General features: G+C 36.3%; 7 protein-coding genes across 16 annotated transcripts; 6 read left to right on the forward strand and 1 right to left on the reverse strand.

Moving 5' to 3' along the window:
* Window positions 1–219: 219 nt before the first annotated feature.
* LOC122289660 (P-loop guanosine triphosphatase YjiA-like) lies at window positions 220–5,012 on the forward strand. Of its 2 annotated transcripts, XM_043096847.1 has the most exons (10): window positions 221–597; window positions 967–1,032; window positions 1,818–1,998; window positions 2,279–2,475; window positions 2,619–2,669; window positions 2,977–3,068; window positions 3,329–3,393; window positions 3,699–3,790; window positions 4,022–4,126; window positions 4,256–5,012. In XM_043096847.1, the coding sequence occupies exons 1-10, from the start codon at window positions 310–312 to the stop codon at window positions 4,391–4,393; spliced, it is 1,275 nt and encodes a 424-aa protein (XP_042952781.1). In that variant the 5' UTR covers window positions 221–309; the 3' UTR covers window positions 4,394–5,012. The 2 variants fall into 2 exon arrangements, with proteins under 2 accessions (XP_042952782.1, XP_042952781.1); XM_043096848.1 differs by lacking the exon at window positions 967–1,032 and having other exon boundaries at window positions 220–597.
* A 619-nt stretch (window positions 5,013–5,631) lies between these two features.
* On the forward strand, window positions 5,632–8,824 carry LOC122289661 (myb family transcription factor PHL11). 2 transcript variants are annotated; one of them, XM_043096849.1, is made up of 6 exons: window positions 5,632–6,258; window positions 6,631–6,707; window positions 6,897–6,960; window positions 7,210–7,285; window positions 8,105–8,174; window positions 8,310–8,824. In XM_043096849.1, exons 1-6 carry the CDS (start codon window positions 6,111–6,113, stop codon window positions 8,703–8,705), a joined length of 831 nt encoding a protein of 276 aa, XP_042952783.1. In that variant the 5' UTR covers window positions 5,632–6,110; the 3' UTR covers window positions 8,706–8,824. The 2 variants fall into 2 exon arrangements, with proteins under 2 accessions (XP_042952783.1, XP_042952785.1); XM_043096851.1 differs by having other exon boundaries at window positions 5,632–6,255.
* A 5,112-nt stretch (window positions 8,825–13,936) lies between these two features.
* LOC122290381 (bifunctional pinoresinol-lariciresinol reductase-like) lies at window positions 13,937–16,656 on the forward strand. The gene is made up of 4 exons (XM_043098026.1): window positions 13,937–14,323; window positions 14,936–15,176; window positions 15,724–15,927; window positions 16,326–16,656. Exons 1-4 carry the CDS (start codon window positions 13,994–13,996, stop codon window positions 16,490–16,492), a joined length of 942 nt encoding a protein of 313 aa, XP_042953960.1. The 5' UTR covers window positions 13,937–13,993; the 3' UTR covers window positions 16,493–16,656.
* A 1,601-nt stretch (window positions 16,657–18,257) lies between these two features.
* Window positions 18,258–22,383, forward strand: LOC122290379 (protein LPA3). 7 transcript variants are annotated; one of them, XR_006236369.1, is made up of 11 exons: window positions 18,258–18,420; window positions 18,603–18,782; window positions 19,397–19,444; window positions 19,545–19,584; window positions 19,724–19,824; window positions 20,360–20,552; window positions 20,623–20,721; window positions 21,223–21,340; window positions 21,485–21,613; window positions 21,762–21,887; window positions 22,163–22,383. XR_006236369.1 is itself a non-coding variant. In XM_043098025.1 (10 exons), exons 1-9 carry the CDS (start codon window positions 18,352–18,354, stop codon window positions 21,603–21,605), a joined length of 969 nt encoding a protein of 322 aa, XP_042953959.1. In that variant the 5' UTR covers window positions 18,258–18,351; the 3' UTR covers window positions 21,606–21,613; window positions 22,163–22,383. The 7 variants fall into 7 exon arrangements, 3 of the variants coding, with proteins under 3 accessions (XP_042953959.1, XP_042953958.1, XP_042953957.1); XR_006236367.1 differs by having other exon boundaries at window positions 21,818–21,887; XR_006236370.1 differs by lacking the exon at window positions 22,163–22,383 and adding an exon at window positions 21,981–22,081.
* Window positions 22,384–23,811: 1,428 nt separating this feature from the next.
* LOC122288865 (UDP-glycosyltransferase 71E1-like) lies at window positions 23,812–25,624 on the forward strand. Its single transcript, XM_043095675.1, has one exon. It carries the CDS (start codon window positions 23,977–23,979, stop codon window positions 25,471–25,473), a length of 1,497 nt encoding a protein of 498 aa, XP_042951609.1. The 5' UTR covers window positions 23,812–23,976; the 3' UTR covers window positions 25,474–25,624.
* LOC122288864 (protein ENHANCED DISEASE RESISTANCE 2-like) lies at window positions 25,613–49,752 on the reverse strand. 2 transcript variants are annotated; one of them, XM_043095673.1, is made up of 22 exons: window positions 49,088–49,752; window positions 48,592–48,666; window positions 47,741–47,794; window positions 45,001–45,066; window positions 44,602–44,699; window positions 44,091–44,158; window positions 43,890–44,006; window positions 43,690–43,730; window positions 43,486–43,586; window positions 41,150–41,245; window positions 39,601–39,665; window positions 39,447–39,518; window positions 39,193–39,348; window positions 36,726–36,958; window positions 36,611–36,650; window positions 36,358–36,512; window positions 36,160–36,261; window positions 35,634–35,678; window positions 35,408–35,548; window positions 26,849–26,944; window positions 26,454–26,555; window positions 25,613–25,946 (listed from the first exon to the last, which is right to left on the reverse strand). In XM_043095673.1, the coding sequence occupies exons 1-22, from the start codon at window positions 49,226–49,228 to the stop codon at window positions 25,839–25,841; spliced, it is 2,172 nt and encodes a 723-aa protein (XP_042951607.1). In that variant the 5' UTR covers window positions 49,229–49,752; the 3' UTR covers window positions 25,613–25,838. The 2 variants fall into 2 exon arrangements, with proteins under 2 accessions (XP_042951607.1, XP_042951606.1); XM_043095672.1 differs by having other exon boundaries at window positions 44,602–44,705; window positions 49,088–49,749.
* A 6,345-nt stretch (window positions 49,753–56,097) lies between these two features.
* LOC122290453 (transmembrane protein 45B-like) lies at window positions 56,098–59,115 on the forward strand. The gene is made up of 2 exons (XM_043098177.1): window positions 56,098–56,856; window positions 58,283–59,115. The coding sequence occupies exons 1-2, from the start codon at window positions 56,510–56,512 to the stop codon at window positions 58,770–58,772; spliced, it is 837 nt and encodes a 278-aa protein (XP_042954111.1). The 5' UTR covers window positions 56,098–56,509; the 3' UTR covers window positions 58,773–59,115.
* The last annotated feature ends 3,487 nt before the right edge of the window (window positions 59,116–62,602 follow it).

Here is a 62,602-nt window from a genome sequence, read left to right on the forward strand (position 1 = left end):
TTTTGGACATAATTTTTTTTTTATCAATGTAAATTTATAAATTAGCGTGATTTGATTTAATATTTTAAATAATAAATTATTTTTATTAGAAGATTAGATTCAACTTAGTAGATAAAAAAGTTACCTGAATTTATGAGAGTATTTTGTGAAATTTGATGGGCTTGGCACTTCTCTTTAATTTGGGTCCTGTGCTACTGTATTGCAAGAGATAAGTGCGTCGTGGTATAAATATCCGGGGTTTTCAAAGTCTCTCTAGGGTTTTAGGATTCCCATTTTTCTACACTCTTGAACACCTTTTCCCCTCCGAAAATGGTCACCATGTTCTTAACTTCAAGAACATCGGCTAAAAACCTCTACCAACTACTACGACCCTGCTTCCACGATTCCCCGCCTGTTTCCCAATTCCTCAGAAACCTTCATCACTCGTTCGCTTCCCGGAAATTCAGTTCCCGTGGCTTCGACAACTCTCATCCCAGAAACTCTAGGGGCTTGGTCTCTGCCCCAAGCTACAATCTTGATGAGGTCGGTGCTTCTTCACTCACTCTCGATAACCGCGTTTCAGCCACCGTGCTCACCGGTTTTCTCGGTTCCGGAAAGGTTCGTTTTTTGTTGAACTTTTAGTCAGAAGGATGAACTCTAGCCTCTTGGTTTTTCATTTCCTATGTCAAGTTTGGCCGCGAGTTCGCTCTGGCCTTAATGTCTTGAAGATTGAATTTGAAAATTTTGTGTAAGCAATGGTCAATTAAGGTAATGACGAATCTTCTGTCTTTCCTGTAGCTCATTTACGCACAGTGGTAAGTTCAGTTCAATATATTTTCTCGGAATAAAATCTCAAAACAGTGAATTTGGAATAAAAAGTAGGGGTCTTTGATGGTAATATCTTTTCAACAAAAGAACTGCCGGTTATTTTTTTTTTCTTTTTCTGTTGTTGTATTTATTCAAATTGTGTGATGCCATACAATGCAGACAACTCTCCTGAATCATATTCTTACATCTCAGCATGGCAAGAGAATTGCTGTCATAGAGAATGAGGTACTGAAAGTTTTCTTCGCATTGTAATAATGAACTGCTGCTTTTTTATTTTTTTTATTTTTTAATCTTATTTTCAAGTTATAAAATACCCTTTGGCGAATCAAATTTCCTATTATTTCTGTTCATCTTTGTGAAGTGAGTATGCATTATTGCTTGTGGTAGCAATACCATTCTTTCTTTTGTAGATTTTTTTCCTTAAATCTAATAGTAATTTCAGGGAAACCAATTGTATAGTTCCTTTCTTTAGATTTGTCATATTGCTTAGTAAATTTTTTTGATTTCCAAAAAGGAAAAAGAAAAAGACTGCCTAGAATATGAGATGATTTGTCAATTCTTTTACTTAAAGTTGAATAAAGTAGAATAAAACTGTTTTCTGGATGTCTAGTTTAAATTTCAAATTATCAAACTCTTTTTATATGGATTATGGATGAATCAGTATGTTACCCATTATAAACAAGCTTTTCTCGGATCTTTTAGATTATTGGTTTTTGTTTGATTCAGAGTTGATAGGATGCTAAATCACCAAGCACGCATAGTTTCACACGGAAATAATACATATATGTGTTGCTTCTAGATGGCTAAAGTGCCTAATTCGTACAACACACGTATGCTTTGACTCTGGCGGTATTAAATTTTTTGTATTGTGTTATTGGTTTGGATATATTTTAGCATTTTTGCAGGCCTCTTTTGCTTTCTTTCAGCTCCTGCTAGGGGTGGAACAGTTTTTGGCATAGAGTGGGACGGTGGTTCTGTATTTATTAAATAATCTGATACTGTCAATGCAGTTTGGTGAAGTGGATATTGATGGATCATTGGTTGCTAGCCATTCCTCTGTGTCTGAAGACATTGTCATGGTTAATAATGGCTGCCTATGCTGCACTGTGCGGGGAGATCTTGTAAAAATGCTTTTAAAGTTGGCCAAGGAAAAACGAGACAAATTTGATCATATTGTTATAGAAACAACAGGTATAACATGTTAATACCTTTTTTGGTGCAAGATCTCAGTTCCTACCTGCACAAGGGAGGAAAAGGGGGGAGGAGGGGGGGGGGGGGTCGAGCTCTTTTTTGCTCTTTTTTAAGTTCTAGTAGAATTCAAAAATGATTTATAGGGATATGGATCTTGAATTATAAGTCTCAACCTTATTTGTCCAAATCATAAGGAAAACTGGAGAAGAACAAAAATAAAACTTATAACAGATAAGAAGAAGGAAGGGAAAACTTATCATTCGTGAAATCTTTTTTGCAGGCCTTGCGAAGCCAGCTCCTGTCATAGAAACGTTCTTTACTGATGAACTGGTTTCACGTTATGTGAAACTAGATGGAGTTGTTACTTTGGTTGATTCCAAGCATGCCATGCAACATCTGAATGAAGTCAAACCGAGATTTGTGGTGAATGAGGCAATAGAACAAGTCGCCTATGCAGATCGTATTATTTTGAACAAGGTGAATTTCAATCTATTACCTTGAAATGCTGCGGTTCTAATCTTTCTGTTAATCTCCATCTCATTGTGTTGTGCTACTTTAATATTCCAAATTCCTGGACAATCCTCATTATTTTTTAAAGTTTTTTATTTTGGTTTTGGCAGATCGATTTGGTCAGTGAGGCTGAGTTGCAGATATTGACTGCAAAAATCAAGGTATAGATACAGAAGAGAAGATGTATAGAGATGGCTGGGTGGATCTGGTATAGATTGATCCTTCCCCAACCTAGATCAAAATCTACATATGTAACTCAGTAGACCAAAATGTTTGTGTATGGAATTCCATAGTAAAACAAAATTTATGAAGCCTTTCAGAGTAATTTCATGCTCTTCACTTGATTGAAATTACCAGATTGGCATTATTTTTTCTCTAGTGACTTCATGTTTTATTGAATCTGTTTATATTTTTTACATTGTGTTATCATGGTCTAACAACTTTTGTATTTTGGTGCATTGTTATCAGCATATCAATGGGATTGCACCAATTAAGCTAGCTAAATTTGGATCCGTTGACATGGATTTTGTTTTGGGAGTTGGAGGTTATGATCTTGAAAGGTTATAATCTATAATCTGTTTCTGCCTGTAGTCAAATCTTGTATTTTATTTTATTTTTTATATTATTTGTTTTCTTTACTCCCCCGTCTCTCTCCCCCTTTCCTTGTGTGTGTGTGTACTTACTACTTAGCACTAGCAAAACTCTAATGCATATTAGTACTTCAAGTGGTATGATGGGAACTTTCTAATGTATGTTTGCATTTCAAGCTGCATGATAGAAACCTCTCTCTGTTGATATGTCAAAGGACCTGTTTTTGCAGAATTGAATCTGAAGTTCATGTGGATAGTTCCTGTTCTGCGATCCATCGACATGAAACTGGACATGGTAGTGCCCTCTATATTTCTTTCCCATATATATATAGATTTTGTCCCGTTTTCATTATCTTTTTCTGCCCTCCCTGTTCTTAATTTTTGAGTTGGTCATAGGTGATATAGTTTAAAGGAAAAGAGTTAAAGGCGTTGATAGTAAAATATTTGGAATTTGAATGACTGGATCTAATTTTATTTCTGCACCTCCCTGTATATCAAAATGAGGTGCAGATGACTTTTTTTTTTTGACATACGGACAACTCCTCCAAACTGTTTTCATTCGGTTTCTTTTGAATCTCATTTTGGTTGTGATTATTGCAGAACACCAGGAAGGACATCATCACAATCATACACATGATTCTGCTGTCTCTAGTGTCAGTATTGTTTATGAAGGAACTCTTGATCTTGATGAGGTACTTAACATTATCATTTTCTTGATCCAGTGGTTCTGTTTTTTTTTTTTTTGGCTATTTAGATTCTAGCTTGAGTTGTTCTCTAGCCTATTTTAGGTCCTGTTGGTAACCTTGGGTGGGCCCTTGAGAAACATTATCTAGGATAATAGAGATCTGGTTGGTCACTCCATGTCATAGGGCAGAATTGAGTAAGCTATTTGACCTGTATAACCATTGTTGTGGCTGTTCCAGGTTGATGATTGGCTCGAAAGGCTGATAGAAGAAAAAGGTGAGGACTTGTACAGAATGAAGGGTATCTTGTCTGTTAGTGGTTCTGATCACCGTTACGTTTTTCAGGTACTTCCATTACTCTTCTTACTGTTGTTTTCTTATGATGTGGATGTTACATCTGTGATATTGTTGATCATAGCTAGCTTATATTGCTATTTTCTAATTTTGTCCTGCCACGGTGCCATGACCTTTCAGGGGGTGCATTCTACGTTGGATGGCTGCCCAGGCAAAGCATGGGGACCGGACGAGAAGAGGATGAACAAACTGGTGTTCATAGGAAGAAACTTGGACGAAAATGCCCTAAGAAAAGGTTTCAAAGGTTGTCTAGCTTGAGCTTCTCAATACTACCTTTACTGGTATTGGGTGTTTTTAGGGATCATTCACCTCCTCCTTTTGTATCCCCGTGGATTGTATCAACAAATGTTTCTCTAGTCCAGAAAAGGAGGTATAAATAAGCATACCAACAAGTCAGACGCGCAAGCAGCATAATTTTGGTCTGTTTCACAACCCTAATTGTTGCAGTCTAAGTGAATGGGTGATGAATCATATGTGAGCTAATCTGGGCACTATGTAGAACTGGCCAATGATCGCTACACCAAGCAGCCGTGGTCTATCAATGAAAGGTCTCTTTCTCCTTGTTACATTCAAAATCCAAGTCTTTGTATCGGACCATTATTAACTGTGTTGAGCTTTATTCCCTACCTCTGTGGTTGTCTTTATGCTCCTTGTTGTGCTAATGGTGGGGGTTTCTCTTATTCCTATGTTTGTCAATGGAGCTCGGCACAGTCCAAAATGGGAAAGTCTTGAGCTGTCCAAAGTCCAGATGCATTGTAAGGTGGGACACAAAATGCAGATGAATTGCTGTAGATTACGCTTGCGAAAACAAAATAAAATTTGAAAGAAAAAGGGGACAGAACTTGTGCAGAAATTGGTTCAGATTCCCTTTCCGTCATTCTGTGTGCTTCCGTTGACATTATTACCATTTTTTTAATAACCTAAAAGATTTGTACAGAATGATACATTACTGTAATCCACAATCTAAACCAAAAGGATGCCCATAAACAATTAAAATTAAAAAAAAAAAAAAAATTAGAAGATAAGAGGAAGGAGGTGATGGAGGGTGACTCACAAACAGACGCGGACACCCCAACTTGACAGAGGCCCGAAGCGGGAATATTCTGCCGTCACCTCCAAAAAAGGCCGTCCCTTACGGAAATACCGAAACGTGTCCTCCTTTCGTGGACTAATGACCATTCCCACAACCCTCCCCACATGTGCCTTGACCTTTTGCCACGTGCCACGTCATCCTTCGAATATTTTTTTCTCCCTTGTTCCCCGGCGAATATTCCACGCTGGCATCCACGTGTCATCTCGACTTTTTCCATTTGTCCCAACTAGCATTAGTTCGATGCATGGTAGGAAAAAAAGAAGAGCATACGCATACAGTAATGGTTTCCACTATATTCAATGTATGATGCTGTCATGTCGCTTCAGATTCCTTTTCCGAGCTTTCCTCTACATGTTCATTCATTCATCCATTATTTGAAAAGGGGGGGGGGGGGGGGGGGGGGGGGGAACAAATCATTTCTGTCTATAATAATCAACACAAGTTGAAACAAAACAAAGCACTGCTTTTTTGCTTCTTACACACAGCATTTTGTGGAATCTGATTTTCCCACTTCTCTGCCTTTTATCCCATTCTATATTTACACAAACAAAACTGTGTTATGATGATCTCCATCTCTTGTTACTACCAATATGCTTGATTTCCTTTGAAATATCAGATTATATTGTCGCTTTCAACAATATTAATAGATTAATACATGATCTTTACTGATCTCGCTCGGTGTGCACACACCTCTTTCATCTTTACGCTCTTCTTTTTTGGTTTCTTCTTCGTTAAAGTCAATGGGGCCTATCTGAGTGGATAAACGGGAAAGAAAAAGCTGGAATTCGAATTTGCTTTCCCAGTAAAGGAATTGGGTTGATATAGTTATCGGTTGTGATTGGTTAGCGGGTACTGCTGCTGCTGGGGGTGGTGCAGGCGGCGATGGAGAGGAATTACGGAGGTGGAAGCGGCAGATATCCGTATGAGGATGGGGTGGTGATGACGAGAGACCCGAAGCCGAGGCTAAGGTGGACGGCTGCTCTGCACGACCGCTTTGTCGATGCTGTCACTAAACTTGGTGGCCCCGATAGTATGTTTTCTTCCTAAAACTATACTCTACCCTTTTTGTTGCTTTTATTTTCCCAAGTTTTATTTTTTCATTTAAATGTTTTATTTTTAGTTTCTTGAGGCCATAATTGCTCAATGATTCAATTCCCGTACATCGTCCATTTCCTCCTCCTATCCATCAAAAACTCGTAGCATTTTTAAAGACAACACTTGACGTGTCTTTCATTTTATTGATCCGAACTATGTAAAAGAACGAACTTTGCATTGGCTGTCTCAAATCTTCTGGTGCATCCATTACAAATTCACAGCCGTACCACTTCGATGTAAATTAACCAAACCTTTCCACTTTCTCTTGCGAAGTTAAGGCTGAGATTTCCCCCCTCTTCTTTTTCAGAAGCAACTCCGAAGTCTGTGCTGAGGTTGATGGGCATGAAGGGCTTGACACTATACCATCTGAAGAGTCATTTACAGGTAGCTACGAATACCTCTCCTCTCTCCTTGTTTCCACTAAATCCTATATGGGACCGCCCTTTTGCAGAATGTAAGAGGGAGTATCAAGTTCTGGGTTTAAATCTTTTAGTTGATTCTCTAGATCTCATCTACGACATTTTTGGTCTTATTGGACATGAATGTAACCCTATGAAGATAATCTATATGCAGAAATACAGACTTGGACAGCAGTCGCTGAGACAAAATACTACAGAACAAGCCAAAGAGAGCAGTGGTGAGTCCATTCAAAATATGATGTTTAAGAAAATCACAAGTACCAGTACTCCGATCCTAGGATGAATTAAAATTGAGGACTTGTCCATAGGCAATCAGCTTAATTTCTGCCAATAATCTTTTCTGCACAGAACCTTTCTTAAGTAAACTGGTTTGTGCTTTGCATTTTATTTTATTTTATTTGTTTGTTTCTTTTTCATTTTAGCTCCAAAATTCTCCATCCTAATTCAGTTTCCTTTCTGAATTTTAGGGAGCACCTATGTACATTTCAGTAATCACTCCTTGGGGACTAGTACCAATTCTTCAAGAAGTGATAATGAACAAGGGTATGCCACATATCATTAATCTCACATCTATCGGTTTTGTACCATTGTCAGAAATGGTAATTGAAGTTTTAAGTAATTAGGTGTCTGGTTTCTGTACTTTTAATCCAAAATTACATTTTGTATCCATAAACTATTATCACTTTCTCAATTTGCACCATAAATTCTCAAAACTGGCAATTTGTACACTATACCCCTGAATTTTGATAATTTGCATCATTGGTGAAGATCTGACCGTTAGATTATTCCATATGTCCAATTTTTCATCCATCTTTATGCTTAGATCTTAATTGGTGCGCTAACTACCAAGGATGTAAATTACGAGTTTTGATAGTATAGGGTGAAAATTGAAAACATATGGTAACACATGGGTGCCAAATGTGTTTTTCCCTTTCAATCAGTGCTTGACTTACTTAGACACCGGTTGCTAGATCTGTATCGCTAAAACTAGCTAATTTGGCTAGTCTGTAGCCAAAAAACTAAAGAAAGAAAACTTCACACATTGGACTTGCCAAAATAGAGTTGCTATTAAATGATTCAACATGTTGATCAAAAAGCCTAAAATAAAAATGAATGTTGGACAGAAAGATAGAGAGTTAGATAAGGTTGCTCTTTAACTACACTTTCTTTTACTTGTTCCTTTTTGTTCCTTTTGAGCCTCCTTGTCTGAGCTATTGAAATCAGAATTAATGAAACAGAAATTCATACTGCTGAAGTGCCCATTTCCCATTTCTAGAACTTTTATCATTTTAGATTCATCTTGTGACTTTCTTTCATACTACCCCACTTGATAATGAGTAATTAATGCTGCAAACAAAACAGAGAAATCCCACTTGCAGAAGCGCTCAAGCATCAGCTCGAAGTTCAGAAAAGATTACAAGAGCAGCTTGAGGTATATCTCTGTTGGGCAGTTTTGCTACGAAGTTTTTGATCAATCCCTCATCATCTTTTGCTCAATCATAACTAATTTTGGCAAGTCATGCATGTTATATGAAGAGCCTAAGTATCAGTTTCTTTCTACCAATAGGTACAGAGGAAGCTGCAGATGAGAATAGAGGCCCAGGGAAAGTACTTGCAAGTTATATTGGAGAAAGCGCAAAAGAGTCTCTCCCCAGGTAGTGTAGAAGCAGCAAGAGCTCAGTTAAACGACTTCAATTCAGCTCTATCCAACCTCATGGAGAATATGAATGAAGAAGAGAGAAAAGAACGCATGCTAGAGATGAATGACATTTATAGAAAGGCCAATGGTTCAACCATCCAAAACTATTGCGAGGGAGAGGGAGGAGGAGGAGGAGGAGAACACAAGGATGCTAAACTCGAGGTAGAACGTGGTCTGATACAATTTGACTTGAATACCAAAGGTAATTATGACTTTGCTGCTGCAGATGGAGCTGGCTTTGGAACCCCAAATGCTTTCCTATAGGAGATAGAAAAATGGCATGATATATATTTTTCTTACACTTTGATGACATACAAGTGATCACCCTTTTAGCACTTGCTTATAAATGTTTGCATTTGGGGTTTAACAACAATTTTAACTGACATGCAAGCCTCCTGTCTCACAAGTTTCTTGGTTTTCCGTAGTTCTTTTGATCAGGTAAAGAGTCCTAGTCCCTAGAGTTTCCACCTCTTTAAGGTAATTAATTTGGTTTGAGTTTGAAATCGAACTCGTTTAATAAGGAATACGTATTCTTTGTGTCCTGTTATGGGACATGTATTACAAGTTCAACGGTTCAGTTTCAATAAGAATTGGATTCAAAACTTACCCTTAATTAAGAGTTAGATAACTATCGCTGTAGCAAAATCCCCATAGAAAAAAGAGAAGAAGAGAATTTATTTAATTTTCGTTCAACTGTGCTGTAGTTTCTTTACAGTCGATATCTGTTGCGGCGGTAAGTTTTGTAGGAGAATCGAGATCAGTCCTAAAACCGTCACTCTAGGTTTATTACAACAGAGCGGTCGCAACCGCTGCTAAAGCTAAACAGCAGTTTAATTTCTTTTTAGCTGGGCTAAATACCTGGATTTTTATATTGTTAACTAACATAGACCAAACTTTCATAAATTTGAAGTAGTTGACAGATGGATTAGGTGTTGTTTGGATAGTAAGTTGAGATAAAATGAATTGAGATGAGAATCAAATAAAATATTATTAGAATATTATTTTTAATATTATTATTATTTTAAAATTTAAAAAAGTTGAATTCATATTTATTATATTTTGTGTAAAAATTTTAAAAATTTGTAATGATGAGACGAGACGAGATAAGATAAAACACTTATTATATCTAAACCGGGTCTTAATCTCTTTTCAAGATAGGTTTACGATAATTTTCTTTTTTAATTTTAAAGATATTCACCAAGAGCACACTATTATTTTAAAAGAAAATACACACAGCAGTCTCACACTTTTTCACACCATTAAAAAATGTGAATTTACTATTTTACCCTCTTCTATTTTACACTGGTGTGTTGGGTGTGGGGTTGCTTTGTAGCAGTGCTCTTATTTTAATATCGTTACAAGAAAATGCTATTCATTATCTTTTTAATAAAATTTTCATTATATCTTAATGTAATATTAAATGATTGGCAATATTGTAACAAATGAAGATTTTAGGCTGGTCAAGAAATAGAAAAAAATAATAAACAAATTTAAGCAATCACACAAAATATCAAGATTTAAGTAGTTCGATCTGAAGAATAATTTATATTTACTGACGGAGACGATTTCAAAAGAATTCACTAATAAAAAATGAATACATAAGAGTGATAACAAATCACTCAAATCCAACGCCCCGATACACCCAAGCCTCGTAATCTCATTAGAGAGAAAGCATTCAATTGACTATTCGTATATTTTTTTAGGATAATAGTAGGATGACTATCAAATGTGTACACTAATATAAGTGAGTTTTTTTTTCTAATTTTTAATTTTTATTTTTCTTTAAGTATTTTATAAACATCCTTAATCATTAAAAAAATATATATATATAAATTTAATAATAATCACTTTCTTAATAATTAAAAAAAATAAATAAAATTATATAAATAATCACATTTGATAAATATATTTAATAAACGTACTATCGTTTTGTATCTTTTTTAACACAAGGAAACACTCAAATTAATCACTCGATTGCACAAAATATGACAAACTTTAAGTTAGGTGTACACAAACCAAGTCTTGCAACAAGGAGTGTTTCTGTTTTGTTGGGTTGCAAAACGTGCTTCCATTTACTGCAAAGAAAAAATGCAAGCCAAGCTACTTTCCTACAAAAATGCAAGCGTAGAGGGAAAAAAAAAAAAGAAAATGGCTTCTTGACTAAGGAAGTCAAGCCACTTTTCCTACGGATAATTAAAAGTTAAATGGTAAGTCTCAGCAATTTATTCTTTAGGTTGTATTTAGATATTGAATTGAGTTGAGTTGAATTCAATTTTTTATGAATAGTAATGAGTTGAAATTGTGGAGTGAGTTCTGTGAGACCATCTAAGATATGTTTAGATGTTAAGATGAGTTTAGTATTATTTATGAAAAATTGAAAAATATTGTAACTCTCACGTGTAAAGAGATGATAAGTTGAAAAAAGTTCTAAATCCCACGTATAAGAAGGTTTTGAATTTAGATGCATTTAGTAATGTGAGAGTCTTGTGTTTGGATGATATATATATAGACTCAACTTAAAATTAGACTAAACTGAATTAATTTCGCTACATTCTAACAACCAAACTAAATATTAGGGTTCGATAAAAAAAAACTTAAGGGCTCCAAATTCAATCCATATGCCATACCAAAACAAGATGTTAACTCGTTTGGATTCCAACGATCGCCACAAAACATATATACTGCTATTGTAATTATACAACTAAAGTTATTCTAAAGAGAATGATAGGGTCTTTATTTATTTATTTATTTTTGCATCAAACACTTTAATTTAAGTATAATTAAATAGATTTAAGTACTAAACCAAGCACATTATTCCATCTGCACTTGGGATATTAAAAGAATAATCAATATATATGGAGCTTTGGTTTAATCATGCATGCAAACGAAATTCATGCCTTACATGTCCTGATGGCCCTCTCTCTCTCTCTCTCTCTCTCTCTCTCTCTCTCTCTCTCTCTCTCTCTCTCTCTCTCTCTCTCATAAAAACAAACAAAAACAAAAAAGTACTCAACGTGACCAACTTATAACATCAATGATCATTAACCCTGCCATTATGATGGGAGATAACAACCAAATTCAAGCAAAAAATACTCAAGAATCTTTTGAATGCAGTGTTTCCAAAGAGTTTTATTTCGAGTAGTAAAATATTTGAGTAAAATGTTTTATTGGGTTTTGAAAAATGAGAGATTTAATTTTTTTTTTATAAATATTATAATGTTAAAAAATTATTTGAATATATTTATTTAATATTATCTTTATTTTGAAGATTGATAAAGTTGTATTAATTTTTATATTTTGTTTTGAAATTTATAAAAGATGGATTGATCTTTGTATTTGGATAACAATTAAATAAAAAAAATTGAACGGTATTTTTTGTTTTATTGATATTTAATAAAAAAAATTATTAAAAATTTTGAAAATTTTATATTCAATCTGATTTGTTTCCAAACACCCCCTTCCTCTGCAAAAAGCAAAAATGGGATTTCACTTTCATCTTCCCCTAAGCCCTTCTAGTTCTCATGTAATCTCTTTATATATATATATATATATATATATATATATATATATAGTAATGAATTTGCTCGCCATTATCACGTCAAAAAGTAGTAAGTATTAAAGTTGTAGGGAGCTCGCCATGATCACGTCAAAAAATAGTCATTATTAAAAGCGTAATGCTATATACAGTCACTTTTGCGTATTTTTTGTGCACTTCACTGATATGATTAGCTAGATTAATTTTTTTTAATATCCAACCAATCATATCACTGGAGTGCACAAAATAGTACATAAAAATGACTGCACATAGAATTTTTCTTATTAAAATTAAAAAAATGATATACTTACTATCTCACTATAACTCATTTATTACTTTTTTTATATTTAATTTTTTATTTTACTTAATGATTAAGGAAGTGAGTATTAGTAAAGTTATATATTTTTTTAAATTTTTTTTAATGATTAAGAATTTGAAAAAAATAATTAAAAGAAAATAAAATAAAAATAAAAAAATTTATAATATATTTAAGTAATAAATAAATAGCAATAGAGAAGTAAGCTATCACTATCCTTAAAGTTATAACGAGCTCGCCATGATTCACGTCAAAAAGTAGTCATTATTAAAGCTGTAGAGAGCGTCGGGTAAAGGATGAGTAATATATGGTGGAGGATTCAAAGACAATAAAGAGTCCTTGGACTCTTACGATGTTTGGACAAAATCATGACATGAGTATTACGTCGACATTAAACCAAGAGATTACTCAATTAACGTTATTTTGGATATTTTTAATTCGGTCTCCAACTACCAAGGTTTTAAAACCGTTCCGTTCCGGTCGGAATGATCAGAATTTTTCATGCCGGAATAGTGACCGGAACTGAATAGGTGTCTATTCCGTTCCGGATCAAATTCCGGCCGTTCCGGTCAAATTCCGGCCGTTCCGGTCAATTCCGGCCGGAATTCCAGTATTCCAGCCGGAATAGTAATTCCGGTCCCAAAAAAAAAAAAAAAAAAGAAAAAAAAAAAAAACTCTCTTGTAAATAAGTTGAAAAATAATGAATAAAATTGTACTTTTAGAATTCAAATACCTCTTTCCGTGCACTAGAAGTATTGTTACTTTTAATAATCTATCTATTCTTTAATTTTTTTTCCTTTATTTTTGTGTCTTAACTCAAGTTTATGATTTTTTTCAATATATATTCATTTTATAAATATTTAATTCTTCTATATATATACACATATACATATCACACACTTATATATATATGTATTTATTTGATTAATTGTTAGTTTATATATACATATAAATATTTATATATAATATATAATTAATCCCGAAACGGTACACCGAAACGTACCGATACCGAAATATTCCGTTCCAGTGCCTCGACCGGAATGGTCTCCGGAACGGATTTCAAAACTTTGCCAACTACTACTTGCTAATGAGTAAATAAAGCCTCGATCTTGGTATATGAGAAATGTTTGGGATTTCGATAATGGGTTCGAGCATTTCTACCATCTTTCGAGTATTCACAAATTAAAGAATGAAGAAATTTATTTATACATCTATTTATTGACACATAATTTATTGATCTTGTGGTCAAGCCGAAGTGACCTTTGACTCGGATTTTCGTCATAGATAATATAGCGGCAGTGGAATGTTCATATCATTTCATGGTGTTGAACCAAGTTAACCAACCGAAACCCTGATCAATTTTCTGGGTCTGGAGGAAAAACCCAACACCCCCTGCAAGGGAGTTTATTTGAGCTGTTGCATTAAATAATATTATTGAATACGCAGTATTGCTAGTTGTTGGATCCATATAACATCTGGAAAATCCTTTAATTAATTTTGAAGGCAAAGCAACAGTTTATTTGTAGATGAGTACGTTACCTGTAAATATTAGTGCCAAGCCAAAAAAAAAAACATTCTTACTCTAAGCTACACATAATATAGACCAAAAACATCTGGCTATATAAAGCCATGTAGAGGACATATCTCTACCACAGAGAGAGAGAGAGAGAGAGAGAGAGAGAGAGAGAGAGAGAGAGAGAGATGGAAAAGAGCAAAGTGCTAATTGTAGGTGGAACTGGGTATCTGGGTAAGAGGTTGGTAAAGGCTAGTTTAGCTCAAGGACATGAGACGTACATCCTCCACAGATCTGAGATTGGTGTAGACATTGAGAAAGTTCAAATGCTTCTGTCATTTAAGAAGCAAGGAGCTCACCTTGTGTCAGGTTCCTTTAGCGACCAGCAGAGCCTTGTCAATGCAGTGAAATTAGTTGATGTTGTTATTTGTGCAATATCTGGGGTTCACATTCGCAGCCACCAAATTCTCCTCCAACTTAAGCTTGTTGATGCAATTAAAGAGGCTGGCAATGTCAAGGTAATAAGATGAGTTGTTCTTAATGTCTTCGGTACTGATTTCCTTACTTGATGCATGCATGGTCTCTGCAAATTTCAAAAGTTAAAGAAACAAAGCACCCTTTGATCTCTCTCTCTCTCTCTCTCTCTCTCTCTCTCTCTCTCTCTCTCTCTCTCTCTATATATATATATATGTGCGCGCGCGCGCGCATATGTTTCAAGATTTGCTTTATTGTAATGGGAAAATCACACTTTACCCCTCTAATACACTACAATATATGTTCGCAATATAACCACTAAACTAAGATTGTGTAACGTAATATTCTATTTTTCATCCATCTTAATGATCAGATTTAACAAGAATCGACAACTTTGGTTGCTTGGAACTCATATTGCAAAACGAATGATAGTTTGAGTTTTACTTTCTAAACTTTGAAAATATGTTTCTTAGCGTTCGATTGCAACAATCAATAGTTTATTGCATCCTTAAACAGACTTAATTAATAATTAGTGTATATTCTTAACTATAGTGCCATATAATTATTTGGTAGACCATATTTATATAGAATGATCTTGTTAATTAGTTTAATTTCTGTAGTTTTATATGAGAAGTTGGTAATAATATTAATTGTAGAGATTTCTGCCCTCTGAGTTTGGGACGGATCCTGCAAGAATGGAGCATGCATTAGAACCTGGAAGAGTGACATTTGATGACAAAATGGTAGTGAGGAAAGCCATCCAAGAAGCAAACATTCCTTTCACGTATGTTTCTGCAAACTGTTTTGCTGGTTACTTTCTTGGCGGTCTGTGCCAGCCCGGCCGGATCATTCCTTCTAGAGATTCAGTGTTCTTGTTTGGAGATGGCAACACCAAAGGTATTTCCATGACAACCTTTAATTTTTCCTTGAAGAGAACTCAAGAAAGTAGGTAGGACGAGTACTTCATTTCACCTTATTCAGGATTGAATCCACTTCTGGATATGAATTTTCTGAAAAATAATTCATGATCATGATCCTTTTTGTGGGGCGTAAGATCATGTTTCTAATCTATTCAATTAACCAATTTATTAAAAAAAAAAATACTTTAGTCACAAAGAGATTGCATAAAAGTAAACTAATAAAGTAGCGTAACTTGATGTAGTACGTTAAAATTACTTTTATTGTAAAGTAAATTTAATGGATCATATGAAACCACGTCAGTTTGTGAGTTTATTTTTATATAATTCTTCTAAATCTGTAACACTTCTCTTAAATCTACTTTGTTAAAACAACCTATACTTTGTTAAATAATGTCAGTTAACCAATTTATTTCCTCAATATGTAGGCCATGACTCTCGTTGACTATATATTGGTTTTAGTAATTTTTTTTAAAGATTTACCTGTATATTAATTACAAAAGAAAATTATTATTGTGATTTTCCAGCAATTTATGTTGATGAAGATGATATTGCCACGTACACTATCAAAACCATAGACGACCCTCGAGCTCTCAACAAGACAATATACATCAGGCCCCCAAAGAACATTCTATCTCAAAGAGAAGTTGTTGAGATTTGGGAGAAACTGATCGGCAAAGACTTGCACAAGTCTTCCATATCCGAGCAAGAGTTTCTAGCTTCCATAGAAGGTGAGAATTATGAGATCGGTCGTACCTATATAAATTTTCTTTCGATAAATGTTTGGTACGTAAAAAGTTATTTTACAAATTCATATGCATTTAAAGTAGATCAGTAATGCTAGATATAGTAAGGATCTGTAAATCTCGCATATTTCATTTGAAAAAAGTGAGACTCACTATTAAAAACTTGATTTTTTTCATGCGAGTACTAGATGTATCTACTTTTCTTAAAGGAATACACGCGATTTGCATACTATATAAATCATTTCTCTTTAAAGTATCATATCAAGATGCATCAGTTTATAAACTTTCTTTACAGACATAACATTTATCTCTTTTTTTATCAATCTTTAAACTTAAGTGACTTATAAGTTTGGTGTTATGTATTACATATATGCATTTAAAAGGACGAGAGTATGCAGAGCAAGTTGGATTAGTGCATTACTACCATGTTTGCTACGAGGGATGTCTAACAAATTTCAAGATTGATGGAAAAGATGAAAGAGAAGCTTCTGAGCTTTATCCAGAGGTGAACTACACTAGTGTGGAGGATTACATGAGACGTTATTTGTAACGATTATAAGTAAAAATATGGTTTGGACAATAATTATTGAAAAAATTAAATTAAATTAAATTAATTATATGGAATTGTACTGAAAATATATAAGATTGCTTTTCAGTACTGAATATATATTAGAATAAAAGATTTGCTCCAAATATATGGTTGATTTGATGTCATTTTCCATTCTTTTTTCTTTCCCATTTTCACTCATTTTGAATTGGACTTTTGGCAAGTGGCAACCTTTTCGACATTCCATGAAAATTATGTTGGGTCTGCTGCAGCACTATCGTTGTTGGTTATAAAAGAATTATAAAATAATAATAATAATAAATATGCCATTATTCGTATCTTTTTGTTAATTAAAAAAAAAAACCCGAAGTAAATTGCGAGGGGGACTGAAATATGCTCGAAGCTTATAAAAAATAAATATACAAATAATTGAGAGATTAAATTTATAATAAAATAATTTTACTATAACAACAAGTTACGCCAAATTTCGTTAAAACTTTTCAACAATGAATATAGGCTACTCGTTCTTATAATTAGGGGTGTATAAGAAACCGTGGAATCGGTCGTGACCAACTTAGACCGGTCGTTGGAGGCTGGAACCGGCCAAAACTGCCAAGGAACCAGTTGGCAGGCAGCAATGTTTTAACAAAACTGACTATCGTCGGTTCGGTCGTGGTTTGAGGCCAGCTCAAACCACTGAACCGGTCGATGTAATAATACCTTATTTTTTCAAAAATTATATCAAATATGAAATGACGTCGTTCTACTAAAGTTTAAGTGAAACGGCGTCGTTTTACTCCTGCATTTGTGTTTTAGACATAAATTAAACGACACCGTTTATTATTAAACCAAACAACATCATTTTATCTATAAGGTGCGAAAAAAAAAATAGAACGGCATCATTTGGTATTATACCAAACAGCATCGTTTAGATAATATATAATCTTCTTCTTCATTCTTCTTTCTCGTTTCAATTCTCTGTTTCTCGCACACACTTTCTCTCCTCTGCAACTCTCTCTCTCTACTCTCTTAGACAAACGATGCTGCTAGGGGAGAATCGAGAATCGACCATAAACTGTTAGAGAACAGCCAAAGTCGATACGGCCAGTTGTTCTCCCCGTCAACTGATTACGGTCGATTGCTCTACCATTTTTCTTTTCATCAATCGGCGGCAGTTTTGCCCAAAAACCATGCTGAATGGATCAGTTTTCACCCCTACCTATAATACTCTCAATATTTTAATAACTTAATAAGCCTTAAGATTTTCTCTAAAAATAATTTAGGATACTTTTGGAGAAAGTATTTTTGCTTATGTTCGCATCTAAAATTACTTCATTTTTAAGGAATTCTAAAAATTTTCTATAAACATATTAGTAAAGAATTAAATAGAGCCTTAAGGTTTTAAAATTATTTAAGAGTGTAATCGGTTTGGTCTAGTTTGAGAGAATTGCCAATGCAACCACCATAGTGTAAAAATGTAAGTCACTTCAAAATATGTAAAAATGTAAGTCAGTTCGATAGAGTTGGTATTTTGAATTCTTTTTTCAACCCTAAAATTATGTTTGGTATATGTCAAGACCGCTGTGCTTATTCATGGAAAATATAGGAGAAGAAACTAAATTTATAAATAGAAAGTATTTTTCTAAAATTGTAATTAGTAATTAAGTTATGGAAATTCGAGGGGAAATTTTTCAAAAATTTAGAAAAATAACGATAAAAAAATCTTAATACCTCTGTTTTGGCATTTTATGTCCACAGATAACAGATGGCACTCTGACACAAGCACCGCAACTGATGCTTTGCATCCTAGTCCTGCTGGCACTTCTCTCTCTCTCTCTCTCTCGCAGCAGCAGTGGTTCAAAATGCCGTTATCCAGTGCTGCAATTGCTTCCAACATTTCGATCAATTTCCCTTCTCTTCCAACTCCAAAGGTGAGTGAGTTTTCTCAGTTCTGCGCACCCTATTATCTTCTTCATTGTTTGGGTTCTTCTAAATCGCAGACAAGAGTAAAATAAAATAGATCGTTCTTGATAAAATTCTCATGCAATGCTTTTTCGAATTTGTTGTACCCACCTTTTGATTTCGTAAAGTATGTGCTGACACAAAACTGTAGATTGTTAAATGTAGAAGCTTTCCAATCAATAATAATGGGAATATCGGTCATCAAAGAGCCGCTGCATTCATGGTGTCCAGAAGCCTCACTTTCGCGACGAAGTCACTTTCTGGGGATCGCAATGCCTCAGTCGACGTTGATGTGCCATTCCCTAGTGATTATCCTGAGCTTCTTGACCAAGTAAGTTTATACTGCTATCTGTGCTTTATTTTTTTTTTTCTAATTTTTAGTGTGCGATCATACGGTTAACACCTAGTTAGAGTTTCAAATTTGGGAATCTTTTGTGTTGCATTGTTCGCATGTATATGTATATTCTTGATCTTATTGGTACTGAAGTGTTTTCATTCTTCTTTTTCTTCACGAGTAAAAGGGCAAAAAATAAAAATAAAAAATTAGGACTTTCTCGCGGACCCTATGGCGTCCATGTTTAGATGATGTGGGTGTCTGGTGATGATGCGCCATTTTAATTCCAGATTTTCTCTGAATGTTCTCAGACTAACACTACATCATAATGAATGAATCAAGCTTGATGATTTGTAGATCAAAACTACACGAAAAATGGAAGAAGGAATAAAAAGTCAATAGGAACCTCTTGGAATCTTTGATTGGATCTTCCAACTCTCTACCTCCCTCCCTGATACACTGTTAGTGTTGCACCTGATTGCTTGGGAAGTTAGGATCTATTTATGCCATCTATTTCCATTTTTCCCTTCGTTTTATATTTTTTTCGTAGTAGTCATAGTAGCCACTGCAGTACTAAAATTTGTTTATTTGGTACATGTAACAATTGACAGGCCAGGAAAGCAACTGAATTGGCTTTGAAGGATAACAGACAGTTGATGGTGAGTTAGTACTAGATAAATTCTGTACGACTGAAAAATTACAGGTACAACGTATGTTGTAGGATTATCAGACTTTGTGACCAAAAAGTATCTATTACAGGAGATTGAATTCCCAACAGCTGGACTTCAATCTGTACCAGGTCCTCTCCCCATGCCTTGTGATTTTTATTTGTTTCTCTTTATTTATTTGTATTTTTCTTACATTGCAATCTGTCTTCCATTTCCCCTAAGTTCGAACAACTTGTATTGCCCATAAATGATGTTTTATGCATTTATCAGGTGATGGTGAAGGAGGAATAGAAATGACCGGAAGCATGCAATTAATTCGGGAATTTTGTGATGGCTTCATAAATCCGGAGAAAGCCACAAGGACCAGAATAGTAAACTACTTGATTATTTTGTTTGAAATTCTCTCTTTTGCTTTTTCTCTTTTTGTTTTTTTTCAAAATCACTCATTTCTTCAACCATCATTTTTTAGAATTATTATGAAATTAAACAGGTGTATCTTCTTATTATAAAAATCTTTGGCAACATTCAGGAAAGTACGAAAAAATGTTGGTCCTGCAAAATTGATATATATTAGTTACTACTAGCATGATTTATATTGTTGATGAACTTTATGATTGATTCTATTGCAGTTTCAGATTAGCATTCAAACATATAAACTAAGGAACCATATTAGGGAAAATCACGAACACCATAGGTATAATTGGTATGAGCTGCATTTGGCCCATGTCAGAGTCCTCTTAATCTTGGTGGATATTGACAATAATGAAATTCATGTTCAGATCCTTATCGTCTCAATGTCCAAAACAAAAGTGAATTCTCATTTTACATTTTTGTTGTTGTTCTTATTTCCCTTATTAATTCTAGTGTTTAATTTATTCATACAACCATTTTGAAAAACATTTTCAGTTTTTCCCAGAGGCCAATGAAGTTACATTTGCAAGGGAGTCAACCTTTGGAGGAACCTCCTTTAAGTTGGACTATTTGACAAAGCCCTCATTTTTTGAGGATTTTGGTTTCTTTGAAAAGGTGAAAATGGCAGATCGTGTGAAGCTAGAGGATGAATTGTTCTTGGTCGCCTATCCGTATTTTAATGTCAATGGTAGCTTCAATATCCCATCTTTTTTGTGTCACCCCAAAAGTTCTATATCTGGTATTCTCTTGCATTTCAGAAATGCTTGTGGTAGAAGAGCTTTACAAAGAAGCTGTCGAGAACACTGCCAGAAAGCTGATTATTTTCAATGGGGAACTTGACCGTATAAGATCTGGGTGTATCCTTTGCCAATTTTACATGGTTCTTATGCATATTATCTTGAACGTAGTAAGTGGCATAGGGTAGTTGCTAGGTAAAAAAATGTTTATTCACATCATCATATTGGGTTGCACCAAAGTAATCAGCACTGGACTCACTTGTTGTCCATGAGTGGCACTCTCCTATTTGTCTTCCAAAGCACCAGCGAGATCCAGTAATAGAAAATAATACTATAGTTTTTGTTGAAAATCAACACTTGCGGCTGGAGCGAATGTTATAGCACTAGATGGGTGCCCATTGAAACGTACCAAAGATGTATTAACAAAGTTTCATCCTGTAGTGTAAGGAAGCCTGAGAATCACGATGGTCCATCTACTGGATTATATGGTGTCTTTTTGCTCTACCCTGACCTGGCCAAACTTTCTGAGGCCCTTCTAGCTAGAGTGTATGATGCATGTGTGGGATAATATGGTACTTCTTTTGCTTTACTCAGACGGCAATTTTCCTTGAATGAATGAAGATTATCCATCATTCTTCTACCCGAAGCTGGCTAAACTTTCCACGACCCTCTTTCCTAAGATGGAGACTGTATATTACATTCACAATTTTAAGGGACGCAATGGAGGAACCCTTTTCAGGTCTTGTAAAGACAATGACTCCATATTACATAGCCTTTTATAGTGGGATTTCTATATTTATACCTTGTGGGTGATTTGATGTTTCTACTTCTAACTGCTACGTTCAACATTAACTTCTTTTTTCTTTTTTAAATTTTGCATTAGGTGCTACCCTGGCCCCTGGAGAGTCCTTAGAAACGTGCGGAACAAATATGTATGTCTGCATCAGCAGGAGAACATGCCTTCCCTCAAGGAAGTTGCGTTGGACATTCTAACGTCAGCTTGACATGTCTGGTAAGAACTCATCCATAGAGGATTTTCAGTTTAATATAGTATAATAATTAAAAAGTTCCATGTTTTTTCTATCATCATCATAATCCAATCTCGCTCATCTGATTAGCCCAGTCAAATAAACTCCCCTGACCTTCTTTTGAAAATTTAGTGCTGTAGGATGAAATCTTTCAGAATATTTGTCACTGGGATTAATGATCAATGCAGGGATCCATGGGTTTCAAAGCATAATTTTGTTGGAACAATCTACTGCCAATTTGAAATAACCTCCGGTTTGGTAAGTTCGGAAAAGAATTGTAACCCTAGAATATGTGTACTATTTCATTTATTTGTCAGTTAAATTTTGTCTCATTTACTCCTGATGTAACAGCTTTTTGTCTGCATGGTGGTTTGTGGTGTACATATTGTTAATGAGCCTAAAGTTACACGTGCCTAATGATCCAAAATAATATTCATGTAATTTATTCTTCTGATCTGTGTCCAGAACCTTGAAAGCTTTAAATTGATGTCTAGTTGTTGAAACAAGTTTCTTAAATTTTTTTGTATATTCAGAGAGGCTTGGAAGTGCTCATCTTAGATGTACAGCTGGGTGTTACCTGAAAGGACCAAATCTCCTTCAGGATGCATCATTCTTCCGTTTAGTATGTATGAGAAAGTACAGGTAGAAAATCTACCAGGAAGGAAAAGCTGGTATTGCTTAGTGAGTTTGAATGTATATACATACATTACTGGTTCTTGGATATTAATATATGAAGAACGGGTATAGCATATCACACTACTGCTTCAAAATTTAAGTTCAATATCAATATCATAATCCAGTTAGTAAGAATGGAATGCCTACGATTCTTCGCAATTTGTCAAATGGGTTCTTGATTTCTACTCCAAAATGGAGTCAGGGCTCAGGACCTGAGTATGCGTGTAGAAAGCTTTGAGCTCAACATTCATTGAGGTATATTAGAATGCTGGTGACAAGGTGATTGCCCCAGGTTGAAGTGGTCTTTTTGGAGAAACGTTCGATCCACAAAAGTAAACTCTTAAAAGAGAAGTGACCTATCAAGGAATCTCACAAAGTTTGATATAATATGTTAAGTTGTAAAATCTTTTTTTACAGTAAAGTAAATAATGCATATTACGGTTCGGTTTGGTAACAAAAAATTGTTATCTTAAATTCAAAATTTTCATATCATCATTATAATTTTTTTAAATTCTCATACAAAATATAATAAATAATTTAACTTGTTGTTAACTTTTTCAAATTCCTAAACAATAATAATATTAAAATATAATATTTTAATATTTTATCTTAAACTCAAAATTTTCATTCTACTTACCGAGCAAAACATCAAATCAATCTCGTACGATTTAGTATCAAAACCCAATCTTATTAAGATACATTGACAGAGCCACAAGCTCTGTTCCACAGGATTTTGAGTGTGGTGGACAATAAAAAACTTGGTGCTCGTATAAACCCCATGAAAAAAATCTTTACTTCTCTCATTTTTAACTAAGAAATCTACTCTCGAGACAGTAGAAGAAAATATACACCTATACACACACACACACATTCATATCCACCATTTTGAGATCAGCATAAGTTGAAGGCTCGTTCAGACAAAACTTTAAAGATAACTCTTTTGCTTTGCCCTTAAGTGAAAAAGTTTTGATGATGCTTCGATTGTCCACCAAACAAAACTCTTATTCGGACGCCTCGAGTTCTTAGGTGTAACGATGGAGATATACTGTTAAGATTTCAGGTTGGACAGTTTGTTGGGAGAAACACAGACTCTACAAGTACAATCTCCAATACGTAAGATTATAAATTTCCTTTTCTTTTTTTTTTTTCTTTATATTAAACATCAACCTATAATTTTATTTGTTAAAAATAAACCTATAACTTTATTTTTTAATAATTATATTAAAATTATTCTATTCTCAAATTGATATAAAACATAACGTTCACATTACTTTAAATAAAAAAATCTATTCATTATTTATTTTCTTATCGTTTTATGACGATAGGTACACAAGTAAAATATAATAAATAATTTTTAAATTATTTAATACTATATCATGAAATTATAAAAAGATAAAAATTAGAATGATAAATAATATTACTCGTATGATCTACCCCGATTTGAAAATAGAGTATTTTTTTATTTTTATAGGCTTGCTTTGCCCCAGTAGGCAGTTACGAGGAAAAGCCATTCCGGGCAATCTTGTTGAACCAAACGGTCCAAACCACTGTTCAAATATATCATTTTATCTTGAAATTATTAAATTTCATAATGTCTTGTCTCCGAGGACTTCCACTCGCTGAAACAAAACTGCACTGAACTCCTGAAAGAGTGTCCGAAAATAGAACACCCATGCCATCTTCAGGTGAGATTCTGGTGGTGCCCAAAAATGGCCAAGGCCACCTCCTCCCTTGCTTCGAGCTCTGCAAACATCTCATCTCCCGAAATTACCATATCACCCTCCTCGTCGACTCCGATATTTCCTCCTCTATTCCCTCCTCCGTCCTTCAATCCCCCCTCTTCCGAGTCTCCGACATCTCGGCTTTGCCGCCACCTCCCGGATCGGGTCCGAATCCGTCCGTCCACCAGCAATTGAGTCGCGGAATCGAGGCGCTCCTGACCCAGAGGGATCCGTCCTCGCCCCAACCCGTCTGTGCCGTCGTAGACCACATAATGAATAAGAACCAGGAGGTTTTTTCCAAATTCGGCATCCCCACTGTAGTGTTCATCACGTCGGGTGCGTGCTGGGCGGCGGTCCAGCACGCCATATGGGTGGCCCGGCCAGCGGACATGAGACCCGGAGAGGTCCGGGCCCTCCCCGGCTTACCTGAAGAGATGGTCCTGAAGTACTCGGATCTCAAGCAACGGCGTCATTGGCTTCGTGCACCGCATAAACAGGGCGGATCCGGGGGGCCCCAGGCCCACAGTAGTGGTCCAGCACCTCCACGCGGCCCACCTTTCCCGGGAGAGCCGGCGCCGTGGGTGGAAGAAGTGAAAACCTCGGCGGCAATATTGATCAACACGTGCGACGATCTCGAGCATCCGTTTCTCGATTACGTGGCGAATCTGACACGAAAACCCGTCTGGGGCGTCGGCCCGCTGTTGCCGGATCAGTACTGGCAGTCCACCGAATCCCTTCTCCGGGACCGAGAGATCCGACCAAAGAAAGAATCCAATTACACCGACGACGAGATAATCGGGTGGCTGGATCAGCAGCCACGCAGGTCCGTCCTATACGTCTCGTTCGGGAGTGAAGTGGGACCTTCAATGGAGGAGTACCCGGAGCTAGCCAAAGCATTGGAGGAATCCACCCGGCCATTCATATGGGTCATCCAACGGAAGGCCGGCAGACCCGTTATTCAAACGGGTCAACCCAGTTCGGCAGCTCAAGATCAGGAATATTTCCCTCACGATTTGGACAGCAAAGTTGGGAAGAGAGGGTTGATAATACACGGGTGGGCACCACAGCTGCTGATACTTAGCCATCCATCGACGGGTGGGTTCGTATCACACTGTGGGTGGAATTCCACCGTGGAGTCGACGGTGCGTGGGGTACCACTCTTGGCGTGGCCAATTAGGGGTGACCAATACTATAACGCCAAGTTGGTGGCGGGCCATCTCAAGGTGGGAGCCATGGTTTCCGAGGGCTACCCGGCCGATGTCGTAACTAAGGTCGATATATTGCATGGGATAGAGAAGGTTTTGACAGACGCAGAGATCAGAAGGCAGTCCGAGATTCTTCGAGGGAAGTTCGAGAATGGATTTCCGGCGAGCTCATTGGCTTCTTTCGATGCATTTGTGGAGAATTTTACGGACCCAAAAGCAGCATGGCTAAGGGCTCCGATATAAGCATTGAATTATGGTCTCTCTCGACTCCATCTGTGCATTTTAAGGACTAAGATTTCCCATAAAGCTTAGAAGTGCATGGTGCAGAAGTAAAGGGAATTGGTGTTTTGGGTCTAAACAATGAACTCAATTGAGAGGAATATTGGCAAACCAATTTTACCGCATCCTGTAATCTTATTCAACTGTCGACGGTGAAAAAACCCCATTTCTCTTTCACTATTTTATACAAAGATAAAAGTACGGAAAACATTAATAGCATGATTTCCGGTGCAAATGAAAATGCAAAATCTAATGGGAAATAGAATACATGCTTATCTGAACAAATGATTTTGGATAACTTTGGAAAACCAGCACAGATTCAAAGTGTGTCACGACGGGTCTGGTTCCAGTTTGGGGACTATAGCAGATGAAAGCTCTATATGAGAAACGCGGACAGCGCCAATCAGTCGTTCCGGCAATTCGTCAGTGGTATTTGCCTGAAAATTAAACAGTCATCTAACCACTTCATAGGTCGAGATAAAGAAAAATCGTTTTTAAAAGATTGAATTTTAATAGTTCTTTGAAATTTTTGGAGTTCTGCCCTTGCCTAGAATCAAAGAATAATTCAGTTAGCTCTATTTCTTCATAGTTCATTCAGTTCCAAGCTTTTACTTCTTTTAGCCACATTAGATCTACAATGTTAGTGAATACGGTTTGGGTAGCCTCAAACTAGAGCAGGTGTCCAATTCAGAACCAATTTGAGCACAGATAACCCCTTCATATAGTTTTGAAATCATAGAAATGTTCAACCCAGTGGTTTTTTTTTTTAATATATATATAGGTAAATCCCATTTAACTTTTGTGGCTGAGTTCGACTATGCTGTCTATGATAAGAGGCAATTAATTACATCGTATGATCAAATGTGTGAAATGTAGTACTAAATTTAACATGCAGTCTCCCCAGGCCAACGTGAACTCGAAAAGATGTAATAATTGAAACATACCTGTACAAGGAAAGCCATGTCTACCACCAATGTTGTGATTACACCAATTACCAGCCCCAAAACTCCATTAGCAACAGTTGAAGAACCAATATCGACATCAATCTACAGAAGATGAACAATGTTAAACTGCCGAATAGAAAGAGAAATGTTTGGTCTACACTTAAATCTTTTTTTTGATAAGTTGGTCTACATTTAAATCTTACACAAGATAGTTTGCATGTTGATATGTTTTAATGTGATCTATTTGATTGTAAAGCATTTTTTATTGTAAAGTAGATCTAACGTATTATATTAAACCACATTAGTGTGTAAGCCTAACATTTTTCAAAAAGAAATAATCATGCCAAAAGAAAAATATGGCAAAACGTGAATTAAAAAGATTGAAGGGTCTTTACTTCCAAGTAATTGGGACCACGGATGTAATTGCAATCAACTGCTTTCCCCAATAAACAAGGGGTGCTCCCAACACTCTGGCGCACAATCCACGAGCCCTGCATAATTCAAAACTAAAATCAATAAAGGACAATTGAGAAAACATACGGTTTGCTACATTTATTTTTTGGCTTGGAATAGAGTCAACAAGGAAAAGAAGGGGCGGGTGGTTGCAGGTGTAAATGTGTGCGTGTGCGTGTGCATGTTTAGACTGTGTAATTAGGGTTCAAATGTATGCATGTGCATGTGACTCACAGGCCAACTATAATATTAATGGACAAAATATTCATATATACACGCAAAACACATATTGAATAAAGATAGCCCATATATCTTTAAAATATAACTTTCCTAGGAGAAATCACCTTTAAATATGGATACAAATGTGTCATAAATCCATGGTGTCACCAAGACATCAGTTTTTTTAATAGAAAATTAAAAGTTCTATTTTGGGAAAAAAAAAAATTAAGGGAGGAGGCCAGAGTACATGAGAAATAACAAGTTCAACCAAAAAAAGGACAGAAATACAAAAATACATATTGAACCCTAAAATTACGAGAGTCGAAGGAATCCAGGAAAGATAAATAACTGAATACCCCGATTGCCTCTGTCCCAACTTAAGATACATTCTTAATACACTTGAGTTTTCTCTCAGTACACTTTGAAAAAACTCTTCCTGCTTGGAACAACTGATGAATTTGCTGCAATTTTGAGTTTATTTCGATGGGATTCTTTAGAGAGGTGGGGATAGACTCAAAATTGTTCACTCTAGCTAAAGAAGGAGGATTTTCTTGTATCACAGAGAGAGGATTAAAGAGGCAACAGGAACTCTTAGTGAAACAGAACATAATCCAGTGCCTGGTCAAGGCGTTGGTGGGTTGCTCGAGTAGGGAGGAGGAGTTTTACAGCTCCGTTAGAGAGGGATACTGCAGTTATTTAGCTAAAAAATGCTCCAACAGCAGTGGTCGATTTTTGGAGGTGGTAGAATATAGAGAGGGTGGAGGGAGAAGGCTTATCATCTTTCCGGAAGGGAATGGGGGGAAAGGTTGGAAGAGGCTCAAGGAGGCTTTGGGGGAGTTGTTGTAGGAGGAGAGGCCACGGGGAGGACTTCACAGCGAAACTCTAATGAGGCCTCAGGCCGAGAAGAGGCGGACGTACAAGGAGGCGTTGAGAAACAGAGGGTGGCAGGGACCACTTGATGGTGCGCGGTCCTCTGACATGCGCACACCTTGAGCTCCTTTGTCACAACCCCCAGGAGAATTGCCCGGGACCACACCTCGACACGACTTATGGAGGGTCAGGACAGTCACATGGCTAGTCTACTTGCATGCCTTGACTCAGACCATGACACGCAACGGGCAACCATGGAGGCTACTGGCTGCGCGCAGACCATGTGTGCAAGCTTGCGCGTGCCCTTGAGCGTGCACCTGCGCACATGCATGCGTGCCCCTGCACCACTTAGTGAGGCTAGTGGCGTGCCCGTGGGGGCACGCCATCCAGCGCACGACACCAGCTCGTGCCTTGCAGGCAAGGCTAGTGGCGTGCCCCCACAAGCAAGCCATCCAACGCACGGCTCCAGCCCATGTCTTGAGGCCCCATAGCCCAGATCGTCAGCTTGGGCCATGCATGCTCATCACCCAGGCTACTAGCCCAGGCCATGCAAGACCACTGCCCAAGCCACTTGACTAGGCATCACAACAGCAGCACGGCATCACCCTGTGCCCACCATCAAGCCTAGACTTGGCACCATGCCATGTCCACCACCAGCAGGCCATGCACAGGGCCACGCCGTGCCCACCACCAGACTAACGCGTGGCACCATGCCACGCCATGCAATAAGCCGCAGATCAGATCAGACCATGACTAGCCTAGCCGTGGACCATGCACCACCTTGGCCCACCATGGGCCATGCATGCCACGGGCACCATGGCTAAATTATCATTTTTATTATTTTTATTTATTTTATTTAAAGACTTGATTAATTATTATTTTATTTGTTTATTTATTTTATTTTATTTTGCCTAGGGACCTTTTGGGGGTTTCCACTTTATAAACTCTATAAATAGGACCCTTAGACATTTCAAGAAGATCTTTTGGCATTTTGATTATTGAGTGGCCAGCCATAGAGCTTGGGAATTGTCATTTTCGGTGCACATGCACTTGGGCTCTTTTGGAGTGCAATTCGTGAATCCCCAAGGAGAGGATCTTCACCGTGCAATTCATGAACCAGTGTTGATTCAATCTATCTTTTAATATATTGAGGTTTCCTTTCAATTTCTTGTGCAATTCGTGAATCAAGAATTGTTTGGTTCCTTTGTTATTTTCATTTTTTCTTTTTGTGTTCTTGTGGAGTTTTGTTGATTGATTGGAGTGTGGAGGCCAAATCCTCCATTGGGGAATTCGGATTGTGTGGTGTTTTGCTAGATCTCGTGTTCATGTGATTTCTCACATGTTCATAAGATTTCTTTGAAGTTATTTGAAGAATCCCATCTCCCAAACATCAAATTCGGTCAGCCTATCCCTTTGCCTTTTCCATCACCTTCAATTGCCTCAAATCACAAAACCCTAGCCTCCCATCAAGCCTTACACGTCCCCCATCCATTCCCCAGCCAAGAAAACCACAAAAAACCCTAGATCTAACATTGAGCAATTCGACCATAGCCTCATTGGCTTGGCCGAAAACCTAGATCCTAAAAAGTCTCACTTCCAATTTTCCCTCCATCATTTGATTGGTCAATTTCCTTGATTGGCTCACTCAAATTCCATCTTCCCACCAAAACACATTTTCCTTATACATCCTACCCATTTTCGGCCAGCCCTTGACATCCTAGATCTCAATATCTCAAATTCTATTTTTTAGGAATTTCACAATTCCTAACTTTTGGAATCTCACAAGCCCCCTTTGCCCTAGCCAAACACACCCCTATAAGCCTTGGTCGAACCCCTCATCAAACCTAGCCCCACTCACTCATTTCTAAACCCTAGCCAAGATTACCCTTCATCCAACCATAGCACACCAAGGGTCACTTAGCCGTGCACCATCATCACCCAAACCTTGATCACCTAGCCCAAACACCATCCATACTTCCCACCATTGAACCCTAGCCTCACCACACCCAAGCTCTCATTGGCCTACACGTGACTTACACCAAGCAAAGGAGTCTCATCGATCACTAGAGGAGCAACAAGGCAAGGATCGGACCCTTAGTGTTTGGAGGTTTGACCGAGGTCCACAACATCCTCAGAGTGTACGTTACGCAGAGGGTGGCAGGGAAGAGGAAAGGGAGGCGTGTTGGAGGATGGAAGAGCTGCAGGAGCAGATATGGAAGTTGTAGAGGGAGCTAGAGGCTTTGAAGACTTTGGTCAATTGAAATAAGGCAAGTTGTAGTTGTAGGGGCGTTGAGAAGGAAGGGTTGGGCTTGAAGAAAGACAAGGCCCATGAGAAAAATGGGAGAATAGAGGTCTGGAAGGAAGTGAGTGGACCGAAAAGGTTTGGCCGAGAGAAGGGGCCATTGATTAAGGAGGCAGGCCATTCGGGTGGGGCACAGCCCACGGTTCACATAACCATAGCTCACAAAAATGTTATGAATTCTCTTGCTGAAAAGTCCTGCATGCCGCTGCTGTCAGTGGAGACGTCGGAGGGTCAACAGAGTGCACCGATGAGGACGTTGGCCTCTCAAATGACGGCCCACAGGTGTGGGATGATCAGAATGGGGAGGTAGATCTTGCAATGATCTTCGTGAATCGTAAGGGAGACTTGCCTGCACCATATCAGGTTCAGATAGCGCCGATGAGGACTCTAGTGGCGCCGATGAACCCCTTCGGTCTTCTTCCCGAGGTGGTTGAACCTAAGATGACCTCCACGAGTCGAGAGGAGGAGTTGCCTACACCGTATCAGGATCAGATAGTGCCGATGAGGACTCTGGTGGTTAGTGGGGCTCCAGCGAACTCTTCTGGCTTTCTTTTGGTGGATTCCGAGTTGGTTGTGAGGGATGGGGAAGTCTCGGATGATTTGGAATTGGAGGGGTCTCTCTATGACTCTGTCGAATGGGTGTCTTCTGATGAAGGGCATGCTTTGGCCTTGAGGGAACAACTAGGCTTGACTGTTTTTTTCGGGGTGGAGGAAACTATAGTGGTGGATCCGACGCCACTGAACTGTCTGTTTCCTATCCATTCAGGAGTCTCGGGTTGGGTTTTTGATAAGGTGAAGGAGATTCAGAAAGTTGTGGGACTGGAGTGTAAGGGATACGAGGAACAGCTTATGTCCTTGCTTACAGCTATAGAAGCGGGGCATCAAAAACAACAGAAGACTGTCTCGAAAAAACAGCGGGAGCTTAAGAGGTTGACATGGTCACTGAACATTGATGGTAGCTCTAGTCAGAGCAGGCCGAAAGGGAAGGGGCTGGCCCTTTCTCCATGAAACCCAAAATTGTGTCATGGAATGCCCATGGGCACAACGAGGCTACTAAACGTCTGCAGATAAGAAACATGCTTCGGGAGTGGAAGGTGGACATTGTTTGCTTGCAAGAGACAAAGATGAAGCAGATTGATAGGCGGATTTTGAGGAGCTTGTGGAGTGGTGTTCATGTGGATTGGGTTTACTTGGCCTCTAATGGGGCGTCAGGTGGAGTGGTAGTCATGTGGAATAGGCGTGTGCTGCAAAAAATGGAGGAATTCATAGGGAGATACACGGTAGCATCTCGTTCAAAAGTGTGTCTGATAACTTTTTATGGGCTTTTGCAAGTGTAAATAGTCCAAATTTGGAGAGCAACAGAGTACTTTTATGGGAAGAATTAGCCAATGTTCATAGTTGGTGGAACCTCCCTTGGTGAATTGGGGGTGACTTTAACGTTACTAGACTTCTAAGTGAATCTTTCAATAATAGAAGAGAGAGGCCAGCTATGGTTGAATTCTCTGAGTGCATCTCTGATTTGAATTTGGAAGATTTGCCCTTAGCCGGGGGCTCCGCCAAGTCAGCTAACAATCAGACGTGGCCTCGTTTGGATCGTTTACTCATTTCTCCCGAGTGGGAGAGCCATTTCCCTGATGTTTGGCAAAGGCATTTGCCTTGTATTAGTTCGGATCACTAGTCTATCTTGCTTGACTGTAGTGGTTTGCGAAGTGGTCGAAAATATTTTGAATTCGAGAACATGTGGTTAAAGTCGGAAGGCTTTGTGGAACGAGTAAGACAGTGGTGGGCGTTGTATCAATTTCAAGGTACCCCTAGCTTTATTCTTGCTGGCAAATTGAAAGCGCTAAAAAGAGATTTGAACTTTGGAATACGCAATCTTTCGGTGATCTTAGGGAAAACAAAGAAGGAAAGATGAGGGAGATTCAGGAAATTGAGCAGATTCAAGAGGTTAGATCCCTTACCCAAGCTGAAGTAGAACGGAGGACATTGTTGGGTGAGGAGCTTGAGAGAATTATCCTGCTGGAAGAGATTTCGTGATGGCAAAAATCAAGAGCTTTGTGGCTCAGGGAAGAAGATCGTTGTACCAAATTCTTCCATCGAGTTGCAAATTCTCATAGGAGAAACAATAATATTGAGATGCTGAAAATTGATGGTACTGAGTGTAGGGAGGAACAAGTTATCAAGGACCATATAGTTGGCTTTTATGAGCAACTCCTTACTGAACCAATGAGTTGGCGACCATCTCCTAATGGTTTGGTCTTTGACTCCATTGGAGAGAGTGATGTATCTCGATGGGAACGGGCTTTTGAGGAAGAAGACGTGGCAAAGGTTGTGCGAAAATTGGCTAAGGATAAGGCACCGGGGCCGGATGGGTTCTCTATAGGTTTCTTTCAAGAATGTTGAGATTTGGTAAAGGAAGACATTATAAAGGTGTTCCAAGAACTCCACATGGTTGGAAAATTCGAAAAAAGTTTAAATACAACTTTCATAGCATTGATCCCGAAGAAGGTGGGGGGCTAATGAGGTAAATGCATATTGTCCCATTAGCTTAGTGAGTGGTGTATACAAGATCATCTCTAAAGTGCTAGAGAACTAGCTTAGTGAGGTTGTAGGGAAGATTATTACTAAGCCTCAAAATGCCTTTGTTAAAGGTAGGCAAATCCTTGATGCAGTTCTTATTGCGAACGAGTGTGTGGATAGTAGAATGAAGGAAATTGCTATTGGGATCATTTGCAAGCTAGACCTGAAGAAGGCTTACGATCATGCTAATTGGGATTTCTTACTCTCTTCTTGGGAAATGTGGTTTCGGGGTGAGGTGGAGGTCATGGATCCGATGGTGTGTATTAACGACTAAATTCTTTGTGTTAATAAATGGTAGCCCAGCTGGATTCTTTCATAGTACACGAGGCCTGAGACAAGGCGATCCATTTTCGCCATTATTGTTTGTTGTTGTGATTGAGGGTCTAGGCAGGATGATTTTGGCTTTGACTCGTAATGGCATGGCGAACAGGTTTTCGGTTGGAAATCAGGAGAGGGGCCTTAGTAATATATCTCATATATTGTTTGCAGATTATACTCTTATCCTTTGTGATGCATATCAGAATCAGGTGCGGACTTTGAAGGCGATGCTTCTTTGTTTTGAAGTAGTGTCTGGGTTAAAAGTGAATTTTGATAAGTCTGAGATGGTACCAATTGGAGTGGTGCCAAATTTACGGCAACTGGCTCGTTCGTTAGGTTGCAAGGTAGCTTCCCTCCCATTGACGTATCTGGGTCTTCCATTTGGGGTAGGGGCAAGATCATCCCGCCTTTGGGAGCCAGTAATTGAGAAAATAGAGAGAAGGCTTGCGAGTTGGAAGAAAATCTACTTGTCAGAAGGAAGAAGGCTCACATTGATTAAGAGTACTCTTTCTAACCTTCCTACCTATATTCTATCTCATTTTCCTATTCCAGCAAGAGTAGAAAGCCGAATTGAGAAATTACAACGTGACTTTTTGCGGGATGGTTTAGGGAAAGAGTTCAAATACCATATGGTCAATTGGGAAACGGTGTGTCGTCCTATATCCAAGGGTGGTTTGGGTATTAAAAATATGAGGACTTTCAATCAGGCACTCCTCGGTAAATGGTTGTGGAGATATATTTGGGAACCGGAAGCCCTGTGGTGAGGGGTGCAAATATGGTGATATATGTTTTTTTTTTTTTGGGAAAGAGGGGGGGGGGGGGGGGGGGGGGGGGGGGGGGGGGGGGGGGGTGTACTAAAGAAGCTAGAGAAGTCGATGTGGTTGTGGAAACATATTAGAAAAGGTTGGACGGTCTTTCTTCGACATACTCGCTTTCAGTTGGGGGATGGAACTAGGATTAAATTGCCAACGTCAAAGAGGCTTCAGTGGTGGATGTTATGGGAATATCAGGTGGGCAATTTCATTAGAATATCAATTTTAGCAGGGTTGCGCAAGATTGGGAGATGAACAGTTTTGTGAATTTTTACAGTCTCTTGTACTCTGTGAAGCCAAGCAATCTACAAGAAGACAGGTTGTGGTGGGTCCCTCACCGGAAAGGAATGTTCTCGGTTTACTCCTTCTACAATGCTCTCTCTCAAGATCCCAACTACCGGTTCCCTTGGAAAATGATATGGAGACATAAGGCGCCCCTCAAGGCGGCTTTCTTTGTGTGGACAACCATTTTGGGTAAGATCCTCGCAACTGATAATTTGAGGAAAAAGAGGGATATCGTAGCAGATTGGTATTGTATGTGTAAGGGAGGGGGCGAGTCGGTAGATCATCTTTTGCTACATTGTGAGATCGCACAGGCTTTGTGGGATGAGGTGCTTAGTAGAGTAGAGTTGGGTTGGGCCATGCCGAGGACCGTGGTGGCAGTCTTGGCCTGCTGGCCCAACATAGGAGGTCTGTCCCAGATATCAGCGGTTTGGAGGATGATTCCACTACGCATCATGTGGTGTTTATAGCAGGAGCAGAATGCAAGGACATTTGAAGACAAGGAGCAACCGCTAGAGGAGTTGTTGGCTTTATTTTTTAGTACGCTTTGTAATTGGGCCATAGCTGTTGATTTCAATGGAATGGTCCTTCATTATTTTATTGTCTCTCTTGGGCCCGCTTGAAAGGGTTGTTTCTTGTATATACTGGGCTAGGCTTATTCTTTGAGTAATAAAGTTTTGTTTACCTATCAAAAAAAAAAAATTTACGAGAGTCGAAGGAATCCAGGAAAGATAAATAACTGAATACCCCGATTGCCTCTGTCCAATTAAAAAGTGATTACTAAAGTGTTTTAACTTCAACTATTGAGAGAGACTCTATCAAACATCCTAGCATTATACAAGAGAATAATATATTAAGTTTCACCCACAAGGTTCTCTTTTTATCTACATGGTATACGTACATGCCTACATACAAGAGTAATTGAGTGCACACATGGACGTTTCCGATGATGGGAATCTCCTAAAAGGTGAACAATAGACATCAATGTTATAAGTAATTGAGCCACAATCGTTTACCTATCAAAAAAATTAATTAATTGAGCCACAATCATTTACCTATCAAAAAAAAAAAAAAAAAGTAATTGAACCACAATGGTGCACTAAAAACGAAATAAATACCTTGGGAACTGATGGGATGAGCTTCAGCCTACTATTGCGGAATTCATCGTCACCATCAACAAATCTTTGCAAGAGGGATCCAGGTACCAAGTCCTTCATTACAAAATAAAATACCATACTGTAGTGTGTTGACCCAGGTACCTGTAAGAGTAAAGCATTATTTCCACTGCAAAATTCCTCATGCATTTATGTTTAAAAATCAACCAGCTGAATGAAATCAACTTACTTGCAAATTTATAACCATAGAGAAAAGCCCCTTTTCCAAGGCAACCTATAAAGATTTAAAACAAAGTTGAAGATAAATCTAAATCAAGAAATTAACAACAAATGATGTGTAAGTTAAAATCTAAACCAAATAAGTTGAAGATTGACAAACACCCTAGACTCTAATTAGGAGCAACATCCAAGCAGAAGTAGAATAAAATAAAATAATTGAAAACTTTTTTTTATCTAATAATACATTTCTTTATACTTCCGGTCAGAGAAATATCCACAACAGTGGCATGCCTGATGACCTTTTGGAAATACTTCAGGTGATAAATCTCCACTCAAATCATTATTGCTTAATACACCAAGGAAAACAACAATGCTTAATACATGCAAGTCAAATACTGTTTTTGGGAAGCAGGGCAGCCTGCACCCCCTCGACATAGGTAAAGTGATGATGAGAAATGGCACTATGTTTGATTATGTTAGTGTCAGTCCACTCCAAAATGTACACAAGCAAACATATTTTAACAGCTAATACTTACCTGGGCCGCAGATCCTTGACGCCTAGCAACATGGTCCATTCTTTTGGTGTCCTTGAACCAATCAACAGCAACAAGATCCATTAGATGTTTCCCGGCAGGAATCTTCAAATACATATCAACAACAATGGGATTAGAGCAAGCATAACAATGCCTCAACAGTTGATTCACAAAGAACCGAAGGTCAAAAAATTAGGAAACCTTTGTTTTGTTATAACAAAAATGCTTGCTCCTGACTCTAAAGTTGTTCCCTTCTGAGATTTTCCAGCAGTCACGTGCTTTATCACGGTCATCATGCCGGAGATTACCCGAAAAACAAGTTAAATCAATTTCGTCTGCTGGTTCTTCTTCCAAGGCTTCACCTCATGAAAAGTTTTGTGATCAGATTTTCTACTTAGATCCATATCCAAAGATCTGCTAAAAATAACAGGAAAGGAAACCAGTGATCATTTACCTGTTCTCTTGATATCACTCTCAAGCCGAGACGGATCTGCCTGAAAATGTGACACTTTTTGTTCAGATTTCAGAGAGCGTATGCAGAAAAAATAAGGCACTGATGCAAACCAAACCTCTTGTTCAGGCTCAGCTATTTGATATTCCTCATCCTCATCAGAGTATTCTTCCATCATCACTGAATTTCTGCTTGTGGCATTTATTTGATCAGTAGGCACACCGGGATGAAAAGAAGCATTCAGCTTCTCGCCCTTCTCTGAGGAGACAGAAGCTGACGTCATATTAACCATTACTGGGATTCTTGGAGGAGCATTCCTCTCATCTGTTTGGGCACACCATTCACGAAGTCCTGTGATAAACAAGATTTCAAAAAATATATCAACAATATAGGTCATGAGAGCGACATGAGATAAGGAGGCGAAGATTTTTACCTCATTCTTGAATCGGTTGTATTCTATTCGACTAAGAAGCAGTTGTGAGGACAAGCTCTATTGGGCCTGTTCAGAGTGCGGAATATTATAGTGATGGATTTAGTGTTGCAAGTATAGGAAAAGTGGAAAATGACGGAGCATCTTTTATTGCATTGTTGAAGCGGCTAACGCTCTTTGGACTGCTATTTCAGTTTGTTCAGCTTAGATTGGGTCATGCCTCTTAGCATGGTGGGACTTTTGACTTGTTGGAAAGAGAGGCTATTTGCCCTCACAGTGAAGTATTGTGGAAGATTATCCCAGGTTGTTTGTTACGGTGTATTTGGAGAACAAACGATCAAAGCTTTTTGAGGGTCTTGGATCTTGATTACCACTTTCTAGTTTTCAAGACATCTTACCTTTTTTCCATTTTCTTATTAGGTGTTTCACATGAATACCCACTATTTACTCGGAAAACACCTTTTTTCCATTGATAAGTTTAACTTATCAGGAAAGTGAAGGCACAGCCAAGGCAGTAGTTCAAAGGCTACATGAGTTGATACTGGTAGAAAAGCCACCTTTCCACAACTTTCTCCCAAACCTCACAAAACTTCGTTGTAAAAGCTAACCTCAGAATACTGATTATATGGGACCGTGGGTGATACCAGGCACTCAAAAGTCTCATCAACCAATTTACAGAACACCAATCAATTTCACCAATCAAAAGAAAGGATAACGAACTTTCCTTGAACATTCTATGCAAAAAAAATTTATCCTCTCATCTAGTCCTCTTCAGGCCTAGTCCAATTCAAAGACTGAAATAGTGTGTTATTATGCAAAGTTGTAAGACATCCTTTTTTTGTAAGCAAAATAAAATTTTATTGAATCAAGTAAATGGGTGAAGCCCAAGTACCTAGGAAGTATACAAAGTAACAAAGGAGAGCACCTAATTACAGAGGAGCTAGAAATGGATACAAGTTATAAGACATTCTCTAAATGAATTTGGGGGGCAAAGAGGAAACTTAAGAGACCTCCCTCCAACCAAATACACCCTCAAAAACCTAAATCCTTAGGATAGAAACACTATCATGGCCAACCATTATTAACCTCCAAGCCTGCAGAATCAGTACACTACAATTAGGACTTAATGTTCAAAGCCATGACCAAATCTAAACTTCTTCATTTCATGTCTGTTGTGTGCTCTAAAGCATAACCATCTTTGTATTCCATTATCAAACACTAACCAACCCTAACCAGAAATCCCAAGTTTCATTCAGATACCTGCTTCCAAGAAAAATTCCAGCAATCGACAGTTCGGTTAACAGTCACTTCTCACACCTACCACTTTGTCCAGCAACATTGCTTTCTACTTTCAGTCACTCAAGCGCCATAAAGAATCAATCTTTTCAAACAGATGTGCCCAAATTCCTTCAATAACCTTTCCCATCCTTTAAAATTCAAAAGCCACAATCTTCCTTCTAAATTTTTCTTCCAATTAGCCCCAAAACCACTGGGTCGCTGCTGTGCTATGTCAGATTCGATACTGAGGCTTTGTCCTGTGCCAGTTTTGGTCTCAAAGGCCAAGATCCTATATAAATTTTATGAAGATTGTGAAGAGGATGAGGTCATGTTTGATTGTGGGGTTCTAGGCTGAGCAAATGAAGTAGACACTTCTCTTCTCCGTGTCATAGGCATATCCCATGATCTATTCGGGCCTAATACATCCTCCTAGATACCCCATGACCTCAGCAACCATTTCAAACTTAACCTATCGAATGGCCTTTTTCATCCACCATAAAAGAACCACCTTAGGTTCTTGGTTGCTGCCTACATATTCCAGCAAGATGTTTTCAGTTCTTTCACCCATCACACTTAATCTTTTGAAACCCTAGTCAATCTCAACCTAAGCCCACCACGAAGAACAAGTAGGTAAAGGTTTCCGAAATTGATCTCAATGTAAAGGAACAATGAAAGTAGAAAGACTGACTATGTTAACCCAAATCCCAATCCTACAATGGCAAAGTTATAGGAAATTAATATTTAAGTCATGAACCAATCATTAATAAGTTTAACTTGCTGATGGAAAAAAAAAAAATAAGTCGTGAACCAGCATCTTGACATCAAATCAAATTTTATCCATACCAATGACACCCCAAAAACAGCAAAAGGAACTCACCAGCAACGCTATTTAACATTTGAAGTAGACAATGTTGTTGGAATGATGACATATATCCCACACCCCACCCTTTAAGATCAATCTGCATAAGATGCTGCACCTGTGCCCTAGGCCTCCCATTACGAGGTTTTAGAGGAGAAATGTTGAATCCTCCACCTTTAAAAATATAAATATATAAATAAACAAAATATTTCCATCTCTCGATTTCAGAAATCAGGCACCAGAATAAATTAAAGAAGAAAAATAGAACTGACTCTCAATATGCGCTCGAACATATCCAGGTTGTGGACCACAGTTCTCATGCTCCCTAGAACGAAATAAGACAACTGCACGATAACAAGTAAGAAAACATGGAAATTTCTAATGAGAAAACAATAAGTGAATTGTCCAAACAAGCAGAACATTTACCATAACTTCCATCATCATTTCGTCGCCAATATCGCACATAACAAAGATCACGAGGCCACACAAACCTGCAACAGCAAGGGTTAGTGAGTATCCAAAACAAATGAAATTATGCATATAATTGTAGAAAGGAAAAAGGGATCTTCTCCCTAACAACTGAACTTAAATTTAAACCCCTGAAGAAATTTTTATGCAACACGGCAGTGAAAAGAGGAAAACAAAAAAGTTATCGGTTTTACATTATGAAGATAAGGATATAGAAAGCCCTCAAGGAGAATTGAGCACAAGGAAGAAGAGTATTTAACGTATTCTAAGAAAAACACCCAAACAGTCCTGTTCATCCAATTACTAAGCCTAAAGATAAGGGAAAGCACCCAAGCATGAGGAAGAAACTGAATAAATGTTTTCTTTCTTTGGTACTACAGAAACAAGCTAGTCCGTGTTATAACAGTTTCATTCTCATGGAGTCTCCAAAAATCAGTGAGAAACTCTCTTCTCCAGTTTGGCATGCACCTGCATGCAGTGATCTAATTAACAGTGCATCCTTGCCTAAGGAGTCATTCATTGAACGATGTCACTGAACACAACCATCATCCCAAAGCCCTAAGGACCACACTGGCTCAAAACATATCAAATGGGAGAGAGAGAGAGAGAGAGAGAGAGAGAACCGGGGGGGGGGGGGGGGGGGGGGGGTTGTCCATGGTTCAGACATGAATGATATGCATAAATAATTATATTTTTGGCATGTAGCAGTTCAAAAGCCCATTCATAAATCCATTGAGGTAATCATTTCACAAGGATGCCAACATAGCTGTCATATCAAAGCCCAAGGAGTGCACAAGCACCTTCGGTTGCTCAACAGTTTATGAAAAATAAACAGGGACCTCCATGGTTCAGAAAAACACGAATTTCTGCACCCCAATCAGGAAATTTCAAGAAAGCACATTCCTGTAAACAGCCCACACCCTTTACCTTTTCCCCCCTCCTGATGCTATTCCTCCAAGAGAATACTGCAATATAGCAGCACCTAAATACCCATGAATTTTTTCTCCAATTCAACAAAGTTTGAACAACTTAATAATCAAACTTTAAAAAAAAAAAAAAACATCCATTAAGAAGATAACTTTCTAAGGAGTTCTATCTGATTTTAGAATCTAATAAATACATAAAAAGGCATAAAAATATATCCACAATAAAAATGTTGTGATAAAACATAAAACATATCTAGCAAACCACTCATGATTACAACAATGCATATCGGTTACATACTTCTCCACAAAACATTATAAACCACACATACCACAATTTAAAGGTAAGTAACAATTTGCAAAGCCACTAAATACGTTTCTAGATATTAGGACACATCCAGATCTTCACAGCAAGATCAATAGTATCGATTGAACACACATGAGATGAGGGAGGGGTAGAAGCTTTAGTTTGAAGTTGCATGAATGCAGCATGTTATGACAGTTTTTATTCAGAAAGCTAAGAAATTATATTAGCACTTAATATAAATTAACTATTTAGACATATCACTTGGTAGAAGCATTACATTGGGAACCAGTCCAACTGAAGTCTGTGATAAAGTATTGCTGTGTGCCCATCCACCTCCTCTACTAAACTACCATACTGGAAACTGCAATCCCACCTGGACACCACATTAAAAGAAACAAGGCATGGTTAACAGTGCATCAACCATAACTCAATTACCGGAGGAGGGGGGGGGGGGGGGGGGGGGGGGGGGGGCCGTGGTGGGGCTACTTCAAAACATTGTATAGCTGTTAAGATCAATAAAATGATTCTCTTAAAAAAGAGACATGGAGGTTCACATGTTTTCAAGCCACATAAAATCATGAAAAACTGACAGAGTCAAACAGGTAAGACATGGAGAAAATAGACAAAAGACATTTAAACACAAGTTGAAACTTGAAAAAGCTATCACCTACACATTCCAATAAAAGCCAATGAAGACTGCCAAGTACGAAATGAAGCAATAAAAACACCAAAATAAGACAAAATACAAGTCCCCATTTGGTAAGGTTTTAATTTGAAAAGAGATACCAGAGCTCACTATTTTATATTACCTCAAGAAGTAGGTGTGCTAACTAATCAACACACCATGCTTATGAGCAATCTGCCTGCTAATCCTATAAATTTAGCTGCTCTCTAGATCCACAGTGGCATATGATCAAAAGAAAACATGTGGGGGTGTAAGCACAGCCCGTAAGTTCTACAAATGAATGCTAAGAGACAATAGTAGCAGGCTGCCGACAGCTGCCTATGAAATTGAAAAATGAAGGCCAAAGGAGCACAAAATAATATGTAACAAAACTACTTTCAAGAACCACAGAACTGTAAGAACATAAATGAGTCAAGTTGAAACGATATGCCTGATATGGATGAGCATTTAGTGTATATATAAGCAAGACCTAATAAAGTTTTCCCTTCATGTTGCCACATTTTATGCTAATTTTTGCTTGTTTCTTCTTTTCTGATAACCAACCAATGTACTAAAGAACATTAAGGGATGCAAGCATCTACAAATAAGAAAAATAACTCTAAAAAGTTGCATCCAAACCCTAAAGAGCTTTCAAGCCTCTACAAAAGCCCCTAAAAACCAATCCTGCAGTTTTTCTATTGTCTAGATGTCGCACCTATGCCAATTCAGCTGGTCATAAAGAAGTTCTTGGGAATACTTCCCAAAGTTTCACACTTTAAACACAACAGCTTTTAAAAACTGTTTCCAAAACTCTCTTTAAAAAAAAGCCTAAAAATTAATAACAAACAAAAAGAGGGAGGGGAGGAGGGAGCAGTGCCACCTTGCTCCAATTCTACAAGGGCGATCTTCCCCCTTGCGAGCGGCTGCCACAGGCTGCAATGGAAGGGGAGATTTGCCCCTTTCTCACTCATGGCAGTCACAACTACACCTAGAGAGAAGAGATCTACCCCCTCCTCATGCACAGTCATATAGGCTGCAATTCAATGGGGAGATCTCCCCCTTCTCCACTCACGCAGCCACGGATGGAAGGGGGAGATCCCCTCCCTTCCATGCGTATTTCTGCCGCACATAGGGAGAGATCCCTTTCACTGCCCATTGTTGCCAAAGATCTCCCTACCAAGTGTGACGAAGCTCCACTGTAGGCGTTATCTGCCGAGGGGATCTTAGACAAAGACAGCAAAGGGTGGAGAAGTTTGGCATCTCCCCTTACGAGCGACCATATGGAAAAAGAGCCCAAGCAACAACAGGAAAGCGAGTTCTCTAAAGCAGCACAACCCAAATCGATGGAGATGAGCCAATCCACGGCTATCTCCAAGAGGGTGGTGGCTCCTCGATGGCATAGAAATTTTTACAAATTATTGTGATTCGTAATTCACAATAAATTCATTTCAAATGATATCACAGAAAGATGAGGACTCGTCTCAAATGTACTTGGAATGAGTCTTTCTCGTACATGGAAAAAAGATCTCGGCTATCAAAATGATGACACTTCTACACCTGGTGTGAGGAGACAATCTGTGAAAAAGTGGAAAAAGCAAGCTAATAGCATTTACACATCTGTAGCAACTAATATGACAAACATTGAAATGAATAGCACAATGATCAAGACTGAGTAGGAAATGAAATAAGGTCACACACACACACACACAGATCATATACATTATAGGTCTTAATCTCCTGCTACTTGTGAGCAACCATTGAATTCTTTGTATTTTTTTCTATTTCAAAACCCTCCATATGGCTAAGTGAAAATAGGGTTTGTATACAATGTTCCTGAACACTCACCCAACTACAAACGAAGTGAATATTAGTTGTGTAAAACAAGGAACACCAAAACAATGAGCAGACCTAATCAATATAAGCTTCGTTTGAAAAAGTAAAACACCTACTCAAACCGTGTCCCATCCATGCTCATAACAAGTTCAAATATTTCTTCACAGGTACCCTCCACAACACCAACTGCCTTCATTGCTCTGCTACAGCTCCTTGGCTGCACAAGGAAGACCATAAATAAAGTTTTGAACTAAAACAACACAATGCATAGTAAAACCATTTCATTTGCATAAAGCACGAGAAAAGAAAAAACTCCATACAAGGTAATCAACTTCAACAAGTTCTTCAAAAATGCGAAGTCCTGTCAACATTAATAATGATAAGTCAAAAACAATTCATAATGCCATTACAATCTTGCCAGCGATTAATCTCATCAAATCCCATTCCTTTAATAATTATTCTAAAAACTGCTGTTCTGAGCCAAACTTCTAACTAATGTAAGCAATAAGAAAATACTTGCCATTTTGGCATTGGAGAAGACGCCAATACTTTCTTGAAAATGCTTGATTGTTGGTATTCTGATTCGAGAATTCCAAGTCAATTTCCCGTGTCCAGTCAAACACCGACTCTGGAGGACCTGCCACTTGTATGAAGACAGTCAGATTCAGGTAGAAAATGCATCAAACTAACACAAACAAAAATATAAGGACTCAAAGAAGACCATTTCCAATTGTTGTTCTTCGTAACAAATTTGGATGAGCGTCATCTTCATCCTCCTGTGCACTGAACCTGCCCAAGTACAGAAATTATTTTTTAACAAGGCATAAGCACAATTTGACAACATAAAGAAATGTGGTTCTCCATAAGTAATACCATATACCAAAGTATGATAACAAGGATAGAACTTGCTCACAAAAATGCAGTAAAAAAAACATAACATAAGCCGCATGAGCAGTATTTAAGGACGGCAAGAAGATAACAAAATAATTTCCAAATACATTTGAAGAAAGATATATCTACAAGAACACGGCAATAAGACAAAGATTTCATCTCAGACCAGAATAACGTTGAAGCATATGGATAATTGTAAAAAGTACAAAAGAAGAGAATGATAATCTTGCAAAATACTGGCAATTAAATGCAAATATTACACGTGAGTTTTGTACATATATATTTTCAGAAGTACTGCCACAACTATAACCAAAACAAGAAGAGCAACAAGAAGTACTTACTGACTTTCGTGGTCAGATGAGGAAGCAGTCCTTCCATTATCCATCCCAGATTTATATTCAAAAGAAACATATTTGTTTCCGTTTGCCACTTGTGATCCCTGATGCTACACGCATAAATAAGCAATGAATATTATATGCATCAATGCCTATGGTGCAGGGAGTATATTCCCTGCAGATGAATATATAAGAAGCTGAAAAACACCTAAGATGTAATGATTGACCAGAAATATTCTTATTTAATTACCAAAACATGTAATAAAAGGCCAAAACAAATAAAGAACATATCAAGAATAGGAATCAACTTCCTACCATTATCCATAGATAAATACATAAAACTAAAAACAGGGGTAGGTGGAAAGGAGAATTTGGAGTAAATTATGCAGGCTGAAAACAGCATACCTGATCAATAACAAGCTCAATCTTTTCCTTCCAGATTAACGCCTCTTGGATGTTCCATGCTGCCATCTAGAACATAAACACAGCCCATATGAGTATGTAGTCTCTCATCCAGTTACTCAAATAAGGTTATGTGATTATTACCAAACAGAAGTCTAAACTCATTAGAAAAATGATTAACAGAATAACATGTCAAGTGTATGAATATACTAATAAACTGCACAAACAATTTAATTTAAAAAATAGAAGGACTAAGGGGACGCAAAAAAATCACATAGGTGAAAGTAGTGAGGAAGGGCATGATTGCTTACATTAAATGGAAAATACTACCTTCAATGGGGCTTAATGGAACTTTATGTTTAAAATAAAAGGTAACGTTCACGTTGATTAACTCAGATAGTTAGGAAACCAGCTTATTCAGCAGACTTTGTTATTAAACTTGCAAGTGACCCAACGAGTGATTACAACAGACAATCATTTGCCATTTGAACCATACACTTGCATTAAGCCCCTTGTAGTTTTTTTTTTCCTTAGGAATCACATTACTTATCCAAGAAAAAAGAAAGAATCTGCTAGTTAAAATACTGCCAAGTAAAGCTGTTGCAAGACCTCAAGTCCTTCAATACTCAATAGAAAGGTTGATTAATTTGATACTCTCACAACCCCCATGAAAAACACTATAGCTTAAAGTTTTGATGAAGCTGGAAGCATGAGTAGATAAAGATTTTACTTTCACTTCCATTAAAGCATAAGTTTCTTAGAAAGAACGAAGGAAAATGTGCTTGATCAAGCAAACCCTAGGGGTCTAACAAAAGAACCCTGAAACCAAAGGCAGTTTTCATTGATATTCTAAAATAAAGCTTCTATTACAAAGCTATCGTAGACTCTAAACTAATCTTCAACCTATAAATCAGCTTAAACAGAAATAAAACTTCATTAACAAAAGACAAAAGGCACATACAGGTGCACAAGGTGTATAAAAAAGTGTTACCTATCTAGAATTAGAAAATAATACAAGAAAATCATGAAAAGTTAACTCAAGTCTGTAGAGGCTGTCCAAATGAAATGAGTACTAGAAAATAGAGTTTTGAGCAACTCCAGCATCCGTTCATGATCTTCAAGATTCTTGTTGTTCATTTCCCTCCATTTACATCATACTAGGCAAGTAAGCAACCCTCTTCCATGCCGTGACAATTTTTCGACTTCATCCTAATCCTCTCTAAGAAAAAAAAAAATGCACATAATCTTTTGGGCATGACCCAAGCCAATCCAACCCATTGGAAGAAGTCATTCCATACAGCATTAAACAAAACATCTTGCAATGGAGTAAAAAATCAACAAACTCCCAACTCCTCTTGCACATGCAGCACCAATCAATCACCACAATGTGTTTTTTTTTTCTTGAATTTTTTTTTTTTTTATAAGTAAGAAAGACTTTATTGATCCATGTAATTAGGCAAAACCCGAGTACACAAGAAGTATACAAAAGAAAACCTAGTTACAAACTACATGCTAAGAAAAGTAGCGTAAAAGTCATTAAAACTCGTTCCATTCAAAACAATGGAAGAAGCCCAAAGCAACAATGTATGAAAGAAAAAGTCCCTAAAATCCCCCGGAGAGCATTCCCATATTGTCAAAACAGCGACCATATCTTTCATTCCATGTGCACCACATTAAGCATAGAGGCACCATCTTCCAAACAGCTACAATGTGGCGATTACCCCATATCCCTTTCCAACATGACAACAAGTCTATTACCTTCCCAGGCATTACCCATGCAAGACCGAGCCCGCCTAGTAAAAATTTCATCCCATAAAGCCTTGACTACTTCGCAATGAAGAAGTAGGTGATCTACTGATTCGCTATCGTGTTTGCACATAGAGCACCAATCTGTGATTTAGAGACCTTGCTTTCTCAATTTGTCAATAGTCAGAATTTTCCCATGGGAAGCCAGCCAAGCAAAAAATGCATGGAATTATCCATGGTGAGATTCTTTCATAGAGAGGCTATCCATGAAAAAAACCACAGCTCTCGATTGGGTCTTCGTCTACCATATACTCTTCCAAGGCAAAAAATTATTACCATGACCGATGATGGCATTATAAAAAGAGCAAACAGTGAACATATCTTTCTTGGTAGGGGCTCAAAGAAGTTTATCTTCAGCTCCTCATCCCAAACCAGTGGAATATAGCTGATAAAAGAATATAATGAAGGCATCTACCAAGTCTTGAGCCACTCTAAAAAAACTTACATTCCACTGAGGGGAAATCATAAGATATCTCCCAATGGTCTGCTATTGAAACAACCTTTACTAGCAATGTTGTACACATCTGGGAAAGTTTCCTCAAGAGCCAATCTCGACACCACGGATCATGCCAAAATCTAATCTAGATCAATTACAAGTATAAGACTTTCCCCGATCCTTTTATTACATTCTTCCATGATTCAATCCCCTGAGGTCTTTGGGCATTAGAACACTAACCACCCCCACAAACATCCATATTTAGAATCTACCCAAATACTAGTACCCAGTGAACAGAACTCTATAAAAGTTATGACTAGCAATTTTTTTCTTATACATGGTCCAGCATCAAAACTACAGCAACAGAGATCACCCAAACCAAAAGGTAAATTATGCTCCAAAATAATAGTAAATGATAATTGATAAAGTTGGAAGGAAATGATGTAAACATCTGAAGAAGTCAACACTAATTTATAAACTTATTAAGGAAAAAGCACATACTGTAATTCGATGGTGCTTCTCTTTCTTGTTGTATACACACAAAACATAAACCATCTGCACCAAGCAAATACATAAACTAAGTGAGACACTCCATCGCAAAGAAAGATTACAGCCCAGCATCCTACATACCACCAGAACTAGAACAGGTCAGATCTATTGGAAATTGCGTTCGTCTATGCGTGTGCGTGTGTGTGTGTGTGTGTGTGGAGAGAGAGAGAGAGAGAGAGAGAGAGAGAGAGAGAGAGAGTTGACACTGTTTATGCCTGCAGCAAGCAAAAACTGCTTCAAAACGAGTGCCAACTATCACAAATACAATTTCAAAGGTTCTCGTCTCGGGAACTTGCCATTTGTGAAAATTTATGCTTAATTTTTCTTTCTACATATCCTAGGGTCACTCACAAGCAAGCCACTCCAATCTCCAAAAGTTCAAGAGTGTCCTAAAGTCTGCTCAAAGTTCCAAACAGACACAGAAGTGAAAATAAGGATTTACTGATTGAACTCACAGATAACCGTCACAATAACGATCCAAATAATAAGATGAGACAAGATTAGAAGAGAAACTGCTGGCTACTGCCTCATACTGCACATAGTCTAAACTCTACAACACTAACGCCACAACAGATTTACCATAGTTCCATAATCTTACATAATTTAACAAAGAAAATCAGCTCCCGCAATTAGCCTACTTGAACTCTAATAGAAAAACGAAACGGACAAGAAATTTGAGCTAGGAGTACCCGTAAAATTTACCTACTACGTAAAACGTTCAAATTCAGTTCAAACGGTTGGTTTATCATTTATTGAAGAATCACAAGAAGCAATCGTCAACAGAGAGAGAAAAGAGAACTCACATGTCCATGATGGGTCTTCAGGCCTCGATCCTCCACTCTACAGTTTCCATCAATTACCATGGTTTGAATTGGAACCTAAAAAAGCGCACCCCATCCCCCATAAAAATAAAAAATAAAAAGAAAAAAGAAAAATACGTTACAACGTCGAATTACATTGTATTATTTACGAACGCAATAAATCTGTAAAGTGAATGAATAAAGATTCTTGGTTTAAAAGAAAATTAAAAATAAAAATAAAAAAGTTAAGAATCTTCCGGTCCTTTTTTGCTAATAAAAATTCTATTTCTCCTTTAACGCAAATCCTCCTCCACTTTTGCTAAAAGCAAATTATAAAGCATCAAACACAAAAACACGAGTTTAAAAATCCAGCACACGACGAAACAATCAAAATCCTTCAAGAAAAAGAAAGGAAATGGAAAATCATAGGAATTTAGGATTCTAGCACACTAAGAAAGAATCAAAATCCTTAAAAAAGCGACAGAAAGAGGAAAATCACCTGATTGTCCTGAGGTTTTCTCTTGTAGTAAGCAAGCAAGCGAGACCCGAGCACAAAATACCGCATGTGGATGAACGAGCGCCCGATCTTTCTCCGTCCGTAGCGGACCATCCAACCTTCGTACACCACCTTGGACGACATCGTTCCCACACCGTGCGAAGAAAAAAAAATTCCGCAATCCAACTCGAAAATGGAAAAACTCGCTGATTCGGAAGCTCGGAGATTGGCAAACTTCTTTGCTTCGAGGAGATCAGTGAGATACCTAAGTAACTCGATTGGTCATGGTTTTGGGATTCAGAAATCCTTTCAGATAGTCGGTATTCGGAAGCGGATGAACAGAAAATCAGCGAATATATGTCTCATTTCTTGAGGGACACAAGGAATTCTCATCCTAGAAATTGAAATTCCGCATGAGAAAGGAAAATGCGAATTCAAATTTTGATTGACTTCGCAGTAAATCCAGCGAGAGAGAGAGAGAGAGAGAGAGAGAGTAGGGAAAGGAGGAGCTTTCTTCTTTTACTTTACATGTCACGTCACGCCGGGATCGGGGACAAATTGTCGAAACGACGGCGTACAGGGTGTTCAGAGAGAGAAAGAGAGGGGTGTCGTCCAGGATAGAGAGGACTATTGACCGACTGAGAGGCGCTCGAGTAGGGGGGATGTGCGGGCGACGTGGAGGGATGCCATAGGCCAGTGGAGCCAGGGGAGAGATCTTGGCGCCGTGAGGCCGTCTTTGTCCAGCTGCGAGTTAAAAAGAAAACAACAAAATTATTCGTATTTTTCAGTAGAGAAATAATTTAGCTATAAACTTAGGACTCAGGAGATTAATTGATTCCGTACCGTTATCTTTACATAACAATGATACGTATACTCTCTATTTAAGGAATGTAATACAAACATATATAATTTTATTTTTAAAATTATTAAATTATCTTTTTTAAAATAATATTTTTTTTTTAATAAAAGACCTGCATATACAGTCCCCACTTAAAAATTATAAATAGAATTTCTCATCTTTATAAACCGATTCTTTCATTTTATCGATTTATCTCTCTTTTTTAATCAAGTGTCAATTTATATTATATATTAATATATCTATAGTGTTATTACTATAAATTATAATATTTTGCTAATATCATAGTATAATACTAATATATATCATAGTATGATACTATATTAATATGATACTGTATTAATATCATATTATTAATATTATACTAATATCATAGTATTAATACTAACATACTAAGTTAACTATATTATATTATAACTCTTATAACATATTATAAAAAAAATTGATAAATGTTCGTATTTAGGATTAAAATCTTATATTATAAATTATGATATAAAATTATTTCATATATAATATATAATTATATATAAAAATTTCATATATAATTATATATATTATATATAAAGGTATGCTTGGTTTGAAAATAGAAGAGATTGTAGCATGTGTGGGCAAATAGGATGATTGATGTTTCTAATGTGTAGCATTCTATACATTTAAGGTTGTCGTTTTATAATGTTCTCCTTACTAGTGACCATTTTAGAGAGAGATACTCTCCATTCTCTCTGGAACCTCATTTCTATGACAACTGTGGCCAGAGAGGAGGGTGGAACTGTAGCTTTCACCCTCCTATCTTTCTCATTTCCTTTTATGTATTGTGTATACACTTTCAATATAGTATTTTTTTTCCTCATCCCTCTTGTGGTTCAATTTTGGTCAAATCTAATTCTTTCTGGGCACCTTCAGCCTACACGCGACGTACCAACACTTCCTATAGCTGCCAATCTATTGGGATGGTGCGGAGTTGCGCCAAAATGCTCGGCATAATGTTTCCGACGGCTACACGCATCGTACTAGCAGTTTCATCACGCCAAGATCTTTCATATATGAGTCACCTCGTTTTCTTCCCACCAGCGCGTGGCTGTCCCATGTCATCACAAGTGCGCTAGAACGTAGATAATCATTGGCCGCAAATCAGCCCATCCAATGACATGTTTTCTATTATATTTTCGTTTTCCCTAACCGGTTATCTCAATGAAAGAATTGCGGATCTCTCTAAAAATTATCTCAAAACAACAGTGCACCCGCTACTCTCACTACTTCTAGCGGTATTGGTCGCAACTTTTTGCAAACGTCTTATAGCCGTCTTTTTAAGACGGTATTCTCTTGGTATGACTTGGGTGAAGATCAAGAAATTGGTTGTTAAAACTCGCTTCTTTATTTTTTATGCACTTCTTTATATTGTTATTATTATTTTGGAGTGTTTGTTAGGGAACTCTGCCCCCTTCTCATGTATTATATTTTTTAATTTTTTTTATGAAGTTTACTTGTTTGCTTAGGAGAAAAAAATTTATTTTTTAAAAATGGTTGCCGTAAAGCCGTAAAATTTGGGCATGGATTTGTCAAATGCTCATTTATGCAATGAGTACGTGAATATGAAGATTATTAATTGCGTGTGAGAAATTGTGTTGCAATAATAATTGTAAGTGAAAGTTATTTATTTAGCTTCAGTTTAAATAGTAAAATGAGATAAAATAATTTTAAATAAAAATTGATAAAATATTATCACTATCCAAACGGGACAATTGCTCTAAATTGAAATACTGGAGTAATCATTTTAGATGATTTATAAATAATAATAAAAAAATAAAAATTATTTATAAATAATAATAAAGTAATCATTTATCAAACAAAGCGTAAACCACTTTAGAATAGTTGTACCATTCGAAGGCACATTCCAAGAGCAAACGTGTCCTAGTGTTTCAATTGTATATGTCATGAACCCACCAAGGAAACACTGCAATCAGCCAATCTCTTGGAGTTTTTATTCATGAACAGCATCATGCCGTTGTTAATGACTTTCACATGCACTACGTATTCCCAAAGGAAAATGATAGGTGCACTGTATCATTTGTCTCCATCATGAATTTTTTTTCTTAGAGTTTGTATTTGTTTATTTTTTAATTATATATATATATGCTTTAAAATAATTTAAAAAAATTACATTAGCAGTACAAATTTTCAAAGAATTTTCTCTACGGCCTTAACTAAACAAATTAATGGATTTAACCCATCTTGTAAAACCGATTCAAAATAAAAAGTTTGCTCAAACCTTATAAATATGTCAAGAGTCTTATCCACAGACAATTTGAGATTTATTTCTCAACATCCTTCCTCCTTCCTATATAGATTAATATTTTTTTTAAAATTTTTGTCACAGGGTAATTAGTGTGGGGATACTCTCATTCGTCCTATGATAGGTTTTGGTATTTATTATAAAAAAATTCATAGGCCTAACTTATTTTACAAAAATGTTTTAAAGATAAAGGTTTACTCTAATCTTATAAACATGCTTAAAATCTTATCCACAAATAATATAAGATTTATTTATAAACATTAACATTGTCTATCCACAAATTTCCTTTATTACTGATGAGAAAACAAGAACATGAGACGACATTTCTTGGAATTTAGGTTTGGTTTGGTATCAAAAAATTTTAATTTCAAACTCAAAATTTTCATCTCATTATTATAATTTTTTCAAATTTTCATATAAAATATAATAAATAATTCAATTTTTTCTTAATTTTTTTAAATCTTAAAATAATAATAATATTAAAATATAATATTTTAATATTTTATCTTAAATTAAAAAATTTTATTCCACTTATCAAACAGAACCCAATGGAAACTCAAATCTCTAATCCACCATCCATCAATGAATCAAGAGTGTTACTTTCTCCATAAAGGAATAGGCTAACTTCATTGATCATCTCGTGCAAAAAGACAGAGAAAGGACAAAGTGATTTCCCTTATTTCAAGATCGAAGTCTCAGATCCCCACAACCAACATCAACGGCACATCTTTCCACATCTCTTCGTTCCATTTTTATAATAAAATACATAAACAGCAGTAAACGAGGTTTGATTCGCAGAATGTAAGCCGTTTAAAGTGGGCATAAGTATACAGAACTCACATGCTATGGAGCTCCATCACTCAGATGCGCATATGTAACTCTTAATTTCCTCACCTTGTCTTTCCTTATTAAATTCCCGATCACTTGCAGTTAAGAAGTCTTTTTAAAAGGAACAATTCTACACAATTTCTCAATCTTCATATATTACTTTTTTTTTAATTTTTTTTAATTTATTCTTTTTAAATTAATTCAATTATTTTATTCATTATTCATATATTAAATATTTGATAAAAGAAAAAAATAATAAAAAATAAAAATAATATAATGTATAGAAGTTATATGAATAGTAAGAAGTTGTATAAATTTTTTCTTTTAAAAGGGGGAAAAAGTTCTTTTTGTGCTTTAATATGTGTGAGTGTCGTGTTTTTACATTGAACAAGGCTTTCTCCAAGGCTTTTTCTTTTTTCTTTTTTCTTCTCCTTTTTTTTCTTGTTTAATTTGTTGATTTGTTTATCTCTAAAAAGTTGTTTCGGGCCCTCAGTTTTGATTAATCCAATTTTTTTCTTAAGTAAGGAGAGAGTTGCTACGCCAACCCTTCTTGGATGTGACAATAAGAATATTTTCACTACATTTCAGTTTGAGCCATAACTATTGCCACAAGGACAAACCCGTCACCATAGCACCTCCAAATTATCCAACTGATCCAAATCATATTTTATATCCCAAAAGTCAAGTTTTACTACCACAAATGGTTTCAGCTTATGTCTTGACTCAAATTTTTTATCTCAAAGTTATGAAATGTCAACTCGTACCAACTAAGTTTATCTCCTTAATAAAAACATCCTTAAAAATAAGAGTGTTATGTTCATTAATTTTGTGTATGGAAAAAATGAGTGAATATACAAGCAATTGTCTCTCATCTTGCCCTACAATTTCTTAAAACAATCATCTTAAACTCTTAATCTTGAGCCGTGAAATTATGTTGGAAGACTTTAGCATACTCTTAAATCACTTAGAGGAGCAATTACAATAATCTAACATGAGCTATAAGACGAGTAAATAGACAATCTTGTAAAAATTTTGTTCCGCTTGAGATAATTCTATTTAACCTTATTTAACACCAATAATTCAAAAGAAACTTGTTAATTCAAAAGAAACTTGTCCCTCTTGTTCTTTTCAATAAAAGAATTTGACACTTCTCTAATCTATTTTTACAATGAGTTTTGCTACTCACCATCCTAACATACAACGCATTACACTTATTTTAATTTATTTTGATTTTATTCTTCCTAAATTAATTGATTTATTCCGTTTTTTATTTATACACCACACATTTGATAAGAGAAAAGAATAAAAAAATGTACAGCATATGGTATGTGAATAATGAGTGAAACTTTTCTTTTACAAGCCTTTGTTTGCTTCTTGGGAAAGCTTTGATTTTATACAATTATGTCATTTTGGTAACAAAATTATGAAAAAAGTATCGGTTGTAAACTCAGTTAAGCAAAGGGTTTTGACAATAGTCTCGTCTTCATATCGATGGTATACTGCCTTTTTTCCTTTTTTTTTTTTTTTTTTTTTTTTTAATGTTCTTTAGACTAATTTTTTTGTAATATTTTAAAGTTGTATTTAGATATTGAGCTGAATTAACTCAGTTATTTATGAATAGTAGTGAGTTGAGACGATTGAAGATGAGTTTAAATATGTTTAGATGTTAATATGAGTTTAGTACTATTTATAAGAAGTTAAAAATGTATTTAGATATTAAAATGAACTTGTATAAATATTACTAGTATGAAGTCCAACAATAATTAGAAAATTGTTGTAAAGATTAAATAATTAATTTATTAAATCATTTACTAATAAATAACATAAATTGCTTAGTTGCATGTAAAAATATTACAACAAAATAAAAACAAAATATTCACAATGCTATAGAAACAAAATTTTCTTACTCTAAATTAAAAAAATAAAATAAAATAAAATAATTATCAATAAAATTACAATAGTATCATGCCCACATTTTATTTTATTTTATTATTTATTTATATATTATTTAATTAGTGCTAAAAAATGCATATACTACTAAAAATAAAAAAACATTGAGTCGTTCAGCAAATTGAACCTCGCTTGATTCAATGCTCGAGACGTTTGTGGCTCGCTAGAGCGGGTTCAATCGCTTGAAATGGAGAGTGGGTATGCTACAGATAAAAGAAATTAAAGTAGATCTTTTCATCTTTATATACTTTTTACTTTTTTAAAGAAAAGAGAAAAAAACAGGAAAGTCAGATATGATTTTACCTTTTGTCAATTTGGGTCCCAATGTCTCGTAAAGTTTTAAGATGAAATGTAATAACAAAGGCTCGAGTATTTTTGGTTGTTAAATGAAATTTAAAATTGAAATGCACTCAGATATTTTTAATCCCCAAATGAGCTCTAAGACATGCATAAAAAGTGAAGGTTGCGTTTAGATGTTAAGCTTGAGTTAAAATAAAAGTTAAAAATTAAATAAAATATTATTAAAATATTATTTTTTTAATAAAATAAAATATTTTTAAAATATTATCTTTTTAATAATAATAATATGATTTTAAGAAATAAAAATTTTGAATTGTTTATTATATTTTGTGTTAAAATATAAAAAAGTTGTAATGATTAGATGAGATGAGTTGAAGTGGATTGAAGATCCAAACTGGTTATGACCCGTTTGAATGTTGAGCTGAGTTAAGTTGAATTGAGATGAAAGTTAAATAAAATATTATTAAAATATTATTTTTTAATATTATTATTATTTAAGAATTTGAAAAAATTGAATTTTTTATAATAGTTTACGTTAAAATTTGAAAAAATTGTAAGGATTAGATTAGATAAATTGAGGTGGATTTGAGATCCAAACTTAAACATCCCTATAATTGCTAGAGACTTTCAATTTATCTTCGTAAATAAAGAAATATGTCAACTCTTACTTTAGAGAAGATAGTAAAATAAGTAAATACGAGGATTAGATCGATTTGCAATTTTTCTAACACGTTTAAAAAAAGTAAGAAGAATTGTAGCTTCCTTAGACATAAATACTCAGATCTTGAAGATTAGAAGCAAAACGCAAGGAAATTGCGTATGTGACGTTGAATCTATTGTTTTTGTGATGGGTCGCATGTGAGGATCACATCATTATCGTAAAAGCATCATCGTTTACTTTACAGTCTGTCTGGTACTCACGCTCGGAAAGAAGGAAGTGATACGGGAAAGATTCAACGCATGAAGCCAAAAGTTTGCCACAGAAATGAAGACGATTCTTACTACGAACACTGAAACTGATTCTTTTTTAAACAGAAAATCCAGGTTGATTATTTTTTTTGCTGATTAATCCATATTGATTCAAGAACACGAAGAAAACCCCAGAAATTTGACAGAAGAACAGTCCAAACTTCAAAGGATTAGTTGATTGCATCTCAGAGTGGTAAAAGCTTGGAAAAAGAAGCAAAGGGAAAGAAAAATGGGATCTTTCAAGGGTCATGTTCTGCCGGGAACATTGTTTCTGTTGGTTGGAGTGTGGCACATATGGAGCTCTGTGGTTCGATATGTTGGGAACCCGAAAACGTTCAGAGTTCGGGTTTGGAATCCCGTGCCGGGTTTTGACGGGAGGCTCAAGTATTTGGAGCTTTATCTTGTTGCAATTGGTGCTTTTATTGATTTGTGTATTGAGCTTTTGTATTCGACCCACCTCAAATTTGTTGCCGATGGTGTCTCGAATCCGTCCCACTTGAATAATTTGGAGCACTCAGGGATGCTCCTAATGTTCTTCATCTTTGGTTTGGTTGCTCTGCTCTCTGAGAAAACAAGGTTAGTCATAGGTTTTTTCTCGAGAATTTCATGTAGCTACTAAGCTTTTTGGTGCCTGAGTATTATGAAACGGGAAAAGCTGAGCCTAAAATGATTTTGGCTTGCTCGGTTTGAATTTGTTTCATTGTGCCCAAACTTTATTTTTCTGTATACCAATCAATTCATTGTAGACCATTATATATATGTTTAATCGCAAGGAAAAACCAGCTTTTGCTACGTTTTGTAACTGAGAAGTTGAGAACTGCTTTATGCAGTCATGCTCGGGTTTGGGTCAATTGAGCGGATGTAAATTGAAGCTTGGAGGTCTGAATTTTGAATATAACATGTAAACCTTTGCAGATGGCAGTTTTACTTTAGAGCTTGCCTGGGATTTCCTCTAGCCTCCTCTCCTGATGTTTCTAATTAAGCCTCAATGTTTATACCATCTTTTTATGTTTCGAAACCAGGTTTTTGGGGTTTACACACAGCAAGATAAGTGGACCAAATGGCATCTCGCCCATTGTTTTAAACAAGGGAGTCTGGTGGATGACTTGTGCATTGGCTATAAAAGAAGGGAAAAAACCCCAGTATACACTCCCTCGAACTTTCCCTCTGATTTTAGTCTGAACCAAGAGTACGATCATTGCTACCATTATGCCAAATGCACAAGATGGAAGAAATGTTTCTTCTTGTTTTTTTTTTCCCTCTCTAATGAGGTGATACGTTAGATAAGTTTTGAAAATTGTTTTTTGGATCAATTTGAAAATTACTTTAGGAAATATGTAGTGTGTGAGAGATATTATTTGTGACATGAAGAGATATACACTTTCAGTAAAAAAATAAGATTGCTTAGATGGGTTCCATAATCTATTTGCTCAGAAACATTTTGGAAATCTGAATGTGTTGGCGAGTCCAGACACTTTATTTCTGCGTATTTCTCGTGGGAAACACTTTAATAAATAATAACTCATGACAATTAAATGTGAATGGTGGTAAGCCTTTGAGTCATGGAGCATTTGATGGATTACTGTTGCACACGGGGACTCTGGTCTCATAGGTTTGAATATTTAAGCCAAGATTGTTGTCTTGAAGCATTTCCTCATCAAGCCTTGATATGTTGCATGCTTTTTTATTTGTATCTTTTTCTAAAATATCAGTTGAATTTAATCAGTATGTTGCTCAGTGTTTTTGAAAAAATAATGATTGATGGTTATGGGCACTTTGCAGTGTCATTTTAAATCCAGTGAGATTAAAATTGGTAATGCCATTTTATAAAGAGGTTCACTGCATCATATTAGAACCCTATCGTTACAATTGGTAAATCATTGCTAACTTTTACCTAACCATCACCACAAGATTTTAAAATTAAATTCATCAACTGTAATCATGGCTTTTATTGTCTTATCCTCTTTGTATTTTTTTTGTTTAACATTTCCTTTCTGTTTAGGTTTCTTCCCTTGCCAGAAGGAGCTCTTTGTTTGATTGCTGCCACAGCATTCTCTGTAGAGTATCTCCTATTCTACTTTCACTCGACAACCCATAAAGGCCTTGAAGGGTACTACCACCTTCTTCTTGTTCTCTTGATAGGGCTTTGCATAATGTCCACGGTTACTGGCGCCTTCTTACCGACCAGCTTTCCAGTTGATTTGTGTAGTGGCATTGCTATAACACTCCAGGGTCTTTGGTTCTATCAGACTGCCTTCACTCTCTATGGTCCCATGATGCCACATGGTTGTTGGCTTAAGGAAAGCCAGATCTCTTGTCACTCAAAAGACAGCGAGGTCCGAGGTGAGTTGCTTGCAAACTTCCAGCTATTTTCTTTGGTCCTCAGTGTACTTGTTGCTGTTGTGGGATCATATGCTGTTGCAGCTTCACGATACGGGCATTCTGAGCTTCGGAGCTTGCACGCCATTCAGGATGGATTAGATCAAGATTAGAGTAGGGTATATATATTTATATAATCTTTCTTAAGTCCCAGTTATGTAGGGTCTTCTCAAAGAGGCATTTTGATGTCTTCTGGAGATGAAATTGTTTTATTCTATTTGCATGCAGTCTGAATTTGTACACGTAATAGAATGAATATGCTGTTCAAGAAGCATGATGCAGTGGTCTGGTATCATAATTGTCTATTTGTCTTGGTTTTGGTTTGGACAGAAGAATGTTAAAGTGGACAGCGAATGTGAAATGCACAAAGGGGTGCAATATGCTTAGAACAATCGCTTCACCATCTCAATGATATAGATTCTGGGAATATGTAAATGGCAACATTGTTTGAGACAATTATTTTGGGTACGGCAACGGACATGATTGAGGATGTTTTCCAAAAGGATATATATATATCTACTATATATATAAACTCAAATGAGAGAGGAACAGTATTTTCTTATAATATTTTTTCTTCCCATTTTACCCCTGCTTTGTGTACATTTTTGCCGAGTCCCTCAGACCTCTCTCTCGGTTTTGGCCATTCGTTCAGATGAATCTCGAGGGTGAGGTGCCGAAGAAAAACTTTCATTCACTACTGGGCATATTTTGGTTCATTTTCTTCGTTGCTCTTCGCGATGTCGTGTGGGTATGCTCTTCTCAGTTTCCTTCTTTGTAGTCTTCTTCTTCACAGTTTCCCTCAAATTCGGCATAGCCTTCTTCAGATTATTCATCCTTGTCTTTGTCTCTGTCTACAAGATGAGATCCAATCAAAACAGTTCGTCCCCCTTCTCAAGTTCCGGAGTGTGGCTCTTCAATTGGTGTTCACTATTCTTTTGTATTGGCACTAACAATGGCACCAACTTTAACTTTGACTTAGTTCGGATCCGTGAGGGGAGGGAGCAGATTGATGGCAAGGGAGAGGGGAAGCTTCGGTGGAAGGCTGGGGACCACTCGTGATAAACTTTAATTATCAAACAAGACCTTAATGATTTTGAAAGTTTAAAGGTTTTGTTAATAATTGTTTTAAAGTACAATGATTTTATATTAAAAAAAGGACATCTTGATAAACTTTAATTATTTTATTTACAAACAGATAAGCATCTGTCAGGAATTGGTCAATAAATGAAAAGGGGATACAAGCACATATGCTTGTTATTTCGGTGGGTTACTTTTAAACAGTCGACAAAGGATAAAAGTGTTTTGATAAATATATTAAATATAGCAATCCAACGCCTCATGTATCCAATACATAAAAACATTTCTTTAATTTTGGAGTGAATTTCGAAATGTTGTTTTTTTATTTAATTATATCTTAATCTGTTTTAATAATTTGCATACCAATAATAGATCATTGGTATAATAATGGTTAAGGCTGCAATTTTCTGACATTACTTAACTTAAAAGGATAAGGAGATAATGTAAAGATATATCACATGATCATTATTTTATTGTGAATATATATTTTGTCCACGACAAGTATAGAAAGCAAAGGGATATTTTCTCCCAACTTTAATTTCTCTTCTTCTAATGCCAACAACCCACCTCATTTACTTTGGACACTTTGGATGATGCATGATGGATACCTTCATCGTGATCTATTTACAAATAAAATAATCAATTCAGTATTTTTAATAAATTTTTTTCTTATTTTTTAGAATACATTATTAAAATTTGTTTTTTTATTTTATATATTAATTTTTACAATATGCTATATATTAAATTTGTTTGTATCATTTAAATATTATATTTTTAAATATTTTTTTTAATAAAAAATCAACAATAAAAGAGAAAATTTAATTTAAAATATTTATAATAATGAATACTTTATGTAACAAAATGCAAGATAAGAATCAAATATAAAAAAAATTACATTTGAAATAATCTCTTTATATTTTACGAAAATTATGTTATCCCATTCATTATTTTATTGGATTCATTTTTCCTTAAACCATTGGAATCATCTTCGTTTTCTATTTTTTATTTTTTTTTTAAAGAAGAAATACCTATTCCAAATCTTATGTTCTTGACTTTGATTTTAATTCAACCTAAATGATACATGCTCACATTAATTATTTCTTGCACTTAATTCATTTCAACCCATATTAGAAAACATTGTGATTTTTCATTTTTCTTTTTTTAAAGAAAAAAAAAAAGAAAAAGAAAAAATGGAATATAGATATCTTGTAATTATATTTGCTGATTCATAATTTTATATAATAGAAGTACAGAACCCATCAAGTGATGAAATAGTTAACCTAAAAAACATCCTAACAAGCTAAGGGAAAATATTTTAAAATGGTTTATAAATATATATTTTTATTTTTAAATAATAATTTAACTTTTATATAAATTTATAATTTTTTTTTAAATTCTATGTAGTTGTCCTACTTCTCAAGAGCTATCATTTCTAAGGCATGATCTCACCTACTTTAAGTAATTATTTATTGCAAAAAATAAAAAATGTACCAAATAATATAATAAATATCCTAAATTAAATTAGACATATTTAAATTTCCAATTAAAGTCTGTAGAAATAATGAAATGTTATTTTCAATTTTCCAGCCTGCAGACATTGAAAAGAGAGGGTGGGACAAAAAATCAGTAGCAATTCATTTCTTTATTGAATTATCTGATTTTCGAGTGATAGCGATAATTTTTTTTTTAACAATGAGCAGGATAGTGATAATTGGTAAATTTACTTTTGTAGGTTAATAAATAAATAAAGTATGTAGAATTCGAGAAGAAGTTGTGCTTTGATATAAAAGAGTGAACTCACAGAATTACTTGCATATGAAATTTAAGATACACAATGAGCCACCGATGCAGACAGTCAATCTCAAGGGATGCCGGAAGCCTCCCACAGCCCAGATCGGCAACGTCTCCTTCACCTTGAAAGTCTATTATATGTCCCGTGCAAATTGTAATAAAGTAATTGGATATGACTACAACGAAAATAGATTATGTACTTACGCGCAAAAATGAATCAATATGGACAACTGCATTAGAATAAACTCAACATACTCTCTACCCATCCTATAAATCAAACTATGTCATAAACACTCAAAATCTATTTTTCTTAAACTTCTCATTGTTGTAATTATATACTTAAATAATTAAGACACTAAATTGTATGTAAAGTCTATAATTATTTCTTCGCTTTGTGTATTTTATTCAATTTTTATTTATATTTATTTTTTCATCTTCTCATTTACTATTTTGTATTTATTTTTTTATTTTTTTTTATATTTATCAACTGGGCATACGTGCAACGCACCTTGCCCTTACTAGTATATATATATATATATTTGCAAGTCTAGTGAGTGTCTGAGATCGTTTTGTCATTCTCTTCATCTTCTTCTCCTCAAGTTCTTCAGTTTTTCTTTTATATGTAATCCTCCTACAGGGATGTTGAGTAATGTTACTCATCCCATTATGTAGCATTAGATGATTAAAAACTATTTATAACATTTTACTTGTAAATTTATCATTTAATGCCACATAATGTGACGATGACAAGATATCATGCAATTATAAGATGATGATGAAAAAAAGAATTAATAGATTTTTTCTTGATGGTAATACTGGTATGCTAGATCACATTACAAGCCAATCTTCATCATCATATGGGTAACCTATTCAAAGAGATATCCTGCCTCTCAAACCTGACTGTTAAAAACTCTTCCATTTGATAAAGAAATGCATGGAGCTGCTGCATGCTACAATGAGGCTAATGCTAAACTTTTCTCCAAAAATGGTAATAAACCCGACAGCACTTGATACCTATTTTGCCCAGCCAATACTGAGTTTAAATAATACAGTCATAAGCACTGAAGTTAATGTT

Source organism: Carya illinoinensis, chromosome 12 (assembly GCF_018687715.1).
Source record: "Carya illinoinensis cultivar Pawnee chromosome 12, C.illinoinensisPawnee_v1, whole genome shotgun sequence".
Taxonomy (NCBI): Eukaryota; Viridiplantae; Streptophyta; class Magnoliopsida; order Fagales; family Juglandaceae; genus Carya; species Carya illinoinensis.

Coding starts and splice junctions, on each gene's coding strand:
- LOC122290381 (XM_043098026.1), top strand. CDS start 13,994: ATGGAAAAGAGCAAAGTGCTAATTGTAGGTGGAACTGGGTATCTGGGT. Junction 15,177..15,723: donor TGGAGATGGCAACACCAAAG/GTATTTCCATGA, acceptor GTGATTTTCCAG/CAATTTATGTTGATGAAGAT. Junction 15,928..16,325: donor GTTTCTAGCTTCCATAGAAG/GTGAGAATTATG, acceptor TGCATTTAAAAG/GACGAGAGTATGCAGAGCAA.
- LOC122290379 (XM_043098025.1), top strand. CDS start 18,352: ATGCCGTTATCCAGTGCTGCAATTGCTTCCAACATTTCGATCAATTTC. Junction 18,783..19,396: donor ATCCTGAGCTTCTTGACCAA/GTAAGTTTATAC, acceptor AACAATTGACAG/GCCAGGAAAGCAACTGAATT. Junction 19,585..19,723: donor TGGACTTCAATCTGTACCAG/GTCCTCTCCCCA, acceptor TGCATTTATCAG/GTGATGGTGAAGGAGGAATA.
- LOC122289661 (XM_043096849.1), top strand. CDS start 6,111: ATGGAGAGGAATTACGGAGGTGGAAGCGGCAGATATCCGTATGAGGAT. Junction 6,259..6,630: donor TAAACTTGGTGGCCCCGATA/GTATGTTTTCTT, acceptor CTTCTTTTTCAG/AAGCAACTCCGAAGTCTGTG. Junction 8,175..8,309: donor GATTACAAGAGCAGCTTGAG/GTATATCTCTGT, acceptor TTCTACCAATAG/GTACAGAGGAAGCTGCAGAT.
- LOC122288865 (XM_043095675.1), top strand. CDS start 23,977: ATGCCATCTTCAGGTGAGATTCTGGTGGTGCCCAAAAATGGCCAAGGC.
- LOC122289660 (XM_043096847.1), top strand. CDS start 310: ATGGTCACCATGTTCTTAACTTCAAGAACATCGGCTAAAAACCTCTAC. Junction 2,670..2,976: donor TATTGACTGCAAAAATCAAG/GTATAGATACAG, acceptor CATTGTTATCAG/CATATCAATGGGATTGCACC. Junction 3,791..4,021: donor GAACTCTTGATCTTGATGAG/GTACTTAACATT, acceptor TGGCTGTTCCAG/GTTGATGATTGGCTCGAAAG.
- LOC122290453 (XM_043098177.1), top strand. CDS start 56,510: ATGGGATCTTTCAAGGGTCATGTTCTGCCGGGAACATTGTTTCTGTTG. Junction 56,857..58,282: donor CTGCTCTCTGAGAAAACAAG/GTTAGTCATAGG, acceptor CTTTCTGTTTAG/GTTTCTTCCCTTGCCAGAAG.
- LOC122288864 (XM_043095672.1), bottom strand. CDS start 49,228: ATGTCGTCCAAGGTGGTGTACGAAGGTTGGATGGTCCGCTACGGACGG. Junction 39,349..39,446: donor TGTTCGAGCGCATATTGAGA/GTCAGTTCTATT, acceptor ATATTTTTAAAG/GTGGAGGATTCAACATTTCT. Junction 26,556..26,848: donor GTGGTCCCAATTACTTGGAA/GTAAAGACCCTT, acceptor CATCTTCTGTAG/ATTGATGTCGATATTGGTTC.